At 37.5% G+C, this 72,089-nt stretch overlaps 1 protein-coding gene across 1 annotated transcript; it reads right to left on the reverse strand.

Annotated features, from left to right (window-relative positions):
- Positions 1-23,057: 23,057 nt before the first annotated feature.
- RGS1 (regulator of G protein signaling 1) lies at positions 23,058-27,369 on the reverse strand. Its single transcript, XM_030818730.1, has 5 exons — positions 27,167-27,369; positions 26,723-26,803; positions 26,252-26,313; positions 24,698-24,861; positions 23,058-23,943 (listed from the first exon to the last, which is right to left on the reverse strand). Exons 1-5 carry the CDS (start codon positions 27,301-27,303, stop codon positions 23,758-23,760), a joined length of 630 nt encoding a protein of 209 aa, XP_030674590.1. The 5' UTR covers positions 27,304-27,369; the 3' UTR covers positions 23,058-23,757.
- Between the last annotated feature and the right edge of the window lie 44,720 nt (positions 27,370-72,089).

A 72,089-nucleotide genomic window follows, 5' to 3' on the forward strand; every position in this document is an offset into this window, starting at 1 on the left:
GCAGAAGAGCAACCACATTAGGTCAGTTCTTAATGCAAATGGTTCTGGCTATAACATGCAAGATAGCTTGAAAAAGAGAGAAACCAGATATACATGAAGTAGATGAGAGTATTTTGTAGCAAATATTAGTGTGAAATTATGGAGCACTTAACTTCATTTGCCAGGCAGTTTCAGAGAAGATAAAAGGATGAGACTTTCAATGCAGTGAGTTGAAAAATGAATACGAAGTGAGTAAATGAAATCAGCAAGGGTAGACTCTTGTTTTCAAGAGAGTGTCTGCGTGCAAGGAGAAATAAATACGAAAGTAGTTAGAAACTCAGGGTATCAATTTTTTTTTAAGAGGGAAGATATTGTTTTTATACAAACTCTTGGAAGGAAAACACTTTTTTGCATTTAGGACTAAGGAGAATGGTACTTCTGAGCAATTCTATGTTTTTATGTTAGAAACACTTTTGATTTTGAAATTAATCAGGTTTTTCCATTTTGCCTTGACTGTCTAAAAATTTAAAGTTAACTTTGCTTCAGCTGAAGGAAATTTATAGATCTTCATGGGTTGGATTTTAAACCTCATTCTTGATTCCATTTTAGGCCTTTGTCTTATTTTTCTCCCATTTGCCAGTTGCTCCTATTTTGATTCCTTCCTTCCTTCCTTCCTTCCTTCCTTCCTTCCTTCCTTCCTTCCTTCCATCCATCCATCCATCCTTCCATTTCTTTTTTTCGTAGCCTTATAATTCACTTATATTACCTTCTAGAATGAGATGGGGATATAAATAGATTTGTTGTACACCTATAACAAATACATGGTAAGATCTTAATTAGTGTTTATTGAATAAATGAAGCCAAGAATATAAAGAAGAATCTTACGACACTTTGTAGAATGACACGACAGGATTTAATAATAGACCGGAAAAAGGCAATGAGAACAGGAGTTAGTGAAAGTTTTTGGCTTTAATCGGGAATTCTTATGGGGCTATCTAGAACAAAAGTGGGTATTAAAAAGGTAATGCAGATTTAATGGAAAAAATAGTTTAGATTTGAAAAAACTTTTTACTTGGCTATCATCTGTAAAAAGCTTTAACTTTTCAAATCTATCAGAAGTTGCCACTGGTGTTGATTTGTGTCAGATGATTCATGTCTGTGTCATTACCTTGGGGCTGCTATACATAGAACTGTGCTCACATTCATGCTGGACATAAGGACTATTTTCTCTAAAATTACAGGTAGATTTTAAAAACTCTGGTTCTGTATTATCAGCATGATCACTTCCTTCAATTCTAGTCCTTTCCAGGGTGTGTATGACACTAACATTGAGGTTAATGTGTGGGAGGGTAGGGGCATCTTGAGAGTGAAATAAGAGTATCAAGAATAAACACTGTTCTTATTAATATGAAATATAAACTGAAAAAGTTAGCAAGAAAAAATTCAAATCTTATATTTAATTTCAAACAATGAGGAGAGCATCCTTCAAATAAACTCATGTGAAAGTGAATAGGACCTTAATGCAATATAATCCAAACAATATTATGTGATTAAATAGGAAAGAGATACAAGCATAAACAGCATTTGTTGGCAGTGAGGTGGGATTAAAGGAGATAATAGTTTCACTGTATTCTGCTGGAGTCCTGTGTTCTCAATCTTTGTAATACCTTGAAGGAGATTTTGACTAAGTTACATTCTGGAGACAATGACTTCATCAGAGCAGGCTCTGGGACCAGTCAGGTCACAAGTGGCCACAAAATATGGGGTTTTTGATTCTGGAAAAGAGGTCTGTTAAATATCATATAATATAAAAAGGGGGTCATGTGAAAAAATGCTTTGATTTATTCTGCAAATCTCTAGGAAATTTACCTAAAATGTTATGCACTGAATCAAGAAATATTTATTAAGCATCGATTGCTAGGCTTAATATGTTAGGTGCTGGAGAAAGAGGGAGGAACAAGACAGGTGCATTCTCTGAGGTGAAGGGTGAGATAATAATACTTAAAAAGACAGGCAAATGCTGAGAGGGGAGTTATGTGGGATACTGTGGGTGCATACAGCAATGCAACCAAATGGTAGAAGTTATAGAGGGTCAGATTTCTAAATAATTATTGTTTTACATAAATATATACCCAGTACATAAATGAAGTGAGCTTCCCAACTGCTAGTCCCCATGTCCCATTAAGGAGTGTCTTGTTACTAGATATTTTCTAGTAGCTGCCAGATGGCTTTTTTTGTAGAATTTCGTAGAGATTATGTTTTCATCAGGTGAAAGATTGAAGGACAGACTCTCTTTAGGTGTTTTCCAACTCCAAAAATTTGTCTACAATCATAAAATGTTCAGTTATGAATTTTTAATCTATTGGAGTAAAGTTTCTTAACACACAAAATAATTAAGCAATCACTAGCCTTAGTTACTTCCTTTTATTCAGTGACTAATCTTATTTATAAAAAGTTTTCTTTTTCCTGTGGGTGGAAGTAAAAATAAGAGTGTTTGAGAAGGAAACATGGGTGATTAACACCCTTAAGAAGCTTATTACCATCTTTGGGTTATAAATAAACTTGAGGGAAAAAATGCATCATTATGTCTCTTTTTTTTTTCCCCTGAAGTTTACTAAGGGTGGGATCCCCTTCTTACCTCTTGAATAACCACAGAAAAAAGGTAAAAGAGTCATACTGTTTATCATTATGTCATTTAGTGACAAAATTAATGATTGTCATTTTTGGGTGCTGATTTGTGATCCTATCTCTCAAAGCTGCTCTGATGGTTAGTTATCTTTTCATCTGGATCATCCTGTGATGCTTTCAAAATGCTGTCTGGTCCATTAAACGCCACTGGAAAAAATCATGAAAATTTCTTTTAGATTATTTTAAACAAAAATTATATTTTAATAATCAAAATATAGAAAAGAGGTAAAAACCTTAAAAGCACCATACTGCACCCCCAGGGAACTGAACTCCAGTTTCCTTTTGTTTTGGGTAAGCTATGTGGGTTTGAGCAACCTTTATTTTCAAAGGTGTATAATCACAGGGCTTGGAAGGATCGTATCTAAAAGTTTCTTCACATTCTACCATTTAGAGGTGGGTGATGTGCTCTGGACAGGAGAGCTTTCCTTTAATACTGGGTGACAGCAATGATCTCGAGTGGTTTGTATCAATCTCAATAAACTATCTATGAACATTCATTTAAAAATGTAAGAAAACCTTGTTTTCAAATTCTGCTAGTTATTAGTAACAATATCAGATATTTGTATTGCATTTTATATCTTTCCCATCCATGTCCAAAACATTCTTATTTGGTAGACATAACAGAATAATCCATAAATAAAAGTAAATGAAACCAGTTCCATCATATAAAAAGACACCAAAGTTCATCCAGAGTCACTGTGAAGCCCAAGGTTATATGGCTAATGTGAGGTGGAAGCGAATTTCTGATTTCAATTTCTGTACCCCTTTTCAAATGAACAGCTCTATACAAGTGTTATTTATTGTTGCACTGATGTTACCTGTATATAAGAGAGATGTTCTGCCTGATTCTCATTTGTGCTCTGCAGTAGCCTTCAGTAAGAAAATATCACTTCATCACACCACCTGCCTATTTTCTGTTGGAACTTAGCATACCAAATTTGCAGAGAACTGTTAAAGGCAGTTTGAAGGTACTTGGGCAATGCCATTTCCTTAGGGATTTGAACATTTTGATTCTGTTCAGGTCCCACAGGACATTGGGCCCTCCTGTTGGGTGGTTCTGTTTACACCCCAGAGAGGTTGCCCTCCCGATTCATCCATCTGCAGGAGCACAAGGCCCAGGGGTGATCCATACCCACTACTCAGCTGTATCAGCACAAAACTCTGGGCTGGTTTCTTCTTTTGGTTTATGTGACTATAATTTCCAATCAACCAGCTAGAGAATCAAGTCATGCATGCAGCATAATTTATCATGGATTAGGCAGGGAAGCCTGGACATCAGAATATAAGATATAAGGGAAGAATTTAGCAATTTATAGTGTCAAGAAACTCTCAATATCTCTGTGGCCTCTGGAGACAGACAGAATAGCTTTAAATCTTGCTTTCTGACTTGGTAGTAGTGCGAACCTGAACAAATTACCTAACCTCGATAAGCCTTAATTAACCCATTTGGACAATGTTGAAAATAAAAGCATGCATTTTAAAGGGTTATGGGTGAGGATTAAATGATAAAGCATAGGCAGAATCTGGCACATGGTAAATGACAAATGGACTGGCCACTCGCTTACAATCCCCTGTGCCTCTCATGTAGTGACCAGCATCCTGGAGAGAGAAACTGTCTCTGAAAGTCGGAGTACAGAGATGGCTGTGAATAAGTATGAGTTATCATAGAGGAAAAAAGATTGTCTTTGTAATTTTTACACAGACAACCTAATTATTAGCTATTGTTTTGGGAATTGCATTTACCCCTTTGAAAATAATAATCCTAATGTATGGAGATAAATTATAGGTAGTAGATTATGGTCTATCTCTAAAACTGATGGGTTGTCTTCACATTACCAGTAACTACTTAGGGCCCTTGAAGAGGTTATTTTGCTTTTCTAAATCTTATAAAATGAGACCTAAATGATCTTCAGTATTTCCTCCTGGTCTAAGAGTCTGTGGTTCTTATGAGTCTATATACATCTATTACTGGTACCTATATTTATATTTTTTTCCTGGAAATTCCTCTTTATAGTGTTTCCATAACATACTGGAGATTTTCCCTTGGAAAAACTAATGGTTTGAGCACATTCTGAAAGTCACAGGAAGGGAAGTGCCTTTGAACTGGTAACTTTGCTAATGGAAATTGTCATCTCAGAGGTTGTGTAGCTTTAAAATGTGAAGTACTGTATCAAATCTAATTACCATTTATTGTTAACTTTCCAAATGCTAGGCATTGAGCTGCTAGGTGTACTCACAGTACTTTGTCACACGATCACACACACATACACACGCAGGCTGACAGTCAGGTATTGTTCTCATTTTATAGTTGGGAACACTGAGGTTCAGATATGTGAAGCAACTTGTCCAAAGTCACATAGCTGGTGGTGATGCTAGGCTTTAGGCTTGGGTCTTTCTGACAACTCTGGCCACGTCCTTATCTCCATATTGTCTCTACAAAAGGGTTTAAGTAGATAATAGTTAAGAAGGCAGACTAAATGTTCTGGGAAATAGACTGCTAATTTGTGAGTTTGACATAAATCAGGATAATCTTTTTTTTCTCTTTTTTCACTTTTCTATAAATGTGTTATTTATTGTTGCAGTTATGTTACCTATATGTAAAAGAGATGCTCTACCTGATTCTCATCATTGGACTCTGCAGTAGCCTTGATTAAGAAAAGATCACTTCATCACCCTTTCCCCATATTCTGTTTGAACTTAGCATACCAGATTTGCAGAGAACTGCTAAAGGCAGCAGCCTTTTAATGATACTTGGGCAATGCCATCCCTAGGCACCTGTGTCAGTCACTAGGTCAGGTAAGCCACAGCACAATTCCATGAGGAGAGGACTTAATGTATGTACCACTGTGCTCCCAAAACTTAGCACAGTGCTGGAACATAGGAGGCATCTAGTCAATAGGTGTTGAATAACTAACACTCAGGATACAAATTTATTCATTGTTTTAAATCCAGCAACCATTTATTGTGTACTTACTGTGAGTAAGGCATTCTAAAATGAAGATGTGTTCTTTGCCTTCTAGGAGATTATAATTTAGGGGGAGGGGAAGTAAGACATGTATTTTAATACTAAATGAAGTAGCGTATTTTTCTCCAAGATGATTATTGTTCCATACAATTCTAAGATGTGGGCTGGGTAGTAATCAAATTATCTTTAGCATCTTTTCATATTGCTTGACTTCATGTTTTAATTGGCTTTTATTTATTTTCTCAGCTCAAGAATATATTTTTATGTGTGTGTTATCTAAAAAACTTAACAATTAAATTATTTTGCTAGGATAAACATCTCTCTCACATCTGTTCTTGTTAATATTATGCAAGCCTATTGTCAATAGCATTTGTCCACTCTATCAGTCAGAGTTCTCCATACAAACAGAACTAGTAGGATACAAACATTATAAAATATATGTGATTATATATGTTTGGTTACATATATATTTATTTATGAAATAAATATATTCAAGGAATTCGCTCCTGTGATTGTGGGGGTTTGCAAGTCCGAATATGTAGGGCAAGCAGGCACACTGTAAACTCTCAGGCAGAAGCTGATGCTGCAGTCTTCAGCCTGAATTTCTTCTTCCTGAGGGTAACCTCAATTTTGCTGTTAAGGACTTTCAACTGATTGGATGAGTAAGCCTCACCCATATTATTGAGGATGATCTCCTTTATTTAAACTGATTGTAGATGTTAGCCATATCTACAAAATACCTTTTTAAAACAATGCCTAGATTCCCGTTTGGCTGGGTAACTGTGTGCCATAGTCTAGCTAAGCTTACACCTAAAACTAGCCACCATGATCACCACTTATAATATGAAGAAAGTTTCCAAAATAATACAATTGACAGTTAAAAATTTTTTTTTGCAAACAATAAAGGACTTCTTTTATGGATTGTTATGTTTAACTTCCAGATTAAATTTTGAGGGCCTGAAATATCCAACAGGAATCATAGAGTTCTGAGAGATTTAAAGTGATGCTTTGATTTCCATGAAGTCAAAAATTGTGTTCTATTATGAAAACCACTTCTAGGAAATCTATACTTCATAAGACACAATTGAGAAAGCCACTTTTGTTGAGATTTAACTCCCACTTCTTTCTGCCACTTCACGATCACTCATTGAAGAAAGAGAACAAATATTCTTGTCGCAAATGGGATTGAAGTCTAGCCTCTGTCATTCATCACTTGAAACAGTTTCTTGTAAACAACCAGAAACATCTTCAACTTTTCTCAGATACATTTTCTAAGTGTCTTTAAAAGTAAGGAAAACACAGATTGGATATCTGAAGTCAAGGAGAGTTCTGAGTTCAGTTTAGTAAAATTTCTATGCATCAATCTATATGTTTCTCTGGAACCATCTTTTAATAATCGTATTTCAGTTCATATTAGAGAATTTGTTCTTAGGAACTATGTGTAATTCATTTCTGTTGAGGCTTTCTTCTTGCTTACATCCTAGGTAAAAATAACCCTGAAACTTCAATTCATAGCCCGTGTAAATAAAAAACCATACCTAGTGTTCTGTGAATTCTGGGAGGAGGGAGAGCTGGAGAGCTTATATTTCATGGTTTCCAGTGCTTCCTAAGTTTCTTTTTCCTGTTTCGTTAGAAGCTTTGCTTAATCGTTAGCACCTTAACATAGATAAGCTTAGTCTCTTCCTCACTTTATTAGCAACAATTAAAAAATGTGTCTCCATCCACACAAAACATTTCTTAGATAAATAAGTAGATGTTATGAAGGGAAATATACCCAACTGTGTGTATGTGTGTTGGAAATTGGATGAAATAAACAGCTTTACAGTATAACAAGGGAAATAACCTCAAATGAAGCAATAGACATGCCCATGCCCCACCACTGCACCACCTCCTCCCTCCTCCTCCCTACCCCTCCTCCTCCCTACCCCTCCTGCTCCCTACCTCGTCCTCCTACATGCCTCCCTACCCCTCCTCCTCCCTACCCCTCCTGCTCCCTACCCTCCTCCTACAGTGCCTCCCCTACCCCTCCTCCCTACCCCTCTCCCTACGTCCTCCTCCTCCCTATGCCTCCTGCTCCCTACCCCTATCGAGTTTTCTGGCCCCTTTCTCTCCTGTATTTTTTTCGTTTCTCAATTTGTAGCTATCAATTTCATTCAAGAACTGCTATAGCAACTTTGTGCCCTTTCTTATGCAGAACGTCTTCTCTTTTCCACCCATACTCTTTCTGTCCCCTGTGATTCTAATCTGCTCTGAGGAAAAACTCTATCGGATATGTGATAATTATGGTAAGAGAACAATAAGATTAAACACAAAGTCTCATACCTTTATTGCAAATGATGAAAATAATGCAACCCAAAATAAGACTTTCATCCAGAAAAACATATAATATCTGAGTAAAGATTGCAATGTTTTCTATTCCATGGAAAACTGCTACCGAACCAAAGGAGAATGTTTTTTCCCTTTCTCCTCTCTTTTAGCTACCCATAAGGACTGTTCACTTTTTGTCTTCCTTTCACATTTCCAACCCAAGTATTATAGTGAACGCTGTTGTTAAAGGTTATTGATGAGTTGAGTGATATTATCATTCATTTTGCAAACATGCATATTTGCCAGGAATGATAGGGAGTTGAGATGCAAAAATGAATATGACATTTTGCCTTCAAAGATATTACAGTCCATTGCAGTATCATTTAAATAAATTATACAAATGTATGTTAGCAGTGCTATGATAAGCCTGTGTTTGGGGACAGCAGGGGCACAAAAGAAGATCTAGACCATTTTTCACTGCGGTGTTTAGGTGTAGGTCACACAAGTCATTTTGAAAAACAGGTAATGATTAAATGCTCTGAAGGTGGACAATTTAATGCTGTGGAAATGAAAAATGCTTTTCTAATGAATCAAAGTAGGTATTGATTAAAGGTAAGGGCAAGTAGAGAGAAAGGTGAGAAATGATAGAAGAGCAGAATAAAGATGAGGGAAAAGTAAAAGGGAAGAGAAATTTTGCTCAATTCACTTAGTCAATGCAACACATTCAAATTACTGGCAGCAATTTTCTCAGAAATGTCTAGTAGAGTTTTGCTTTTTTTCCAGCTTTGAGGATAATAGCTCATCAAATTACACTGATAGACTATGAGATAATTGGAAATATCTAAGTGGTGTATCAGTGTATTGGCTATTAGTGACTGTTACGAGGAGTTGGAATAAAGCAATTTACTTGATGCTGGTATGCAGAAGACTCACTAGCTAGATATACAGTGAGGCTCTATTAGTTATTGTTCAGAAATTCATATAGTGTTATTGACATGTTCACCTTGAGAACATTGGTAAGTCATAGCTTTGCTATGGATGTGTAATTCTGAACACAGTAAACTGTTCTGTTCTAGTGTAGTTAATGAAAACAGGCAACAGTCTGAAGCATTGCATTACTGAATATTACTAGAGCATTGTATTTCCAAAGTATTACTGAAATAGTTACCAAGTTATAATTTTCTGTACTAGTTTTAGTCAGTGCTATGATTTGAATGTGTCTTCCCAAAATCATGCGTTGGAGACTTAATCTCCAAAGCAACAGTTTTGGGAAGTGGGGCCTAACGAGAGGTAATTAGGCCATGAGGGCTGAGTAAATGAATTAATACAGATATTGCAAAAGTAGATTTGTTATAAAAGGGGGAGTTTGACCCTTCTTTATTTTCTCTCTCCCTTGTCCTTGCCCTCTCTTGGCCTTTCTGCCTTCTGCCATGGGATGATGCAGGACGAAAGCCCTCATCAGATGCTGACAACATGATCTTGGACTTCCCAGCCTCCACACTGGTAAGAAATAAATTTCTGTTCATTATAAATTACCCAGTCTCAGCTATTCTGTTATAGTTACATAAATGGACCAAGAGAATCAGGGAGACAGCATGGGACAGTTTATGAAACTTTTGCATCTGAGGCAGGCTCCTGTGCTCTGTCTACTCATTTTTATTTTTACCTTTGTGACTTATTACTTGGGTGTCGCAGAATAAACCATTTAATCTCTTTGCACTGGGGCTTCATAATCTACAAATGGGAAGAGTAGGTTAGACAACTTCTGATCTCCTTTCTAGATATGACATTCTGGGATTCCAGATAGTGGAATACAATAGTGTGGATTTTTGTTTCCCTCTCCTAGAGTGGATGAGAAATCACTTAGTTAGGCAGAAAGCCCATTTATAATGCTTTCTTGCCTCATATTTCCTCTCAGACACTATTGGAGTAGAACAGATATTTAATAGGTCTTTGTTGACTGAGTAATATCCTTCTTATGGTCAGGAGCCCTCAGAGACTTTTGTAAATATTCTCAATTTAGACTTCAGAGCATTAAAGGAAGATGCTTCATTTTACCAGTGACATTCTTTTTATGATATAACTAAAAGCATGGATTTAGCTTTTGCTTTATGTGAGTAAAGCAAAGTTGTTAAAGTCAGGCATCTTCCTGGAATAAATGTGAACTGCTGTAATTAGAAACTGTTTCTGTCATAATTATGTTCTAGAGGCTGAGGCGTGGGTTCATTTTAATAAATGGAAAAGGAAAGTAACCCAGGCCAAGGAGATTCATCTTTGGAAAAGAGCCTAGCAGAAATACAACATCATCCTACCTCAGAAACTGGATAAATGAATGCCCATATGAGAGAAACAGAAACCACAGCTCATAGAAAAAGACTCTTGAACCATAAGAAGAATGTGAAAGAAAGGGGCTGAATTCTGACCACAGGAGGAGTCACACAAAAATCTCCCTTTGTGTGGTTCCCAGTGAGCTTGTCTGAAAGGGAAATGAGTGGTGAAAGGCTTTTAGTTTTAAGTTTTAGTCAAAAGGATGATCTATTCTGTTGCATTATGGCCCATGCAGAAAAGAAGGAAAATCAAAGTAATGCTGAGGAGGCCACTTAAAGGGAGGAAAAATACTAACTTCCAGTTAGTATTTTTGTTTGTTTCAAAAATAGACAACATTTGGCATAAGGTCACTTGTATATCGCTGAGGATGATAGATGATGTGGAGATATAAAGTATGAAAATGAAAATAGTTATTTTAAAAAGCTTAATAATTTGGAGGACATGTTTAGAAAACTCTAAGTCAGTATCTTCCTACCCTTTTCATATCATGGTTCATATTAAAAAATAAAAAAAAAATGTGTTCATATCACTGTGGTGCATACGTTCAAGGGTGATAGGCCAGCCCTGGGATTTGGGGTACCTCATGCCCAACCTGACCAGGCCTGGGGGCTGTGGGAGTAAATAATTTTGCTCACCTGAAACTTATTTTTGGAACACCTGTGAATCCTGTAAGCCATCTAATACTTTTTTAGTAGGATATATGGAGAAAGAGACCAGACCTTCTGGGTAGTATGGAGGATTATCATTATTATTTCTCAAGTCACTGCAAAATATTGGCAAATATTGTTCTAAACTTATAAAATTGTAATGGACATGATTTTAGTAGAACTGAGTTAGTGTTAGCTGTTCAAGTTTGTCAGGCTATGGTCACAGCTACCAGTCATGCACACGAGAATAACTGATTATCAAACATAGGCTAAAACATTATTTTTTTTGAGATGGAGTCTCGCTCTGTTGCCCAGTCTGGAGTGCAGTGGCACAATCTCAGCTCGCTGCTACTTCCACCTCCCAGATTCAAGCCATATCCTGCCTCAGCCTCCCGAGTAGCTGGGACTATAGGTGTGTGCCACTATACCCGGCTGTATTTTGTATTTTTAGTAAAGATGGGGTTTCACCATATTGGCCAGGCTGGTCTCAAACTCCTGACCTTGTGATCCACCTGCCTCGGCCTCCCAAAGTGCTGGGATCACAGGCATGAGCCACCGCACCCAGCCTCATAGGCTAAAACATTCTATTAATTATAGGCTTTTCTGGAGCTGCTTTTACTGGAGTAGTAATAGATTTTTAAAACTCAGTCATCAATATAGGTCCTATTGTCTATCTCTTTCTTAAGTTTTCCTTAGTTAATAGCATGTAAGAAATCAACCAGCTTTATTGTTATATGAAAATTTTCAGCCTCATCTTGAGTGTTTTAATGAAAAATGTTTAAATCACCATCTGCCATGTATTCTAATTAAATGATGTTCTGCCTTGTGGCTATTTTTTGCAATTAGTCCTTGAGATACAGGTTGTTTTGTTTTCTAATATGCAGGGAAAACACAATAATAATAAATATGTTACCGTGTTATCTAGAGTAAAGGTTGTAGCAAAGAGACTCCAAAGGCAATGGTGAAACGTCTCCTGCCAGTAATAGGGCAGGTAGACATCTTCTACTTCCCAAGGTCATCCAGGGACCCAGGCTAGAAGGGCAGCTCTGCCCTCCTCTGGGGCACTGGCATCGTCTGCATGCTTAAAGCTGGGTGAGTGCATATCTAGGTTCCAGCTGCCAGCCGTATATTGAGTTTAGTGAGATGTCAGACTAAAAATGAAGTTACACACACACACACACACACACACACACACGTGTGTTTTATAAAGCCCAGGTGGCCTAGGCACACACACAGATAGAAAAAAAGCAGAGAAAAGGAAAACAGTTGTCCATATGTGCTGTTCCATTCACCAGGTTGATTTTGTCCTTCTTGCCTTTGAGTTTTCATGATGGGGCATTTGCTGGACTTGATTCTTTACTCCTTTTTGGTTCTTCGTCTTCTGTTTTTGATTCTCCTGTTTCATTTCCTGTTCTTTCTCCTTTCCTCACTGTCACTTCAGGAACCAGAGGTTTCCCCTCACCTTTGAGATAAGGCAGTTTTAGGATTTGACAACTTTGCCACAAATCTCTGACCAGAAGTTAAAAGGATGCTTCAAGCGCTCTGTTTCTACAATTTTACATCTCACATCTCAGATGGCTCCTCGGTGGCAGCGTGCACTTCCTGGCTCATCACTTTCCCCTTTTAGGTATTTCCCATGATCCTGGCCTAGTCTCTGTCTTGCTCATGGGTAATTTTAGCATCCCTTTTGCCTCTTTGCATTGATTCTCCCAGAACTGATCCTTAGCCTATCCACAGATACTCAGGGGAAGTGGATCTCTTCTTGCTGTCAGTAATGACCCACTGGTCAGCTACTTTCTGGTAATTCTCTCTTACCTCAAATCAGCATCAGTTATATTTCTCCTTAGCCTAACTCCAGAATAGACAATCCTCCGGCCATTCCTTTTCTTTCTTTTTTCCACTTTGTTTTTATACTCTTTCTTTAATTCTCTTGAGAAGTCAAGTAAACCCTCTCCATTTGATGATTCACCTGCCGCTGCAGGGTCTTCGTCAAAAGCCTCATTTTGCAATTCAATATTTTGGAAAGAGAATTCTGTGTTCTTTATTTTTAGAGTTGATTACTACTAAACAGACATCCTTCCCTGAAGTCGCAGTTTCAAAATTGTGGAAATACTTAGGGAGTGAGTCTGCAAATAAATAAGTCATCATTCTAATCTATGAAGCTTGAAAGATACATTTAGCAAATTGTATCCAGCATAACCCAAGGACATTGAATATTTTAAAAACATTTGAAAAGATAATTAAGGATATCAAGCAAGATGAATCAAATTCTCAAAATGGTTAGCTGGTATAAAACTCCATGTCCTTTAGAGGCTTTTCAATGTTCACTGAGATATTATCTCATCTATTTGGATAACTGGTAACACTCTTACCTCAAACCAGCATCAGTTATATTTCTCCTTAGCCCAACTCCAAATAAATCATCTAAACAAATAATATTTGTCATAATGCAATAAAAAACAATGGATTTAAGGTAAAAAGTACGTTTCCTGCTAGTTGGGTAAATTGCTTTACCTTGCTCAACCTTGATTTACTGTCTATAAAATAGGAATAGTAACACCTCTTTCTATCTAATAGTGCTGTTCTGGAATCAAAGAAAGGATATCTATTAGCGTTGTGAATACTGTATGGGCTTTTTCTCTTCTTATGCTATACTTAGCTGTGCACATGCCATCTCTGGATCAAACCATAGTCTTATTGACTGCAGAATATGTGGCTGACTGATCACAGCACCTAACCCAGTGCCCTTTTTGCAGAATAGCCTGAATAAATACTTTTTTATAAATAATGAACAAATCTCCATTTTAGATAAATTTGCCTTATTTAATTTTAACTCTTTTATTATATAATATGCTAAGTTTATAACCTGATAAACTCATGTTTTGGAAGTAGATGCATATTAAATCTTAGATATATGATGTATTCATCAGAGATCTCAAATGATTCTAGCAGGAGCTTTGGAACTGGAATGGCTCTTCAAAACTGACCCAGTTGAGGCAAGGGGGCTAGATCTTTGGACTGTGATCTGACCACTCATTGACTACAGGCTGCTATCAAAAAGGAGATGTAAACCTGGTAAGGCAGCGTCCACAAGCCAAAGGCAATTCCTGGAATACAACTAATCGGTGAGCTGTTAGCAGTCAAAATTCCCAGATGCTTGGAGGTAGAGCACCTCAGCTCTAAAAGGAGATTGTGTACTGCAGTATACAATACCATCCACCCTTTGTATCTTCTAGATATTATTGCTTTATATAGCGAGTTCAAATCCATCTGGAAACAGCTGTTGTTGGGTTCTAGAAGAACTCTTTTTCTGGGGAAATCTTATGAGAGGTCAGTGGAATGAAGTACTTCACCAACACCACCACTGTATTTAATCTTGAGGCCACAACTGTTACTCATTATCTTTCTCTTCTGTTCCCCATTCCAGTTTCCTGTCACACTCAGCCAAGCCCTCTGCCTCCTTCTTCTTCTTAGGAAGAAGCATGATTTTACTTTTCTTCCTCTGCACATGGGAAGCCCCTCAAATGGGAACTCTGCTCCAGTCTAACATTACCTGACACTGAATAGTGAGTTGGTCTAATTCTACATTAAGTGAGCAAGCCCCTTTGACCCTTTCCCAATGCTGTGTTCTTTGACCTACATGTATCAGTAATTTTTTTTTTTTGGCTTCCACCTTAATCTTTTAATCTTATTTCTCAAATAATGAGAACCTGGGTAGGAAGAAGGACATTATTCCATGGGAGATCATCCAAGACCACCCTTCTTCCATAAGGAATTAGGCTGCTGTAAATGTTTGCTAATGGTGTTGGTGATATTTAATGGGGCAAACACCTCTTCCAATTCTTCTTTCCAGCTGTAGACTGATCTGATTTTCAATTCAGTGGGCTTGGTTCTATCAGTGTTGAATCCTAACTCCATGGGGGAAGAATGTCTTACCATCTCTTGAATGATACACTGTTCCCATGTGTTCTGGAAGCTTCACAGAATGTTCAGGGAGTTTGCCCTCTTAGTGTTTGTCATACATTTTATTGCTCTCTCCTCTCCCTCAGACTCTGGACCTGCATCAAAGTACAATATGAGTGTCAGGCATCAGCCATAATTAAAGTAGTGTTTCTGCTAGTTCTGTCCAACTGTTTGTATGTCAAATTTGTGCATCACAAAACTTTCTCCTCATAGGATGAATTATTTCATGGGTAGTTATGTGGTCCTTTAGGGAAACTGGCCCTGTGAGTTCATGCCTCTATTTTTTCTGGTATGTACTAAATTCACCCCTCTTGCCTGAATCCCAGGTAACTACATGTATGCTTTTTAGAGCTGTACATTATATTTTCTTAGAATTCTGACTAATACTTGATGATTGGCCCGTTTTAACCTCAAAGCATTTATGTCTGTATGCGATGTAGCCCTAAATTGAGTCAAAGGAAATGAATGGAAAATACACGTTGCATGGCCAACTTGATTTCATGAAGTTTTTTTATCCGTTGTAAAATTTTCCATCACTTATTCTTTTTCTGCTTCTTGGCCCTCACCTCCCTTTTTCTTGTTGTTTTTGGCATTTTGTCTCCCAAGCTGTGCCTGAAATAAGCTTTTCACATATTGTTCTCATCTATAGCTTATATCTTCTTTTCCAGTCAGCTCTATCTCAAAGAACATCACAGGGTTAGAGAGATAACCTCTGTCTAATGTGGGAACTAAGTCAGACTGCATTGTGACGGAGAAATTGCCCTGTTTTTTTTTTTTTCCAGGATGGATCCATATCTCTTTAGAAATGGAATAAGGAACTATTTCTTTTTGAAAGAAATTTAAATTTATATCAATGTCTTTGTATTCATCAGGATAAAATTTCCTAGGGACTCTAACAAATAATTCCCACATCTCAATGGCTTTTATGATCACTCATAAAAATGCAAGTGTGAGATGCGTGGCTTTTCTTGGTAATTCCTTCATGTGCCTTCACAATGTCAAGTTCTTTTGCTTCCAGCAGTCCTCCTTCTAGAAGGAAGAGGGTGGAGAAGAGAGAACAATTAGGATGTCTTATTGCGAGGCCTAGAACTGGTGGCTATCCATTCTGCTCACATTTCACCAGATGGAACTCAGTTTTATGGCTTTTATAGTTCAAGGTAAAACATCAAGTTACAATTTGAGATAACGTAGCAAATTTAAGGTAAAAGAGCTGATGGAAAATCAATATCCAGTCAAATATTAACTGTATAGAAACATCCATAGAAGTTTCTATATTTGCCATCTACTTTAACAAGGACTGGGAAATGTAGTCTTCTTGGTGCCAGGGAGAGGGCCTAAGACTGGTGAACAGATAGACAGTCTCTACCACATCTCCTAGAACAAACAAAAAGAATAATTTTGGGACAATAACTATAGCTAAAGTAAAAAGATATGGATGTGAGCAAAGTAATATTAGTAATTAGTAGGACTGACTTATTCCAGCTCTTCTGGGCCCCAATAATACCAGAGTTTATATTTATTTGTGAGTTACAGAGAATGCAATTCATCCAATGTCAAGAAGTTCACAAAATAATTTGGTATACTTTGAATTCAATCCACTGTGTTGTGTACCTCTTACTTCTCTGAAGCCATAAACTTCCTCCAGGACAGAACAAACTACTCTCTCCTCTGAGCTCTCATAACACATTTTTCCTGTCTGTCAAGGGAAGGCTGAGATAAACCCCAAGAATTCCACAGGAGCAGAAGGAGAAGGGGCAGGATGTTCATGGTTCTTTAGCTTTACAGCATCCTATGAGGAGGCAGGTGTAGCTTGCCCTCACTGCTCCCCAATACCTCCCCTTGTTTTTTTAAATAGGATCTTTGGAAGGGAATAGACAGCACCCAGCTGATTTGGTGACAGCAGAGAGAGGGCTTGCAAGAGGAGAAAAACTTGATGTGACTTGATGCCTAGGGAGGTTGCATACAGTGCTGATATGCAAAGTGTCTCCCATTATGGGGAGGAAGAGCCACCATTCCCATTTGACTTTTTCCTAGGGATCTGAAGAGAACCCCTAGGCAGATCATCTATCAGACAATCTTATTTGTCTCTCCTTTACACCTCTTTTATAATGCTTATAGTCTATTTTACTACAATCTATTTGCACCCTTCTTCCCAAGAGCATAGTGAATTTATTTTTGCGTTATTATTTATCATTTCAGTGGCTCTAGCACCTAGTGAGGCTTATGGCACATAGCAGGTGTCATTACTGATGAATATGTTAATTTATCGATTATTAATTAGACTCTTTTCCAGACTACTTTAGCACTTCTTACTACCCCCATAGAAAATATAAATTGTAATCAATCTAGTCAAAATTATGGCAAAGAAACATTATAGGAAGTATCTTATTTAGCTCTTCCTATGGGAACGTGTTCTACCTATTAATTCTTCATAGTGGGTCATTTGTCTCATTAACTGACAGATTTAAGAAAAAAGCACTAGACTAGGAGTACAATCTGTTTTTATAGCTAATTCATACTGAGGGTTACAACGCAGGGGATAAAAGACGAAACCAGAGCGGAATGTGTTGATCTTACCGACTTAAACCAAGCCTACTGAATTTTTCACTTTCTAGGTTTGACTGGAATAGCAGCACATAGTTTAGGGGGATGGGAGAATATCTGAAATTTACATCATTCTGATTATTTTTCTCTATGTAAAAATAAAGGATAAAAAATCTTCACTCATTTTGAGGAGTTAAGGCAAAGATGATTGAACTGAAAAATGTCCCGAAAGAGTGACTGGCTACCTTAAGTCTTCAGTCCTATTTTTCTCTCTATTGACAAGAAGTGAACACTACAATCATCCCATCAGTCACATAGACCCACCTCCCACAGGAGGAGGGAGAATTCCTGCCCCACTGTTGATTTCAACACAGGCCTCCACGCTCTCTGCTGCTGTGGGTCGCCATGATGGTTTTGTTTGTGTTTGACAGCTTTTTTTTTTTTTTTTTCCTCATCTCTTGGCCTGAATCCTAGATTTTGGTTTTGTTTCCTGTCTGTAGAAGGTGCTTTGACCTTAGAGCTATTACTTGCTGCAATTCTTTTGAGTTTCTTGATCCTTGTTTTTTGTTCTCAGCCTGGATGAGATTTAAATTTGAAAGAAATTTAAATTTATATCAATGTCTTTGTATTCATCAGGATAAAATTTCCTCTGCAAGCCTCTGCTTTTGTCCAAGTTAAAAGTGAGATTTGAGAGAAAACATGTTGAATGTTTCATATACATGGTAATTGGAATAAACCATTGTCTACTGAAAATACTGCATAATTTATTTTGCATGTGGAAACTCTTGAAAGTGTATGCCTTAATCTTCCTCCAGTGCTACTACCTTCTATTTCCAAATTGTTTAATGAGCGTTTGTAATGGAAGGACCTCATCGACAGTATGTTAGAGCAAAGGACATTGCTGTAATTTTGGGAGCTCAGCCCAGTCACCTCAGATGTATCCTATATTGCTCTCTACTAATTATTCATCGAAGCAAATTGCTCACCAAGCATTGCCTATTCGCCCTGTCCTTCCCATTGCCTTGATTACTGCCCTATTTCAGGCTCAGATTCTCATTTGCTGGGCTTCAAAACCAGCCTCATATTTGGGTTTCCTTCCTCAATTATGTCTTCTTTTGCAAGTGTCTTTCATAGTAAATCTAGAATTACCCTTTTTAAAACACAAATAAATCATCTCCCTTCCATGAAGAATCATGACATAATGGGGAGTCTTTGGAAAGATACAAACCTAGGTTCGAATCTTAGATCTGCCATTCACTAGTTATATGTTGTTAGATACTTTTTTCCACTTGTTTCTGCATTTGTGGATCAATAAAATGAGCCTAACAATACTCACCTCAAAGAAGTTTAATGTAGATTAAACAGATAATACATGTATCCAGCACAGTGCCTGCCCCATAGTAGACATTCAGAAACAATTAAGACTTCATTCTTTTGCTTAAAACGTCAGTGGTTACCTATCCTGTAAAAGAAAAAAATTCACTCTTTTTGGAGTAGGCTATATCTTCTCTCTGAATCTTCCCTAAACTACCTTTTTAGCTTTCCCTCTTATACTTTCTCTTTCCCTATATATTCCAGCCAAACTAAATAAATCACTATTGTTGAACTACAGTATTTTTTTTTCCTGATTTCCAGACTTTTTAAGACTATTCCCTGCATCTGGAATGTTCTTACCTTCTTTTTCCCCTGGTTGGGTTATATTTGTCCTTCAAGATCCACCCTAACATCCCTTCCCTGTAAAAAAAAAAAAGGAAAAAAAAAAAAGGACAAAACAAACCAGCTACTATTATGACAAGTAAAAGTAAAAATGCAAGTTAAACATAGAACAAAAGCAAATCCAGTACTTTTCCTGCATGAACAAAGCCCATGTCTGTTATAATGTATTATTTGAATAGCTTTTTTACTAAAAAAATCTTCCAGGAAGTCTTAGAGTTTTTATTTGAGAAGTGAGGAGGCTGGTTTTTCTTTCATTCGAGTGACATAGAGAGTGTTCATTTGAAATGCTCCCTAAAATATGTGGTCATACTCAGCTAGGTGGCTCCTAGCTGACATCTGACCCTGCTTATGAGTTTGACAGGAGAGGGAGGGAAGAGGATGTAAACATTAAATTCTAAAACATAATAAACATGACCAACGAAGTTTTCTAAATTAAAACAATTTGCTTACAATACACTGTTTCTTCCTATGTAAATAAATCAGCTCCCTAATCCTGCAAGCTTGACTCCTTTCTCAGTCACCAAGTATACCATATAAACCTTCCCTAAATGGGGGTAATATTCCAAATTAAGGCATGGTTCCCATAGGTTTCTAAATGTGGTTCTTTTAGACTTAGATTGACATCCCCAGCCTAATATATCAGTTATGGAAGTTATGGAAGTTTTATAGTAAGTTTATATAGCCAACTCTAAATTACAGCAAAATCCTTTTTGGATTAAAATTTCAATTTGAGAAGTTAAAATATTAAAAGTATGACAGTTCAGTCATTCAAATTATCAAATGAGATACATTAAGATGCTTCACCAATGCTTTTTCCTTTTCTTTTCTCTTCTCTTCTTCTCCCTCTCTCCCTTCCTCCTGTGCTCCCCTCCTCTCTCCCTCTATCTTCCCATCTCCCTTTTCCTTTCCCTTTCTCCCTCTTTCTGTCTTTTTCTTTTTGTCCTGTTTTCATATTCAAAGTAAAGGAGCCACTGAGGAGTATATACCAAGTCAAATATTTACTGTAGAGAAACATCCATAGACGGTTTTGTAGTTCGTCTCTATTTTTGGTAGGAAGGTTTCATTTAGTTTAGGCATGTAGTAAGATATAAAATTTTGCTATTGGGATGATACAGCTTTAGCTTCAAGATGCTGTTATCAACAAAAAGGATAGAGTTATTTCTGTAGCTGACTGTTGATTTTTGTTTTATAGATGTTTTCATCCTAGTCTTGCAAAAATTCTATAGCTATATAAAATAATTTATATTGATGGCATTTTAAACCACCTTTTACTATATTTTTTCCCTCACAAATTTTATAGTTTTTTATTTTCAACAATAGATTGTCAAAGATTCCTACTAGTATAATACAGCCCATGTTTGCACACAGAAGCAAAGAAACTTGAACTTCATTCCATGTAAGCTAAATGGGTAAATATGTAATTTTTATGAGATGCCATTACCCACATTTTCATCTTCATAGATTCATAGCTTTCTGGGATAGGCATATTGGAAAGTACTGCAAAATAAGCTTGAGAAAAGTAAATTTTAAAAAACATTTTTGGCTTTTAGCCATGCTATTGTTTACTGCCGTTACTTTAGTATTACAAAAGAACATAGCCTGTGAACTGAAAATTAGATTGTCCAGTTGGATCAAATTTTTTAAATAGTAGATATCACTAGCTCTAATTATATTCTGTGAATGATCCAATGAAACAGTCACATCATAACAAAAAGTGACAATAGGCCAGGCGTAGAGGCTCTTAATCGCAGCATGTTGGGAGGCAGGTGAATCACTTGAGGTCAGGAGTTTCAGACCAGCCTGGCCAACATGGTGAAACCCCATCTCTACTAAAAATACAAAAATTAGCCAGGCGTGGTAGTGGGCACCTGTAGTCCCAGCTACTTGGGAGGCTGAGACAGGAGAATCACTTGAACCTGGAAGGTGGAGGTTGCAGTGAGCTGAGATCACACCATTACACTCCAGCCTGGGTGACAGAGTGAGACTCCATCTACAAAAAAAAAAAAAAAAGTGACAATAAAAATAAAATTATCTTTTCAAGTATTTTACATTATTTTGAATCTATGCAACCAGGATGACTCTTTTTTTTTTGGCCAAAATGAAGAGGCTGCATATTTTGATCTTCTGTCCAAAATCGGATGGTTTTTGGCATTTTATCAAGAGAAGAACCAGCAGCATTTATTCTATGACTGGTGAGTGTGTTAGACAGTTGCACTGCTTGCTCCTCACAGTCTTGAAGGCCTGGACTGTAATTAATATGACAGTCCTTGGAAACTACTTGGGAAGCTGAGGCAGGGGTACCACTTGAGACTGGGAGGTTGAGGCTGCAGTGAGCCATGATCACGCCATTGTACTCCAGCCTAGGCAAACTTGTCTCAAAAAACCAAACCAAAACAAAACACAAAACAAACAAAACCTTGAAGAACTGCTTTAACTTTGAAAACTGGAATGGGTTAGGAAGGGCATTTTAGAGAGTAGAGCATAACCAAAGGCTGGGGATAGTGAAGGCTTGGAATTATGTAAGATAAGGTGAATAATCCAGTGTGACTTCAAGGTAGGAAGGATACCCAGAGTTGAGTAATGAAAGTTATATCATGAAGGTTACACGGGGAGGGTTTTGAAGCCCAGAGGGAGACATTTGTACTTCATTTTATATGTCATGGGAAATGACATGGCCAAATCTGTGTTTCAGAAGATGATGTTTGTAGCTGTTCAGAGGATAAATTAAAGAAAAGAGACTGGGAAGACAAAGAACATGTCATGTGAATTGGCAAACTATGGGAGCTTGTACTAGGACAGGAGTAATAAAAAAGAGCAAGCGATCTTCTAACCACAGACACTGATTGTAGAAGAATGATTGGCAGAATTTGGTGATGGAATGAGTTGAGAGAGAGATAACTGATGATGATGATGCTTATTATCATTATTATTATTATCACTGGACTCCCAAGTTTCTCTTACTTAAAGCAGGAATAAAGCATAAAGTAGAACCAATTTAAACTGTCCCATGACAACTCAAGAATAATTCTGTTTGTACCTGATCTGCATATTGCCCCTTACCATTGCTGTGTGCCTGATGACTGGGCCAGTCCATAGTGAGATTATCCATACATTAACCATATTTCATTGTGATATGTGAGTGACTGATTATTGAATAAATATAAAGCACAGGTGCACAGGGAGATAAGAGCTGTACAGGCTATTCAGGAATGTGCATCATCTTGATGATTTTTCTGCTTTCTGTAGGTGAGCCCTACTTTGGAGTCTTTTTTCCTGCTTAGGTGACACTTAGGACTGCTGCAGACTTTAGTGATTTAGGAAATGCCTTCTGGTCAGTGGGTGGCAGTGTTACATAGAGGAAGGAGAATAGGTTGTAGTAGGGCAATCCTTGGTAGTGTGACTGTCCCTTAATTCCCAGGTTCTGAACCCTGGATTATAAAATCATCTTCAGAATCACTTGGGGCTTTCTTTTAAACATAGATTCCCATATCCTATCCTTTGGAGATTTGGTTCAGTCATTCTGGTATGGGACCCCAAAACAGGGATATGTGTGTGTTTTTTTAACATTCTAGATAATTTTGAGAGTTACCTAAAATTAGGAACTAGTGACTTAAACTTTCTGAGTCTCAGCTTTCACAGGATTGCCATGAATGTTAAATGAGAAAATATGTCTAGATTCTAGGAACTTTAACTCACAATAAAATATATGCTGTTAATTAGATTACTTCTTGAAATAACTTTTCTATCTCTTTTTAAAAGACTTCAATTTCTTATTGAACATGAAATCATATTATATTTGTTTGATTTTGTGCCTTGTGATAGCAGGGAGAAAAATTATGAATTCTGTCCAAACTAATACATAAAATATAGTATTCACTAGATAATAGTTTTAGATATTAAAGAGATGGTAGAAAGAAGAATCTTATTTGAATTATTTATTTTTAAAATCTGAAGAATAAATGCAAGTTTTTAAAAGTAGCAAGGACATGTAAACAGAAATTGCTTCTATATATTTTAATACAAAATCCACATGTATTATTAGCACCAATGATTTAACTTACAAATATATTCTGACTCCCTGGTTTTAAGAGCAGTAGCTTAAGTTAAATACACAGTTAATCTCTTCCAAAGTCAAAAACAGTAAAACAAAATAACACCAACAAGCAATAGTAGCAATGGCAATTTGAAAACATATACTTTAAGTTAATGGGACTTCAATAGCTCAGTACAAACTATATAATAATATGTAGCATAGATGTCAGTTGACCTTGATTCTTACAGTCTGTTGTAATCAGTTTCATAGCCTTTAGTCACAGTTTCTGTGTAACTAGAGTTACCTGGCCTTCCCAGTTCCGAGGGGCTTTCTAATACAGAGCTCCACTGTTTTTTATGACAGTACCACAGTATCTTCTTCCTTCTACGGTCTCTCTGTTTTTGTCTTGCTTATGCTTCTTCAACTCTGCGCCTGGATAACTTTCATGTTAATCCATTCTGAGTCATTTGTTCTTCTTGGCCTGTCAAGACACCCAAAAAAGGCCAAGCTGTTCACCCAGGGAGCCACACTGGCACATTCCTTCTGCACTTGATACTATCTTTTAATTCCCTTCAGCCAGGGACCAGTCACTTTAGGCTATTAGCCTGCAGGTCATTTAGAAGATTTAAGTAAATATCTGATTTGAGGAACCTGGGATAAGAGTCCTTTTCCATAAGAGTATATATGACTTTTTGTGCTTCATCAAAACACGTGGGGGTTGGTGCTTTAATCTTCTTGGCTGTAGATTCTCGAGTGCGGAAGTCAATATTGATCTAAAAAAGAAAACCCTGTTAGCTAATATATACTTCTTATTTACTGCAAATTTTATGATGTTACTGTGTTTTTTGAAGCACCTCAGAAAGTAATTTTAAGGCATCATTTAAATCAATTCAAATACCTCTTAAATGCCTTTCCAAAATCAGCTCTATACTAGGTGTGAAGGAGATAAGAAATATTACAAAAATGTCTTTGTTCCAAATTTCCTCATAGTATAGTTGGGAGAGGCAAAAGAAGCAGACATGAAAAATTTAAGTATCCACATAAGATGATCCATGTATCACAAAGAGTGATGTGGGCGTTTAAGATTTACAGGAGGAGAAGGCTCTTTTTGTTGCTATTTTCTGCTTGGACCAAGAATATTTATCTGGTAATACTGTTAATTGGAAATACTTTTGCTGCTGCGATTATATACATTATGCTAATCTGCATTTTCTTATCCAAAACGAGAGCGCTCATTAAGGACTCCCTGACATGCAGTTCTGGTCAGTAACAATACCCTTAACCCTTCCCTCACCCTCATCATGGCAGCTGGTTTTGTAAAATCAATCTCTTCATTCTACTGTGCTGAAACCTTCACCAGTACAGAAAATTAGATTCTCATTGCACTGAACTATATTTGTATACCTAAGTATGTAGAAGTAAAATTATATACCCCAAAAGGATTTTATCTTGTTGCATATATTGAATGTTATTTCTGCATATAGGGTCTTTTATGGAGAAACTGATGATGATAAGCTTAATACTCACTTGTTTAGCAGCATCTGAATGCACAAATGCTTTATATATCTCTTCTGCTTTGGAGGGCAAAAGATCAGACTCTGTTTTCTTATAGTCTTCACAAGCCAGCCAGAACTCAATATTCTCCTCACTGAATTCGGACTTTAGGAAACTTCCAAAGACATTTTGACCAGCTAAAAAGAAAGGAGGGATGGGTGGGGAGATAATTAAATTAAATGAACCAACAAATGAATAATTTGAAGAAGAAATTTGTAAGAAAAATACAATTGCATCCTATTCATACAAAGGTAAGAGACAGCTACTGCTGAAATAGCTGTGTTATAGATTGTAGAGATGAGAAGTCATTTGAAATTTCTTCATTCATAGAAGAGGAATCTGGGGCCAGACAAACTCATTCACAGTCACATTGCTACTTGATGGTGGCTACCGAACTATATTTTGCTTCTATCTGCTGTTTGAATTGAAATTCTGCTCCACTGAATATAAAACCATCTTTTATATATGCCAAATCTTAGCCAGAGTAGAGAGTGTTTTAGGGAAGCAAACACTGACAAAAGGCATTAACATCACAATAATTAGTAACTATAATTTTCCCATCTAATTTTATATTAGCCAGAAAATGTTAGGCCTATATATGATCTGTAGGCCTGATGTACTAATTGTGTTTGCTAGCATTTACTGAGACTTTTATATTGCACCATTTATGGTCCATATCCATGCCATTTATTTGTTTAGCTGAATTATAAACAAAGTCAGCTGAGCTAGAGTGAACAACGTGATTCCCAAATGAAGCTCCTTAGGGTGTGCGTGGGGAGAAAAGAATAATCTCACTCTTTAGAGATAGAGACCACACTGCTCATCTACACCTCTGAAAAAGGTCCTAATCTCAGTAGAATTGTAATGCCCAAGACAAGGGGATGGCAAGTTGATTTCATTCTTTATCTTCTCTCATCAGAAAATAGTCCACAAGACTATATGTGCTTAAAAATCCTTCTATCATATTTATGTCATAAAAACTATCATGTTACAATAATGCAATTATTTATGTTATGTATCTCAGCCACCTTCAAGGCAGTAAGAGACTGTCTTTGATTTTGAATCCTTGGTACCTCTACAATGTCCTCCACATAAGGGTGAGATGAATGATGAACGTATGAAAGATAATTTAATTAATTGAATGAATGAATCATATTTGTTACATCCAAGTGTAGAAAAATACATTCTTTAGGCAGATTTCAAAATGGCAATGTACATGTTAAAATATTTGGCTTACTTTTAAAATTTTTACATATCAGAATCCCAGCACAATGTTTAATTTTATCTCCATAATGATCTATGAAAATACCTAATTGTCTTGGCAAATTTGTCTAAAAGGAGTTGGCAGAATTGAATGCTAAGTCAGCATTATTAAGAGGCATACTATGCTGAAGTTATCAATAACTACTGACAAACTAGAATACAACTTTTTGCGTACTATCCTACCCAGAATACTGTATTTAGTGAAGCCATTCAATTTTTTAGAGTATTGAGCTGAACCCAGAAACATTCAATAGTTGTACTTACTTGGGTTGGCAAGAAGTTTTTCCAGAGATTGAGACCATTGCATTACTTCAGCAGTAGAAAGTCTGCAGGGGACAAAATGTACACACATCAGTCCATTTTTAAAATGTAAGCACAAATGAAATAAGAATGGCTGTTACACTTTGATAACTTCACAAACTAAAACTGTAGTTCTAATAAATATGTTAAAATTTATTCACAAAATGCAAAACTTCCCTTAGAGTTACTATAGTTATGAAAAAAAACCTGCCAATAAAGTTTGAAAAAAATTCAAATAGATAAAGTCCTATATGTGTGTGCACACATTTGTATTCAATTTACATTGGTACTGATACAGTCTAATTTTATTTGGCATGTTACTTAAAAGAAACGAAGTCTACTGTGCGCAGTATTGAACCCTTGCTGGGATATAGAGATATTGCATAGGCTTCTCTTGTAAATGATAATGATAGTTTAGCGTATTAGTGTACTTACACATCCTTGGACTTGGAAGATTTCATTCCAGATTCCAGATGTGGAATCATAGATCTCAGGTATGCTTTCATATCCATTCCACTACAAAAGACATAAAAGTGAATATTCATATTTCTTCAGAATTCATCTTATTTGTAAAAAGACATAGAATAAATTTCTCTAATGAATGAGGCAGTACTAAAAATGGTTGATACAACATTTTGCTATCTTCGGATAGAGCCCATTTTTATGAGCCCATGTAGAGAAAAACTCCTACCCAATTTAATGCCATATCAAGATTTATTTTTTAATACAGCTGAATATTACTTATTACTCACAACAGGCAATTAACTCCTCTGATCTGGCTAAACTAAATGCCCACATTCTCTTCCATTCATTCTCAATCCTTCTGCCATTAAATATAACTTGTTAAAATTCACAAAGTGAGACTCTGAACAAACTTACAAAGTCTTTGGCCTCCTTTTTTGCATTTTGTCGTCTAGAAGTGAATGAGTGGTTCCTTTCAATTCCTTTGGGTTAGCAGAGAAGAACATTCCTGGCATCTTGTCTAACTTTGGAGTGGAGATGGCTGCTGCGCACATGGTGCTCTTAGCAAATATGCGCTAGTCAACGTCTCTGCTGCTTTATATAGTAGAATGCAGACAGGCACTTGCTGTTTAAAGGAGTCTGTTTATCAAGTGATGTTACCACAGACACTGGAAGTTCCCCCTTTCTTGGTGTGCTGTGACGTGTATCTTGAAAAAAAATAAAAGCATACAGTGGTGTCTTGTGGTTGAAACTTAACCAAACGAGAACAGGTCACTTGATTAGAAAGAAAGAAAATTGAACATACAGAGGTACACACACATATGTCACATGTCTAAAGCATTAACAGCATCAGTCTTTGGTTCTGGAGGATATTTGTTTATTTTTAAAAAGTTGCATGTTTCAATAAACTGTTTCATTTGGCGTATTAATTTATCACATAGAAACTCACATAGAAATTCATCACATAGAGTTGTATCTTACTCGATGCTTTGGATAGTCCTTGACTGTAAAATTCATCTGATCAAAATATTTTAAGAGTTCTTTTCTTTTCTGCAGGAAGCAGTGCAAAGTAAACAAATAATTTTTGTTTAATTATTTTGCACATATCTGATAGGAGGGAAAGTTATAAGAGGCTATCTTCACATTTTCCCACTCCAATTCTCATCCCTTATTTCCATGGCAGGAAATTTCCATGTTAATATTTTCCAAGGCGTGTGCTAGACATCGACTGGCAATACATAGGATGATTTTAAGGGGTACATGGCTTTTAATATTATTTTCATATTTATTAAGAATATAACTAGTATATCGAACTTTGATTTTTGCATATTTTGCATATTAGGAAAAAATAAAGTTTAATTAAAACAAATCATAAATAAATAAATGTTTAATTGTATACAAATATGACATAATTTGTAAACATACTGATACTAAGGTCACAGTATCAGAGGAAAAACTGCTCAAGGTAAAATAAAAGTCTATTTGGATAGACCAATAATGTGTACTTCTTAGGTAATAACCTTCCACATTTTGGCAGTATCTCTGGAGAGATAACAGTTTTAGCTTTAATTGAGATTAAAGTTTAAAAGACAAACAAAACTCATTTATAAGGATAGAGATGACTAATCATTTATAAGGATAGAGAAGTTAGTAAAATATAAGCTTTCAAGGGTTTATATAACAAGTGTGGCTTATTTATAGAGTACCCAGTTTAACTTAAGCCTCCTTGGATTTTACTCCTGAAAGGACAATACTTTCCTTTAAAAGGACAAAAAAGCATTTACTTAGTGAAGCTTCTGATGGTATTAGGTAAAGCTGATAAAAGGGAGGGGAGTATTAATTTTTCTGTTCTGGTTCTATCATCAGGATAAAGAATATTTGAAGAAAACACATTTACAATATTATAAAATTCACTTATACACAGTCATTAACTTCACTATATGAGCTCATTATAGTGTATGTAACAAGCATCATTTTATGTTGGGAAGATAACATAAGGCATTAAGAAAGATAACTAGTGAGATGAGCTGGCCACTTTGGAAGTGACCCTAATGAAACCAATGAAGCTCAAAGACAGATGACATAAAGGCATTTGGTTGTATACTTCCTGTGGTTCAGTCCATACTTAATTTCCTGTTAAAATCTTCAACCTTGCTGATGTTTGTTGATCTAGTATCCTCTCACTCGTCTAGATAATGGTGAGTAAGTTATGTTAGAGTAAAATGATTTAAAAATTATTTTTAACAGCCCACTATTATTATCATCCAAATATACTGACAGTTTCCAAAGAACAAGAGCAGCAGCAAAAGTTATGGGGCCAAGTAAGTTTGGGAAATGTTGGGCTCCTAACTTGTTAAAGAACTAAACCCTCTTTAGATAGGGAAAATAGTTTTTTGAAATAATGTTTTGTTTTGACACTACATTAAGAAACTCTGGTCTGAGATCAAAATAAGTTTTTGCCTGGAGTGTATTTAGGAACTGCTCTGATGCTCCCAACATTTTGCTGCCCCATCCCAATACACATTTTGAAGCGCAAGCATTTACGAGTGCATGCTTCCACACTTGAATAGAAATATAAACTCTTGAAAGAGGGAGTCCTTTCAAAACTCCTGTATCACAATTGGCTGATGAGGTCACCTTAGTCATGCAGTAAAGCAGCTGCTCTCTCAGAGGCTGTTCGCTCGTCCATCCAAAGTCTGTGTGTTCCAGAGCAAGGCAAATTTGGTCAAGTTGTACCAGCAAGTGCTGACAAGTGCATGGCAGAGCATTGAAAGTTCTCTATTAATTTTAAAGAGAGTGCCACTATCTGGCCCCTGTTTGTAAACTTCACTAAGAAAAGATAAACTGTCAAATTGTAACTTTATTGAATCAATGACTTTGGTTGAAATAGTAGAGGATTTCAAAAACGTCAGTAGAAGAAACAGTGGGTCTCACAATCTGGGTTTCAGTTTTCCCTCTTTGAAACTGTGCTAAAACGTCTAGGTTGGAGTTTCTAGGAAAAGGAATACTTCATGTAGTCTTAGTGTTACCTTTTTTCTTTTAAAGAAAAATTAATGGACTTCATTTTTAGGGAAGTTTTAGATTTACAGTAAAATTGAGTGGAAAGTACAGAGTTCCCACATACTCCCCACCTTTCACCTTGCCTCCAGCTCTACCACCAGCACCATCCCTTGTTAGTGTGAAATATTTGTTACAATTGATGAACCTACAGCGACACAGCATTATCATCTAAAATCTATAGTTTACAATAGAGCTCACTCTTGGTGCTGTACATTCCATGAGTTTGACAAATGTATCATTATATGTATCCATCATTATAGTACCATACAAAATACTTTTCCTTCCCTAAAAATCCCAGTGTTATATTTTAAAATACCTAGGAGATTGGTTCAGTAAGACATTTCAGATTATGGCTGTTGATATTGATAGGAAAAATAAGGAAAATTTTAATCTTTGCTGAACTGATTTGAATTGAAACATTTGGTTTCAATTACTCCAATTACTGGAATACTAATAGGGAGTGCTTTCCTTAAACCTGATGTTGTTTGAACTTTTAAAATGTTGCTAAAATCTTGTTGTGGATATTAGAATTGTGAGACAAGGGGTAATGATGAGTATAATATTCTATTTTAAAATAAGAATGTATCCATACTGGAAAAGTCAGTGACGTGGAAAGATAGCTTGATCCATTGAAACAAAATGTTTTGATTCAGCAAACTTTAATTGCATCCCTACAGTGTATCACACATAAAGTACTGCGGATACAAAGATGAATGAATCTCTGTCTTAAGGGGTTCACTGTGTAGTGGGGCTGACAGATATTCGTGAGAGGTGCCATCAGAGAGGAATGTACAGAGAAAAGAACAGAGAGGAGTAATTACCTCTGGAAGTATGGGAAAGGAAGCAAAGTACTACTGTCTTTACTATAAAATCAACATGTATCTATTATTTGCTTGTTTCTGCATTTGTATTTAGCATCCCTTGGAAAGTTCAAATGGCTGCAATGGAGAAACTGGTCTTTAGCAAGAGACCAGTTTTATGTTGAAGGATCATGGAAAAATGGTTCCCATATGGACTCACAAAGCTTTCCAAACTTTCAAAAGGATTCTGAATGACTTTGTTGAATTAACATAACCACTCAGAGCTTTCTGGGTCTTCAAGGTTTATAGGTAAAGCTACTAAAAGTATTTCAGCTAAATTTCATAGAGTTTATGTGAAAATTTGAAAAAGCTGCAACAAAAGTGAGTTTAGAAGGATTTTTCTCTGTGTGTGTATAGAGGGTTGGTGAAAACTTTATATCATGTATGAATGAAAAGATTAAGCATTTTAGACTTGCTTATGATTTTGTTATGAAGAAATATGATGGGTTTTAATAAGAGCAAATATATGCAATACATTAAACTTCAATGATCTCAGTAAGTGCAACTGAGCAAGATAAGAATCTAGTTTCTTTTTCTCACTCTGCTCTTATCTTTCAGTCAACACTGACTGCCTCCTTTCTATAATTTGAGAATTTACAAGAAAATAGTATGTGGGACCTTCAGTGAACTGAGCTTATGAGATTCAATAAGCCTCATTCACCCTAAATCTAATTTTACCAGTTAAGTTCTTGATAATAGGCCCATGTTCCAAGACATTCTTGAAAGCACGGAGGAAATCTTTTGATAATATTATCTCTGGTATATTTATTCCATATTGGATTTATTTTCATTTAATGTCACACTATCACTTATAATCCTTTCAACAAGAGAGAGTAGTTATGTCTGACTCTAGACTGTGCTTTGCAAATAAAATTTCGTTAGTATGGAAGGAGGTGCCTTATTCCCAAACCCAAATAAATGGAGAGCTATGCTAAATGAACACTGACACATTATTTGGAGTTGGGATAGAATGTTCTGTTACATAACAATGACATAAATGCAAAAATGATGGAAGTGCTCAAATATCTGCATGTAGAGGATTTGGAAAGGAAGGTGATATAGTTTGGATCTGTGTTCTCTCTAAATTTCATGTTGAATTGTAATTCCCAATGTTTGAGATGGGGCCTGGTGGGAGGTGATTGGATCATGGGGGAGAATCCCTCATAGCTTGGTGCTGTCTTCACAATGGTGAGCAAGTTCTCTCGAGACCTGATTGTTTAAAAGAGTGCGGCCCCTGTCCCCTACAACTATCTCTCTTGCTCCTGCCATGTGAGACACCTGTTCCCCCTTTATCTTTTGCCATGATTGGAAGCTTCCTGAGGCCTCCCCAGAAGCAGATGCCAGCTGTATGTTTCTTGTGCAAGCTACAGAACCGTGAGCCAATGAAACCACTTTTCTTTAAATAAATTACTTAGTCTTAGGTATTTCTTTATAGCAATACAAGAATGGCCTAGTACAGAAAATTGGTACTGAGGAGGGGGGAACTGTTATAAAGTTACCTGAAATGTGGAAGCAGCTTTGGAACTGGGTAACAAGCAGAGGTTGGAAGAGTTTGGAGGGCTCAGAAAAAGATGAGAAGATGATGGAAAATTTAGAATTTATTAGAGACTGGTTAAATAGTCATGATCAAAATGCTGATAGTGATATGGACAATGAAGTCCAGGCTGAGGAGGTCTCAGATGGCAATGAGGATCTTACCGGAAACTGGAGCAAAGTTCATGGATGTTATGCCTTAGCAAACAGCCTGGTTGCACTGTGCCCCTGCCCTAGGGACCTGTGGTAGTTTGAATTTCAGAGTGATGATTTAGAGTATCTGGCAGAAGAAATTTCTAAGCAGCAACATGTTCAAGATGGGGCCTGGCTGCTTCTAACAACCTACCCTTATATGTAAAAGCAAAGAAATGACTTAAAGTTGGAAGTTCTATTTAAAAGGGAAGCAGAGAAAAAAAGTTTGGAAAATTTCCAGCCTAGCCATGTGACAGAATGAAAAAGCTTTTGTGGGAGAGGAATTCAAGCAGGCTGTGGAGCAACCATTTACTAGAGATTCTTGGAAAAGGGAGCCAAGTGCTAATATCCCAGACAATGGGGAAAAGGCCTCAAAGGCATTTCGAGGCCTTCAGGGCAGTCCCTCCCATCACAGGCCTAGAGGCCTAGCAGAATGGTTTTGTGGGCTTGGCCCAGGGCTCCACTGCTAGGTATAGCCTCAGGACACTGCTGTCTGCATCCTGGTAGCTCTGGCTCCAGACTCAGCTTAAAGGGTCTCAGATACAGCTAGGGCTGCTGCCTCAGAGGATGCAAGCTCTAAAACTTGGCAGCTTCCATGTGTTGTTAAGCTTGTGGGCACAGAGAGTGCAAGAGTGAATGAGGCTTGGCAGCCTCCACCTAGATTTCAGAGGGTGTGCAAGAAAGCCTGGGTAGCCAGGCAGAAGCCTGCTTCAGGGGCAGAGTCCTCACAGAGAACCTCTACTAGGGCAATGTGGAGAGAAAATGTGGCTTTGGAGCCCCTACACACAGTCCCCACTGGGGCACTGATGGGTGGAGCTGTGAGGAGGGGCCCACCATCCTCCAGATCCCAGAATGGTAGAGCCACTGGCAGCTTGTACTCTGTGCCTGGAAAAGCCACAGGCTCTCAGTTCCAACCTGTGAGAGCAGCTACTTGGGCTGCACCCTAAAAATCCACAGGGCATTGGGAGTCTACCCCTTGCTCCATTGTGCCTTCCATGTGGGACATGGAGTCAAAGGAGATAATTTTGGAGCTTTAAGATTTAAAGACTGCCCTGCTGGGTTCTGGACTTTCATGGAGCATGTAGCCCCCTCTTTTGGCTGATTTTTCCCTTTTGGAATGAGAATGTTTACCTAATGCTTGTACCCCCATTGTGTCTTAGAAGTAAGTAACTTGTTTTTTACTTTATAGGCTCATAAGGGGAAGGGACTTGCCTTTTCTCGGATGAGACTTTGGACTTTGAATTTCTGAGTTAATGCTGAAATGTGTTAAGACTTTGGGGGACTGTTGGGAAGGGACACTTGTATTTTGCAATGTGAGAAGAAACTGAGGCTTGAGGAGCAAGGGGCAGAATTGAAATAGTTTGGATATGTGTCCCCTCTAAATCTCTTGTTGAATTGTAATCTCCAGTGTTGGAGGTGGGACCTGGTAGGAGGTGATTGGCTCATGGTGTGTCTAGAATTGGTGGGTTCTTGGTCTCACTGACTTCAAGAATGAAGCCACGGACCCTCGCAGTGAGTGTTACAGCTCTTAAGGTGGCACGTCTGGAGTTGTTCGTTCCTTCTGATGTTCGGATGTGTTCGGAGTTTCTTCCTTCTGGAAGTTCGTGGTCTCGCTGGCTCAGGAGTGAAGCTGCAGACCTTCGACCTTCGCAGTGAGTGTTACAGCTCTTAAGGCGGCATGTCTGGTGTTGTTCATTCCTCCTGGTGGGCTCGTGGTCTCACTGGCTTCAGGAGTGAGTCTGCAGACCTTCGCGGTGAGTGTTACAGCTCATAAAAGCAGTGTAGACCCAAAGAGTGAGCAGTAGCAAGATTTATTGCAAAGAGCAAAAGAACAAAGCTTCCACAGTGTGGAAGGGGACCTGAGTGGGTTGCCACTGCTGGCTCGGGCAACCTGCTTTTATTCTCTTATCTGGCCCCACCCACGTCCTGCTGATTGATAGAGCCAAGTGGTCTGTTCTGACAGGGCGCTGATTGGTGCGTTTACCATCCCTGAGCTAGACATAAAAGTCCTCCATGTCGGCATCAGATCAGTTAGATACAGAGTGTCGACACAAAGGCTCTCCAAGGCCCCACCAGAGCAGCCAGACACAGAGTGTCAATTGGTGCATCCACAAACCTTGAGCTAGACACAGGGTGCTGATTGGTGTGTTTACAAACTCTGAGCTAGATACAGAGTGCATATTGGTGTATTTACAATCCTTGAGCTAGACATAAAGGTTCTCCAAGGCCTCACCAGAGCAGCTAGATACAGAGTGCCGATTGGTGCACTCACAAACCCTGAGCTAGACATAGGGTGCTGATTGGTGTGTTTACAAACCTTGAGCTAGATACAGAGTGCCGATTGGTGTATTTACAATCCCTGAGCTAGACATAAAGGTTTTCCAAGGCCCCACCAGAGTAGCTAGATACAGAGTGTCGATTGGTGCATTCACAGACCCTGAGCTAGACACAGGGTGCTGATTGGTGTATTTTCAATCCCTGAGCTAGACATAAAGGTTCTCCACATCTCCACCAGACTCAGGAGCCCAGCTGGCTTCACCTAGTGGATCTCGCACCGGGGCTGCAGGTGGAGCTGCCTGCCAGTCCCGCGCCGTGCGCTCGCACTCCTCAGCCCTTGGGTGGTCGATGGGACTGGGTGCCCTGGAGCAGGGGGTGGCGCTCGTCAGGGAGGCTGGGGCTGCATAGGAGCCCATGGAGGGGGTGGGAGGCTCAGGCATGGTGGGCTGCAGGTCCTGAGCGCTGCCCCGCGGGAAGGCAGCTGAGGTCTGGTCAGAAATCGAGTGCAGCGCCGGTGGGCTGGCACTACTGGGGGACCCAGTACACCCTCCACAGCCGCTGGCCCGGGTGCTAAGTCCCTCATTGCCTGGGGCCAGCAGGGCCTGCCAGCTTCTCTGAGTGCAGGGCCCGCCAAGCCCATGCCCACCCGGCACTCCAGCTGGCCCGCAAGCACTGCATGTAGCCACAGTTCCCGCTCGTGCCTCTCCCTCCACACCTCTCAGCAAGCTGAGGGAGCCGGCTCCTGCCTTGGCCAGCCCAGAAAGGGGCTCCCACAGTGCAGCGGTGGGCTGAAGGGCTCCTCAAGTGCCGCCAAAGTGGGATCCCAGGCAGAGGAGGCACCGAGAGCAAGCGAGGGCTGTGAGGACTGCCAGCACGCTGTCACCTCTCAATGGGAGAGGATCTTCATGATGGTGAATGAGTTCTCTCAAGATCTGGTTGTTTAAAAGAGTGTGGCACCTTTCTCCCCACAACTCTCTCTCTCTTGCTCCTGCTGGCACTATGTGGGACACTTGCTCCCCTGTCACCTCCTGCCATGATTGGAAGCTTCCTGAGGCCTACTCAGAAGCAGATGCCAGTGCTATGCTTCCTGTATAGCCTGCAGAACCATGAGCCAATTAAATTTCTTTTTCAAAAAAATAAATTACTTAGTACCAGGTATTTCTTTATAGCAATGCAAGAATGGCCTAATACAGAGGTATGTTTTAAATATTAGAGAGCAACTTCAATAAATGACTGTTAACTTTCCAAGTTTCTAATAACACTATTCCAGCGATTTTATTTGCTTTTGCTCTTACTAAACATTGAGGTGGCTAACAATAGAGACTTATTTGCTTTGCTTTTCCTCATTAATTATATAAGTTTCTTAGAAAAATCTCTCAAGCTTTCCTGACATGTTCTGTTCTTTCCAAAACCATGCCAGTTATTGCTGACAAACACATTAACTCCACTTCCTTCATGTCCTTTCTAATGCTTTGCTTTTGTGTCTATTTACATGTATCTATATATATAAAGTGTATACATTTATATAATATGTGTATATAATATATATACCTATATATTTTATTATTATTGTTTTACTAAATATTGGTGTCAGACTTACCAGACATTTGTTTCTAGTAATAATCTTCCTACTTGAGAAAGTAGCTCTAAGTCAACAGATAGTGTCCATGCTCAGCAGTATACTACTATTATTGTGAGTAAAAGTGGTCTGTGGTGTTCCACTGTTTTCTGTGTCTGTTCTGTTTTTTTTTTATTAAGCCTTGTCTGCCATCTTATTTTTATTCTATTTTAAAAAATAAATGAAAGACTTTGATTCTGTTGAATCCCAGTGACATGTTCATCTTGCTGCTTTGAAATCTCACATTTCAAAGGACTGTGAGTCAGTTCTCACAGCTATACCTTTTCCTGCTGTGTGAGTTTGATCAAATCAGCTAACTTCTTTTCAGTTTTCTTTGTGTAGAAGTCAAAGGCAATCATCAGCAACTTGCAGCTATGGTAGTGGCATGGGAAGATCTCCTTTTGAAATTCTATACTGATCAAAACTAGCCCCAGAGAAATTAAGATTTAGACAGAATTTGCCATAGCTAGGATGTTTTCCATTTTTCTTATGATGTTAGAGCTCTTTGCCTAGACTTCTTCCTAAAATTTGGCAATCCACCTATTCCGAATGCAGGGCCCCTTTTACCACTGCAACTCTGCATTCACTGGGCTAGTCTTCCAGATTGCTTCTTTCCCTATCAATATTTACTTGTCTTGGATTTCGTTTTTTATTTAGTTAGTTGATTTCTGTAAAATTAATATGTTAATCAAATGTATAAATGTATGTTCAGATGTTAATATCACAGACTATTCCTTCCAACTCCAATTTAATTTTCCTGCTTTTTTTTAGATACTCATAGCTGGATATTGATCCCTCCCAACTGCAGATCTTATCCAGCTCCCTCCTGTTGTGGAGGCGTATTGAGTAGTCTGTTGTTTTAGATAGGATTTTCATAGTTGCAAGTGTTAGCAGCCCCATATTGACTATTAATTAGCTTAGGTAAATAGGACGATAACTGGAATACCCTCGGGTACCTTAAGTAATAAATGGAAATGTTGAACAACTAACCCCTCAAAGATCAGCTAAGACTGAACTAGGGTGTAGGGGACTTAGAATGCTTGTAAACTGTGGATTTGCTATAGACCAGAGTTAGCTACAAACTGGGGAAACATGACTGTCAGCAATTTGTGAAGCTTATATTTTGCACTTCTAAAGGCAGCAGAATCCTGAAGTGTAAACAATCTCTTCTTACCCATGTGTTTTCCTTCTGTGTGTTTTGTCTTGCCTATTTTTTTTATTGTGTTATGAAAACAGAAAACCAGGGCAATATATTTGGTAGGAACTCAAAGATAGAACAAACTCATAATCTTGTTTTATGTTTTGTTTCAGATGCTATGGAAGATCAGAAAATATAAATTTATGAACTGCTATAAACTGTTATTTTCTTTGTGAAGATCAGATAACTTTTGTCTTTGTAGGCACTGCAACATTTTAAGTTCTATTTCATCTGAAGTTGATGTTTTATTTGTGACTTTGTGGCTTATCCCCATATTGGTTCTCTTAAGACCAGGCTCTTAGTTGCAACAGGAAGATCTTAACATACCAAAAACAGTGTATAGAAATATTAAGAGCCCTATTTTGTGTGGGAGTTTGTTCCATTTTTCTAGCCTGGGGTTTCTTTTCTCACATTTTGCTTAGGCAAGGTTGAGGCATCTCTGTTGCCCCATGTGAAAGAGTGAGCAATACAGACAAAGTGTGGCAATTCGTAATGCTTGCACTAAATGAGAGCAGGAGGTTGATATGTTCACGAAAGCAGGGAAGTGAGGCCAGAATGGGATAAGGATTGGAGATGTCATGGTGGGGCTGAGAATGTCTGGACAATCTCTGAAACTGATCTGTCCCTCTCCTGACTTCATTGTTCACTGTAGAACAACTGTTCATTGATTCTCAACAAGACTGAAACCACTGCAGAATACAGCAGTTGTATCAGGAATTACATGACCCTCTTCAATCCTGGAAATCACATTCTTTAACCTTGTAGATGGTCATGTTTCATAATTTATCTTTCATATTTTTAGATGAATCATTATACACCATTCATGGAAAATTAAAAGCTGCTGAGAAGACCTAAAAATTATCAGTCCATTAGGATTTTCCCCCTTTATACAGAATTTCCCCTGATTTGGGGCAGTTTCCAAGACAGTAGAATAACACCATAGAAAATGTCACAATTTCACTTCTCTTTTATGAGAAAATTTGTGTGTTTTACACAAAAGATCACTTCGGAAGTAATCATGAAATAGATTTGAAACATTGAGGCTTTCTCTCTCTTTGTTTCTCTCTCTGCCTCTTTCTCTCTCTCTTCTTTCTGGCAGAAACCATACCCAACTTTCAAATCAAATATCAGTGGGTCTAGAGAAGGAAGGCCTAGGAAGGTGTGGATAGCTCTAAAACCATTTGATTGCACAACTGCTATGAGATGAGGGTATGACAAAGGTGTTTGTAATCTCATAGAAAGTTGAATAAAAGTACCTATGATTACATCAAATTAAAGTCTATTTTAGCCATGCCTAATCCAATATAACACTTGATATTAACCAATGGTTAGCCAATAATTAACCAATGGTTGAAACTACCCCCAGCACTATGTAGTAAGAAGGACATTATCCAGACTTTTTTCTTTCTCAGAAACACTGTTCAATCTCCTCTTTCTACTTCTTTAATATGCCTTTTCTGCCAAAACCCTTGTATTTTTGTACCTGAACTATTTTTCTTCTTTCCCCTTCCTTCCCTCCTCCTCCCTCCCTCCCTCCCTTCCTTCCTTCTTTCCTTCTTTCCTTCTTTCCTTCCTTCCTTCCTCCCTCCCTCCCTCCCCCGCTCCTCTTTCTTCCTTCCTTCTGCCGCTCCCCCTCCCTCTCTTTCTTTCCTTTCCTAGACAATTTCACTGTGAAACCTTTACCTTTGTTAACAGTTTACCTTTGTGAAATTAGAAGAAAAAATAGATCACCTCAATGAGTAGTTAAACTCTTGGGGCTTCTGAGGACTGTCTCCCATGGTCAAGTACAATCTATAATCTTTCAGTCGTAATCTACAAACAAAGCAATATTTTTCTGAACAAATGTTTCACATTATTTTAACAGATCAGAACAAGGAATGACTTTGTTGAGACATATTTAAGGGAAATTGAAACTAAGGTTAGTTTTTATATGCGAAGAATTAGAGTTCAGTAGGAAAAAACTAAGGTGTTTTCAAAACATTTTTAAAGTATATTTTTGGGCAGGGGTCATTTTTGGATATAAATTCAATACCCCAACAGGAGAGGCCTCTCCAAACCGGTTCCAGATGCTAATGTCATTGTCTCTTTATTAAGTTAATAGACATGAAAAAATACTTGTTTTTAAACATGTATTTTTGGAAGACCTCTCAATTTTACCCGAAGTAAAAAATCAAAATTCTTATAATGGTCTGTGGGACCTGACATGATTTAATTCCTGACTCCTCTGGCCTATGCATTGTTTACTCTTCTCTCCCCGCATTCACCTCCAGCCCCACTGGCCCCCCTGGCTGCTTCTCAACCTGTCAGGCTCATTCTTGCCTTTGGGATATTCCTTTTGCCTGGAATATCCCCAGATATCTACTTGGCCAGTTCCTTCACTTCCTTCACGTTTTTGGTCAGATGCTGTCTTGTCAATGAGGCCTTCTGTAACGACTGTAATTAGAATTGCAATTGGCCCTCTCCTTATTCTGTTACCATCTATCTTCATCTGCTTTCCCCCTCATTCTGCTTAATAACTTCTAACCCACTGTTTAATTCAATATATTATGTTTATGTTAGTTTTCTGCCTCTTCCCCATTACAATGAAGAATCTATGAGGACAACGATCTTTCTCTCTTTTGCTCAAATGTCTGGAATAGTACCTGGCCCATAGAAGGTACTAAAAAATCGTGTTGAATAAAGGGGTTAAGGGCTGGGGCTTACATTAATTTGTTCAACGATTCAACAAACATTTAGTAAATGCTTATTGTCTGCTAGTCACTCTGCTAGATAAAAGAATCCAGAGGTGAGTCTTATTTTGGAGAGAGAAAAATGAATGGAAAAACCAAAACAACAACAACAAAAAACGTGTATTATGTACAATTCTGGGCATTCTGGGAGGACATAAGGTGGTGTGTAACCCAGTACAGGCAGGGTCATAAAGGATTCATTAATTTTATTTACTCAACAAATAATACTTCCTATGTGCTAATTATGCTTCCAGGCACTTTAAAAGAGGGCACGTTCAACCAGCTTGTGTTCTTTGCCCTTTGCCCTTTCCCCTACTTCCCTCTGTCTGAGCAGCCATCTTGCCTACCATGTGGTTTCAAAAGGGCAAATGCCAGAGGCCAAGGCTAACTGAACAGAAATATAGAAAGATTTGAGTTCCTGATGAAATCATGAAGCCACAGTTCCAGCTTGATTGGCTGATCTCCAGATTTCTTATACATGAGAAAAGAAAGGATCAAACTTTTACCACTATGATTTGACTTACCATCTTTGAGAGGTATTGTTTGGCACCCAGCAATAAAATGAAGGAAATCAGCATATCTTAAATTATCTCCACTCTTCTCTGTCCAGTTTTAGTTAGTTGGAGCATCATTTCTGTATGATTGGAATATGAAGGGTTGAGGCAATGAAAAGCCTGCCCAGTTTTTTTTCTAATTTCTTCCTCCAGCAATTGTGCACGCAGGCTTCTTTCCACAAAGTCAGCAAGGGGCAGCCGAGTGGAGTGACGGAGATTTCATTCAGCTTTTTAAGGCAAGGCCTCTACCCTCCTGTGCAGCAAAAGCACAAAGCAGTTATCCTACATAGAAATCTCTCGGTGTGTTTGGAACTATTTTGTTTTATTTTATTTTTAGAGACAGGATCTGGCCCTGTCACTCAGGCTGAAGTGTACTGGGCATGATCACAGCTGACTATAGCCTTGAACTCCTGGGCTCAAGGGATCCTCCTACCTCAGCCTTCTGAGTAGCTAGGATTACAGGCACATGCCACCATTCCTTGTTATTATTATTATTTTTTAGACTTGTATTGATATGATTTTGATTGTTGCCCAGGCTGGTCTTGAACTCCTGGCCACAGGTGATCCTCCTGCTTCCTTCATTTCCCACAGTTCTGGGAATGCAGGCACGAGCAACCACACCAAGGTAGGACTAGTCTAGATTCTAATACAACATCAACCCATGTGCCCCACAAAGGCTCTGCTGATACCTATTTTCCCTTGTAGAGTTTTATCTGCATAGTCTAAAACCCCACTTTCTGCCTGTGCCTGCATGTGGCTAATGTTTCCAGAAAAGAAAATGTCAGTGATCTAAGCCCACCTATGGAGGGATCTTCCCTTTTTGAATTTTAATTCATCTAATTTTCTTTGCTTCTCTAGCTGTCTGATGTCCTCAACAATATGACATTTTGGTAATTAGTTTGTTTTAATTTTCCAAGTCCTACCACTTCCTCTTATATCCTTCTCAGAAACAGTATTCTGAACTGATAGATTTAGTGAAAGTTTGGATATATTCTGGGATTCTAAACTGAAGTGATTTTCTCTTGAAAGAAAATCACTTCCCCTGGAAGAAGGGTATGCAGGCAGCGCTCTGTTGTAGCTCTGACAGGCAATAGAGTCTTTACTATTGTACTGTTATTTTGAAAAAAGCACTGCTTACTGTTTCCATATTACTTGCAGTGTTTTTTAGAAAATGTGGAAACAATACAGTCATGCTTAAATAGAACAAATGTAAAAAAGAAGGCAAGCAAAGATTACAGAAAAGTCAGCCTGAGTGTCATGTTGAGCTTACCTTTCCATCCACATGCTAAGGACCCAAGTCACATGTGTCTGGCTATTACAATTCACTTTTTTCTCATACACCCCTACCAGATCCAGAGAAAATGGATCATATTGAGCAGTCTGACTAGGAAGACGATAAAACTTCATTTTTAGAGCAATCTTATGAGGTATGCACAATTACTCACACCTTAGATAAGGAAATGGAGGCTCAAAGGGATAAAGAAACTTACCTAAGATCACATAGCAAATACATGGTGGTTAATAGAGAACAGATAATTTTCCTCACCGATGATCAGGCTCTGCCTGCTTTTGTTTCTCTGAACCGCAGTATAGCCCTGTCTTGAGAAACTGTCTTTCTTCCCTTTGCTAGTGGTCTAATCCATTGTGTCTGCTCCTTGCTCTGACTTCATCCCCCCAACTCTCTGGAGGCCTGGTTGTGCCTTCCCTCCTGCAAGGCCTTATTGGAGGAAAAAGTCTCCATTTCCCTTAGTTCCACTTTCATTTGTACCCTTTTCCTCTTTAAAGGAAAACAAAACAAGCAAGTAGAAAAAAATCACCATTAACATTTCAAGAACAAAAGAAACCCAAATCTCCTACCTGAAGCATTTTTTCCTTTTTGTTTTGTGTGATAGGACATTTTATATTCCAGTAGTTAAGATTTCTCTTTTAATCTAGACAATCTTAGGTTTTCATGTCTTGTGGCTCTGTCTCTAATTTTCTTTTTAATTATGGCAATGGGACACACAGATACACACACGCTCTGTCCTCTTTTTTGGAGTTTTGTCACCTCAAGTCATTCAAAACAGAAAGGTGGATATCTCTTATAGGAACTATATTGATTAGAGTGCTATGATATCCTGGGCTTGTAACATAATCAAAAATGAGCCTTGACTCACTCTATAAAATTGGGAAAATATTACCTGACCTTTTTTTCCCTCAGTGATAAAATTAGGAGAAATGGTATCTATGTGGAATTCAACTTTTAAGAGGAACATTTTATGAAAATAGCCTGTTGCTAGAATGTGCTATTTATGAATATGCTTATTAAATATATATTTATAAAATGATTATATATATTATTTATGTTTCAGCTTCTTTTAAAAACTAAAACCAAAACTTTCCAGAATTAGATATACTAGTCCTTGTACATTAGTTCTGTTCTTCCTCCAACTGTGCAAAAACTCTTCATATTGCTTCATATTGACGAAGATAAAGAGAAATGCTGCAGTGTGGGTTGACCAGAAGCCAACTCAGAGAAAGAGATTTGTGTGCAGGAAGTTTATTGGGCATGCATTTTGAGTTCAATACCTGTGGGGGATGAAGGTCAGTGAAATAGGACAGAGAGAGAAATTGGGCTGAGCTGCAGTCACAACAAGGGCCTCAGTCAATCCTGCGGTCATCATTGAACCTAGGCCTGCCCTTCAGACTTTATCCACCTTGAATCAAGGCGACTGTGCCTTTAAATCATTTGCTGACTAGTTATGGGATGCAAGCTGCCCCAACAAAGGTGCTGGGACCTTAGGGGAGGTAGGTCCTTTCAGCTGTGCTTAGCTAAGAGGTGTTGGTTGGCAACAGTTTCAGCAACTGGGGAATGAATGCTGCAGTCCTGAAGTGAGGGAATCTGGGTGGCACAGCAGAGCAATCACTACGATTAAGACATTAATCAACAGTGCAGATTACATTCTTCATTATGTTTATATTTATATCTATTAGATGGCTCCTGAAATTGCCTTTTTTTTTTTTTTGAGGTAGAGTCTCGCTCTGTCACCCAGGCTGGAGTGCAATGCCATGATCTCGGCTCACTGCAACCTCCACCTCCTGGGTTCAAGTGATTCTCCCGTCTCAGCCTCCTGAGTAGCTGGGATTACAGGCACGCTATCATGCCTGGCTAATATTCTTTTGTATTTTTAGTAGAGATGGGGTTTCACCATGTTGATCAGGCTGTTTCTCAAACTCCTGACATTGTCATCCGCCTGCCTTGGGCTTCCAAAGTGCTGGGATTACAGGCGTGAGCCACTGCGCGCGGCCGGAATTGCCAGTTTTATAGTAAAAATTTGTTGAATATTGACAATTTATATGGTACACGATCTAATTACGTAATTTATTTTCAGGAGTTTGTGTGAAAGCATACAGCAGTAGAAAAATAATTAGTGAGTAGAGAATGTAGGAGCAGATAGAATAGGTGGTTTTACTAGTTTCTATTGATGCTATCATAGAGCAGTCCGTATTTCCAAAAACAAATTTTATCTTTTTAAAGAAGAAGCTTTCAGTTTTCTTGATTTTCTATTTCCTATTTTATTGATTTTCTATTTCCTATTTTATTGATTTCTGCTCTGATTTTTATTTCATTTTTTCTGCTAAGTTTAGGTTTTATTTGCTTTTCTTTTTCTGCTTTCTTGAGGTGAAAGCTGAGATAATTGAATTAAGACATTTCTTGTTTTCTAGCATAGATATTTAGTGCTATGAATTCCCTGTAAGTACTACTTAAGCAACATCCCATAAATTTTGATATGTTGTGTTTTCATTTTTACTTAGTTCAAAATACACCTTAACTTCCTTTTTGATTTCTTTGACCCATAGATTACTTAGTAATGTGTTATTTAGTTTCCATATACTTGGAGATTTTTTCAAAGATCTTTTTGTTTCTGAGTTTCAATTTAATCCTATTAAGATACAGAGAACATACTCTGTATGGCTTGGATCTCAATGTGTTTAAAACGTATTGATACACTTTACGGCCCAAAATATGTTCTATTTTCATAAATGATCTATGTGCACTTGGAAGGGGTGTGCAGGCCTATCTTGTCTAATTGCACTTCACTTTATTCCACTTCATAGATAGTCTAGTTTTTACAAACTGAAGGTTTGTGGCAACCCTGCATTAAGCAAGTCTATCTGTGCCTTTTTTGAACTGCATGTGTTTACTTCATGTCTCTGTGTCCCGTTTTGGTAATGTTCAAAACATTTTAACATTTCATTATTATTATATCTGTTATGGTGATCGGTGACCAGTGATGTTTGATTTTACTATCATCATTGTTTTGGAATGCTACTAACCTCACCCATATCAGATAGTGAACTTAATTGATAAATGTTGTTTGTGTTCTGGCTGCTGTACTGCTGGCCATTCCCCATCTCTCTCTCTCTCTCTTTCTTCAGGCCTTCCTATTTCCTGACACACAACAATGTTAAAATTAGGCCAGTTAATAACCCCAAAATGGCCTCTAAATATTCAACTGAAAGGAAGAGTCACATGAGTCTCACCTTAAATTAAAAGTTAGAAACGACTGGGCTTAGTGAGGAAGGAATCATGAGATGCAGCAATTCAGTCATATTTTCAGGCTCCAATTCTATTTCTAGTTCTCTTGCTATTTGCACCACATCCGCAGTGACTCAACTTCTTCCAAACGCCTATTATTACTGGTCTTTTGACCTCCTCTCATGAATCACAAATGTTCTCAATGGCATCTGGAATAGTGAATCCTTTCCACAAGGTTTTCAATTTACTTTGCCCAGATCCACCAGAGGAATCACTGTCTAGCTGAGATCCAGAGGAGTCACTTTCAGCTGAGGTAAGCTGAAAGCTAGGCCTCTTGCCCCAGTGAGCTAAGTTATAAATGCAAAGGAAAAGTTCTTGAAGGAAATTAAAAGTGCTACTCCAGTGAACACACAAATGATAAGAAGGCGTAAACCAGCCTCACTGCTGATGTGGAGAAAGTTTTAGTGGTCTGGAGAGAAGATCAAAGCAGCCACAACATTTCTTTAAACCAAACCCTAATCCAGAGCAAGGCCCTAACTCTTCAAATCTATGAAGGCCGAGAGGTGCAGCTACAGAGGAAAAGTTGGAACCTAGCAGAGGTTGGTTCATGACATTTAAGGAAAGAAGCCATCTCTTTAACATAAAAGTGCAAGGTGAAGCAGCAAGTGCTAGTGTAAAACCTTCAGCAAGTTATCCAGAGGATCTACTGAAGATCGTTTAAGAGAATGGCTACGCTAAATAATAGATATTTAGTGTAGACAGAACAGCCTTATATTGGAAGAAGATGCCATCTAGGACTTTCCTGCCTAGAGAGGGTAAGTCAATGTCTGGCTTCAAAGCTTCAAAGGACAGGCTGAATCTTTTGTCAGAGACTAACGCAGATGGTGACTTTAAGTTAAAGCCAATGCTCATTTACCATTTTGAAAACCCTAGGGCTCTTAAGAATTATATTAAATATACTCTGACTGTGCTCTAGAAATGGAAAAACAAAGCCTGGATGACAGTTCATCTGTTTACAGCATGGCTTACTGAATAATTTAAGCCAACCATTGAGACCTAGTGCTTAGAAAAAAGATTTTTATCAAAATATTACTGCTCCTTCACAATGTACCTAGTCACCCAAGAGCTCTGTTGGAGATGTACAAGGAGATTAATGCTGTTTACATGCCTGCTAACACAACATTTATTCTATACCCCATGGACCAAGTAGTAATTCCAATTTTCAAGTCCTATTATTTAAGAAATATATTTCACAGGACTTACAGCTGCCAGAGATAGTGATTCCTCTGGTGGATCTGGACAAAGTAAATTGAAAACGTTGTGGGAAGGATTCACCATTCTAGATGCCATTGAGAACATTTGTGATTCATAAGAGGAGGTTAAAATACCAGTAATAACAGGATTTTGGAAGAAGTTGAGTCTCTGTAGAAGTGGTGGAAATTCCAAGAGAACTAGAATTAGAATTGGAACCTGAAGGTGTGACTGAATTGCTCCATCTCATGATAAAACTTGAATGAACAAGGAGTTGCTTCTTATGGATACGCAAAGAAAGTGGTTTCTTGAGGTAGAATCTACTCCTAGTGAAGATGTTGTGAACGCTGCTGAAATAACAACAAAGGATTTAGAATATAACATAAGCTTAGTTGATAAAGCAGGAGCAGGATTTGAGATGATTGACTTGTGAAAGAAGTTCTACAGTGATAAAAGGCTATCAAGCAGCATCACGTGCTACAAGGAAATCTTTCATGAAAGGAAGAGTCAATCAATGCAGCAAACTTCACTTTTGTCTTATTTTAAGAAATTGCTGCAGCCACCTCAACCTTTAGTAACCACCACCCTGATCAGCCAGCAGCCATCAGCATCAAGGCAGGACCCTCCATCAGCAAAAAGATGAAGACTCACTGAAGGCTCAAATGATTGCTAGCATTTTTTAGCAATAAAGTCTTTTTTTCCTAAATCGGAGTATGTACATGGCTTTTGAGACATAATGCCATCACACGGTTAATAGGCTCCAATATAGTATAAACTTAACTTTTGCAATGCACTGGAAGACAACAAATTTCGTGAGACTCTTTTTATTGTGACACAATCTTTATTGTGATATTCTGGTACTGAACCTGCAATATCTCCGAGGCATGCATGTATAGTCTACTGTTGTTATATGGAATGTTCTATAAATGACAACTCCAGTTGGTTGATAATGTTAAGTCTTTTATATTTTACTAATTAACTATTTAATTACTCATCCAATTACTTAAAGAAGATATTGAAATTTCCAACTATAATTGTAAATTTGTATCTTACAGTTTTATCAGTTTTTGCCTCCTTTATCTTGAAGCTCTTTTATTAGTGGCATATGTATTTTAATTTTAGGCCCTTTGGATCAAATCATATCTATCATTATGAAATGACATTCTTCATCCCTGTAATATTCTCTGCTCCGAAATCTGCTTTGTCTGACGTTAATATAGCCAGAGCTGTTTTCTCTAGATTGGTATTAACATGATATTTTTCCTGTATCATCTTATTTTTACCCATTTTATATAGTTATTTTTAAAATGTGTTTCCTGCAGGCCTTATGTAGTTGGACCTAGCTTTTTAGTACAATCTGATGAGCGCTGCTTTTTATTTGGGGTGCTTAGATTATTTATATTTAATTCAGTTATTAATATGGTTGTAATTAAATCTACTATTTTGCTATTTGTTTTCTGTTTGTCTCATCTATTTTTTGTTCTCTTTTTCTGGCTGATTTTGGATTAATTCTGCCTTTTTTATGATTTCAACATCACTTCTTTTGTTGGCTTCTTAGCTGTAATTCTTTTTTTAAAAAAAATCAGTGTTGACTTTAGGGTTTATAGTTAACATCTTTAACATATGAGTGTCTGCCTTCAAGTGATATTATATCACTTTATGGTCTTATACATTTAATCACATTTACAAATTTTTTTACCAATTATTTCTTCAAATATTCTTCCTATTGCCTCCCCCCTTCTCTCCTTTAGAGACTTCAATCACATATATATTTGGTTGCTTAAATTTACTCCACAGATCACTGCTCATTGGTTTTTTAAAAAATTTTCTTTCTCTCTTTCCCTCCCTCCCTTCCTCTCTCTCTTTCTTTCTTTCTCTCTTTTCCTTTCTTTCTTTCTTTCTTTCTTTCTTTCTCTCTCTCTCTCTCTCTTTCTTTCTTTCTTTCTCTTTCTTTCTTTTTTCTTTTCTTTATTTTCTTTCTTTCTTTTTTTGAGTGATTTTTCCCTCTGTGTTCCATTTGGGTGGTTTCTTTTGCTGTGTCTTCAAGTTCTGTAAGATTTTCTTCTGCAGTGTCCAATGTGACATTTATCTTATCCAGTGCATTTTTTATTTTAGACATTGTAGTTTTCATCTTTAGAAGTTTGATTGTGTCTTTTTATATCTTCCATTACTTTACTTACCATGCTCAATCTTTTTTTCTAACTTCTTGAGCATATGAGATGTAGTTATAATAACTGTTTTAATATTCTTGTCTACTAATTATATTATCTGTATTATTTCTTCAGAAGTTTCAGTTGATTGATTATCCTCTTCATTATAGGTTGTATGTTCTAGGCTTCTTTGCATGCCTGACAATTTTTGATTGAATGGCAGAAATTGTGTATTTTATCTTTTCAAATACTAGGTACTTCGCATTCCTATAAATATTCTTGTCCTTATTTCTGAGATAAGGTTCAGTTACTAGAAAATATTTTTATTTTTTTCAAATCAAGTTTTGTGAAGTGGGATCAATGCAATATGTTGTCAAAGGTTAATTTTCCCAGTAGTGAGGCAAAGCCCTTCTTAGTACTCTCTCTAATACTTTTTAAATTTTAGGTTTTTCACTCTGGCTTTGGGACTAATCCTATCCCTGTGTGATGTCTAAGCATTGTTCCTTCTGATTCTTTCCATTTTTTTCCTTGGCCCCTGCTAGTTTTATCACAAACAAATGCTAATCAGTATTCAACTGAATACTGAAGTGGAAACCTCTACAAACTCTACAGTCATTTATCTCTGTGCATGTTCTTTTCTCATATTTTTTCCTGCAGATTATATCTGCTTTAGTTTCCTTGAACTCCCAGCTTTTGCCTCTTCAACTTACAGACTGCTGGACCCTCCCTGGGTTTCTTTACCCAACACAGTAGGCTAGACACTCTCTCCAGGCAGTAAGCTGTGTAATCATAGGCTCACTTTGGTTGTTTCCTATCTCACAGGGGTCACTATTCTTTATTATCTAAAATCTTGTGAGTCCTGGAAAGTAAGTCTTTGAAAAGAGAAATCTTCAGCTTGATGACAGCTTACATTCAGTCACCATAATTTTTGTGTCATTTTGATGTTGATATAATTATTTTCTAGCCATAGGTTTTTTCTGCTTTGATATTACATGTTAACAGCTCATTCATATCAAAATTTGTTCTTCATTTATATGTTTATTTGACTATAAACTGACTTGCAGAGCACTAGTATGATGCTCTTATTGCATTTATTCATGAATATAATATGATTGTATAGATTATCAAATAACTTCAATTTGTAGTTTTAAAGTTACAGTATTAGACTTTGTCTTTAGAGTGATGGCATTTGAGGCTGAAAAGAAGTAATTGAAATAAACAGATTGGCTCATAGCTGGTCAACTGTCTAGTGTAGCGTCAACCAATGCGTCACTGTCAGAGCAAGAGACAGCTCTTGGGAGCATGACTTCCAACCACTTGTCCTAACCTCTAGACCACACTTTCCATTGTTCAAAACCCTAAAAATGATTAAGGAAGTACTGCTTGCTTTGTTAGCATACTTATGTCAAATGATAACTTTCAAGTTTGGTTGTGTCATAGACAGATCTAGAAATTCATTAATATTATTAACATATACCAATTTCCCCTTCTTACCATGGTTGGAAATAACACATTATATATTGCAGTGGTTTGACCAATAAAAAGAAAAGAATCTTACTGTAGTACAGGCGTCTGAAAATAAAAATAACTTTCAAGAGACTGATTTAATATAGTGACCCTTTGAGGGGTGATCTAGGAGGAATAAACTAGGGGAAGTAAAGTGATCTAGAGCAGGCTGATTATCAGGAGACTTCATGATATGCTCATGCAGGCACAACTCTCTGTGCCAATTTTTCATTTGTCATACATGCCAGTGATTAAAATCACCCTGGGAAGCACTTATGGCCAATGTTTTCCTTCAGACTTGGTGTAGAAGCATTTTTTTTTTTTTTTTGAGATGGAGCCTCACTTTGTTGCTCAGGCTGAAGTGCAGTGGCACGATCTCAGCTCACTGCAACCTCCGCCTCCCAGGTTCAAGCGATTCTCCTGCCTCAGCCTCCCAAGTAGCTGGGACTACAGGCACGCACCACCACGCCCAGCTATTTTTTTTTTTTTTTTGTATTTTTAGAGAGATGAGGTTTCACCATGTTGGTCAGGTTGGTCTCCATCTCCTGACCCTGTGATCCACCAGCCTCGGCCTCCCAAAGTGCTGGGATTACAGGCATGAGCCACCGTGCCCTGTCCTGGTGTAGAAGCATTTTTACACTACTGATAAAGGTGATAATCATAGCTAATAATAAATAGACTAAGATAACAAATATAAAACCATCTTAGATGTTTTAGATTACTTGGTCTAATCTTTACCATAATCCTTTGAGACAAATTTCACTGTCCCCATTTAACAAATTTGACAACTGAGTTTAAAAGAGATAAACTTTTCTAACTAAAAGTGTCAAAACTTGGAATAGAACTTAAGCTCAACTTCAAATTCATGCTTGTTTCATTGTTTTAAGATGCTTCTCAAAGTTGCTGCTTTATATGACTAAAGCTATCATTACTTCAAGGTGCCTTTTCCTTTAAGTGTATTGAGCATGTTGCACCTGGAAGACCTCCTTTCCACACAGAGAGAACTTTTCTCATTCAAATCAAGTTATGTCCCTACTTAGGTAGTCACGAGAGTTACCCTTGTGGCTTCTTTTTTGCATTTGTGTCTTTCCCAAGTTGAAATCTGATTTGGAACTTCTCTTACCTTTGTGGAGCCCACAGCTCATAATCAAAGCTCTTTCCTGGTAAATTATCTTCCAGGGCTATACATTTTTTGTTTGTTTTGTTTTGCTATTTCTCCCTCCATCAACTTAATCATTTGCTTTCTTTCCCTAGGCCGTTCTTCTCACAGAAATTTTTATCAGTGTATGAAGACTGTGGCTTTTAACAGCATATTAAGGCCTTTATTTTCAAGTATGATTCAGAAGGTAGCCTTTTCAGTTTGAACTTAGGATGACAATGTATCATCCTATGAGATTTTTGGGACTTGGCTTGTGAGTTGAATGCCTCATTGAATATCCCTGTTCAAAAATCACTCTAATTTTTGGATTTCAAAGTCATCTATTATATGATTATTTCAAGTGTATTTTGTAAATTTTGGTGTGGAGAATTGGGTAATAGTTTACAGAACTGTGTAAGGGTTTTTCAGGTTAGAATGTTTCAAGATCACTTAGTAGTACAACATTTTGTGCCAAAGTGAAAAACGTGAAAAGAGACTTTGAAGGCAGTAAGCTGGATGAGAAGTTATGTGACCGACTTTAATAATATAATTCCAATGCAGTTTATAAGAACCCTACATACCATGGGGGTTTCCATTAGAAAAATACTAAAATTTACTTCTGTGAAATCTAGGGGCTTTCTGATGTTCAGCTGCCACATATGTGGACTGAAAAATTAAATCTTGTTTCATAAGCATCCTGTGTCAGTTTCTTTGCAGTGCAGGAAATAGGTTCAGAAAAGATAAGAAAGATAGACAAAATAGCTATGCAGGATGCCCTGCATACCAGTTCATACCAATGTGGCCATTTCCAGGAATCAGTGGTTGATTATTTTTCACGTGATATACTTAAAACACCGTGATGGGAGGATATCCACATTCAGTCAAGTTCTCAAGCATGTTTGCCGATATGGTCATATGTTCTTGTATTTATTTTTAATGCTGACAGGTGGGCCCAGGCAACTGTATGGTATCTATGCTTTCTCTCTGTTTCTCTTTTCATATGTCATTCAGAAAACAGCTTAAAATGATCAACTTCATCTACATTTCCCTCTTGACATATGATGCTTCTCCTAAAGAATATCAAAATATCTTTACTAGACAGGTACATAGGTTCAAACATGTATATTATAATATGTGTATCACAGATCCTTAGAAAATACACATTTTTCACGTGTCAATTCATCGTTAATACAACACTATGAGATGGGTATTATTAATTTAGAATGAAATGTCTAGCCTCAGAGATTTTTAAAAACTTAACTTCACAAATCTAATAAGAGATACATATATTAAGAATTCACTATGTGCTATCTTTTCTGTGTATTCATCAATCCTCACAATGACCATAGGAGGAAGGAACTGCTTAATTAACTCCATTTGACAGATGAGGCAACTATAGGTTTGAAAGGTTAAGTAATTTGCCTGAGTTTACACAATTAGCAAGTTTTAGGGCTAGGATTTTTAGCCCTGGTTGTCTGATTTGATCCCCAGTGACTGTCCAGTTTTCCTATTTTCTTTCCCTGGTCATTGGCTCCATCATGACAGAACCACAGAACATACCCAGGGCTTCCAATGGGGTATCCATTCTAAAATGTGCTAAAATTTATAAGTATCAGAATTTAATTTATATAAAATCATCAACAAATTGATGGCTAGGGATAGCAATAATTTCCACAACTAGAATTCTTTTTTTCCACTTTATTTATTTATTTATTTATTTATTTATTTTTTACCCATAAGAGTAAAACCATAGAAACCTCTGCCCCTACAATATATCCTTGAGTAAAAGTGATAGAAAATGTTTTATTTTATTATTTATTTATTTATTTTGAGACGGAGCCTTGCTCTGTTGCCCCAGGGTGGAGTGCAATGGTGTGATCTCGGCTCACTGCAACCTCGGCCTCCTGGGTTCAAGTGATTCTCCTGCCTCAGCTTCCCAAGCAGCTGGGATTACCAGCGCCTGCCACCGCACCCGGCTAATTTTTGCATTTTTAGTAGAGACGGGGTTTCACCATGCTGGCCAGACTGGTCTCAAACTCCCAAGCTCAGGCGATCCGCCCACCTTGCCCTCCCAAAGTGCTAGGATTACAGGCGTGAGCCACCGTGCCTGGCCTAGAAAATGTTTTAGTGACTTGGCACAGCAACTAATGTGTGGAAGAGCCTCTTATCAGTTAAAAGGGTGCCCCCAAGAGTGATCAGTTGTTACTAAAAGTATTAACCATAAACAATATAAAACCTCTGTAGGGTATTTCCCTTAACTATTTGAAACATCTACCTTATGTGCATGGCAAAGCCTTAGTTTTGAGTCAACCAAAAAAACCCTGCTGGAGAAGTGGTGGTGAGTTCTTCTGGAGTACTACCCCCTGGCCTTCCTGTCCTGTAAACTGAGATAAATTCCCCTGCAGTGAACTTCAGAGCTGTGCTTATGAGCAAATGTGCATAGTAACCAACTGCTTTGTCCTCAGAGGTCAATTCTTCTCTTGAACTTCCCCAAGTGACATCTGATATGGGGGAAGTCTTCCAGTTTCTCAAGTTCTCTTTCAGAGCGGTGGTGACTTATAGCACCCTTTCTCTTTGTCGAAATAAATGGCTCTAAAACTTTGAAAAATGCTGGCAGGAAAGCTAGTAACCACAATTAGTCATAAACTGCATTGATATAGACAGATCCTTGCTCTTACTTCCATTGGAGCATTCTCTACTCAGAGTAGAAGCCTTAGCTCACTGCTCAAACAGCCTCAAGTCAAGGCTCACACAGTTCTTGAAAATGACACTGTGGCTGCAGACACAAGGCTGCATCCTAACTGTGTGATTAATGCTTGGAAGTTATGTCTTTTTACCAGAGAGGAAATGCTACTTACTGCAAACCTTAACCTTGAAAATTCAGACTGAAAAATTCCAACATAAGTCATAGATACAATTATTAATTAAATGAAAATTGATGTGTAAATCCCCTTCATCTCTCTGGATGACCTTTTTCTAGTGCTCTTGACTACGCTGTCTCCAGTGAACCTCCTGGGTAGTTGCATAATTAAAACATGTATTCCCTATGTATTTTAATCAGTTACTGGGATGGTTAAAGGGAGATACTTTAGGGCACAGTTATCACTTCCAAGCCGTATTAGCCCCTTATAATGCTTACTCTAAACAGTTGCTAATGTTTTGACCTTTGCAGCTCATCTGAAAAGCAGATTTGGCCAGATATGTTGGCTCATGCCTGTAATCCTAAAACTTTCGGAGGCTGAGGTGGGAGGATCATTTGAGGCTGTGAGTTTGAGATCAGCATAAGCAACATAGTGAGATCCCTGTCTCTACAAATAATGATAATAATAACTTTTAAAAAAACTATAAAATTTTGAAAAGTGGATTTACTTGGCTGTTTGTTATTAAAGTGAGTTCAAATTGAGAATTTAAGTGGAAGCTAAATTAGCATATGAATGATAAGTACTGATTGAAGGCTACTGGAGGAAGAATAAAGAATCAGGAGAAAGTACAATTGGTTAAAGCTCTGTAGGTTAATCTCAGTTCTGAAAATGACACTGGCATGGGTATCCATGTTTAAAGCTCAAGAAAAAAACACAACTTACTCTCAGAGGGCTCTCTGGCTGTCCTCACAGCAGCTGTCTGTTGGCTTAAAAGAGGCTCACGATTTCTAAGTAATTATAAGTAGGGCAGCAACAGAAGCAGGTTAGAGGTTTTTTTTTTTTTTTTTTTTGCTTATTTCTTTCTTTCTTTTTTCCTTTCAGTTAAAACCTTTAGTTACTAAGAAGCAACCATGTAGACTTCTGAGGAATAATGTGGGGAAAGACAAAATTTTATGTAAAGACCAGTTCAAGTGAAAGGAAGAATCTGTTACTTTAACTTCTCTAGTAAATTCTTAAGGGTTGGAATGTAACTTTCATCATCTATTCAATTTAGGGAATTTGATTAGTACATTATGCACACTATTGAATGCAATGCAGAGTTATTATTGTTTTTACTATTTACCCAGTAGAGAAAGTGCTGCATGCTAATTGTACAATTATGTTTAAGACACAGCAGAATAAAATTAGTGCTATTAGACCAGTACAGAAAGTGATATAACATTGAAAATATGCAGAACTCACAATAGAGGTGTCAAGTTGAACTCCCAGAGGCTACCTTGCTTCCAGTATTCACTGACACAAAATTGTCTGGTCAGTCTTTCATTATAGATGGAATTAAATGAGAGTAGTATTACTACATTCTTTCATCTACTATTGTAGTTTAAATAAAAACGCTTTCAGTTAGTATATAAAAAACTGTCCTTTGGAATGCCTGAAGTAGTATACCTGTAATCTGTAGGAGGAAATGAAATTCAAGTTCAATTAGGGGGTGACTTTTAAAAACCTTCTATTTTGATATAATTTTAGACTTATGGAAACCTTGAAAAGACAGTACAGAGCTTTTGTATAACTTTCACTCACTCACCTTAATTTTGACATCTTCTATAATGATTTTTATAATTAGTAAAACTAGGAACTTAACGTTAGTTAATACTATTAACTAAGTTACAGACTTTACTCAAACTTCCTCAATTTTTCTACTAGGGTTCTTTTCTGGTTTACCCTTCAGATTGGCAAAATACTGAAAATATCTGATAGACCAAATATTGATAAGGATGTCCAATTGGAATGCTCACACACTGGTACCAACACTGAGGCAAATAATTTAGTAATATTTAGAACTATGCCGTTCAATAGTGTAGACACTAGCCACATGTGGCTATTGAGCACTTGAAACGTGTTGAAGTATGAGCCAGGCATGGTGCCTCATGCCTCTAATCCCAGCACTTTGGGAGGCTGAGGCGGTGGATTGCCTGAGGTCAGGAGTTCGAGACCAGCCTGGCCAACATAGTGAGACCCTGTCTCTACTAAAAATACAAAAAATTAGCTGGGTGTGGTGGTGGGCACCTGTAATCCCAGCTACTACTAGTAGGGAGGCTGAGGCAGGAGAATCGCTTGAACTCAGGAGGTGGAGGTTGCAGTGAGCCGAGATCATGCCATTGCACTCCATCCTGGGCAACAAGAGTGAAACTCTGTCTCAACAACAACAACAACAACAACAACAACAAAAAGAAATGTGTTGAACTAAGCTGGGCTATAAGTATAAAATATACATTAATTTTCAAAGAATTAATACAAAAATGTAAGCTATCACATTGATAATTTTTATTTTGCTTATATTTTGAAATAATATTTTGAATATATTGTATTAAATAAAATGTATTAAACATGTATATATTTTTTTAACATGGGAACTAGAGAATTTAAAATTATATTTGGGGATCACATTATATTTCTATTAGACAGCACTGGCCTTGAATGTAGAAAGAATACTTACCCTGAGACTCAGATATATCATGTTAGCTGCACCCTGGAGAAATTCTCATACTTTTGTATGAGGAAACATATGCAAGACTTTCATTTTATTCATTTTTCTAATAATAAGAAATTAGAAACAACTGACATGTTTATCAATAGGGGAATGCATTATAATCCATTTACAGAATAAAAAAAGTAGTAGTAAAAACTAGTATAAATTTAATGATCAACTTAGGTAATCACTGCAAACAAAATGATTAAGAAAGCCAAACTGCACAAGGTTAAGAAAACATTATATCATTTTAATGCGAATCTTAATTAAAATATCATTAATTATTATGGATATAGACATAAAAGATTAATATAAAAGCATGAATGGGAGTTGAAGTTGATTGCATTTTTGGCCCTGATTTTTTACCCCTTACTGTATTCATCCCCTTTGACTTGTAACTTATTTGCCCTCTCATTACATGTGGGCTGCACCTTTCCCCCTCTTGACTTTGGATTCGGCCATGTGACTTGCTTTGGCCAAAAGCATGAGATGGAAGTGGTAGTGTGACAGTTTTGAGCCTAGGCCTCTAGAGACTGGTATTTCTCCTTGCTTTTTTGTGCCTCTGCATTATTGGGAAAAAAAAAATATACCTAGGCTAGTCCTAAGGGAAGATACATGGAACAGAGTGAAATGGCCCCAGCCAAGCCAAAACTTAACTGGCTGTCTTCCAACTAGCCCTCATATGCATGAATGGGTTCTGCTGAGGTCTGCAGATCTTTCGTTCGGATCCATGAAAATAAAAGATTGTAGTTTTAAATCACTGAGTTTTGGGTAGTTTGTTATACAGCATTTTTCATAGCAATAGCTGATAGGTGAGATGCATAACAACTATGGTATAATATTTCTGTCTGGGATGGAGGAAAGTAGATGTTGTATATTCAAATATTTTTTATTTTAAAATTCTCTTATATAAATATGAAAAAAATTAACGTTTATTGAATTTGGATAATAAATATGATTTTGTTATAATTCAAGATTTTTATGTTTGAAAATGCAGTTTTTAAAAGGTAAAATATTTTAAAAAGTAAAACTAGAGTTCTAATTGCCCACTTTTATATTTATTTCATTTATGATTTCATGCCAAAATTAATTTTCTGATTTTTTGGTTCATGTTCATTACTGGCTTGCTTAAGATAACTGTGGTTCATGCTTTATGTTTATGTACAATCATCTCTTCTAGTTTAGCTTATGTCCCATAGTTTTTATTTTTTTAATAAAATACTCTTATTAATGGTTGCATTAAAATAAAATGGAATGGATTTGGTGAACCTTTAATTTGTATTTCCAGTTTCTGTCCTGATCTATTACAGTGTGAATCACATAGCAGTAAACAGACTTCTAATTTCAACACATGGTTAAATCTGATAAGTGATGAGTGATAACTCGGCTCTCTTTTTCCTATGTTTTTTCAGAAGTAATGAGACATACACAGCTAGAGACAGCTCAGTTCTCTGCTTGTGGATAAGAGGAGCATTTGAAGCTTTTGTCCCAGCTAGTGTCTTTTTGCACCAGCCATTTGTGCTGTGCTCATGGTGGTATTGTGATATGTGAGATAAAAAGAGCTGAACAAACTTATGTTGGTGGAGTCATGGGGAAATGCGGGAAATGAAAAGTCGATCGCACACGAAGCATTGCCAGGAAATAGAATTTGAGCACTCCTGCCAAAGGATGCGTAGAAGGCAGTCTGAATATTCTTGCAAAACTGTTTTTTTTTTTTAAATTTATCATACGCTGTTATTATATATCTATTCATTTATTTTTTTTTAATTTGGCAACAAAACCCTTCCCACAGCCATAAGCTAAAAAAGTTTACGTTTAATTAAAAATAAAGTACATATTTCTGTTACTCAAGGAAATTGATGATAGGCATGAATTTGCACAGAACACTTCTCAACATTTTCCATCCACTACAGGGTATGTAGTACTGTTACTGACCACATGAAAAAGAGAAGACACAAATGTACCAAAGAAGTACCAGCATCTACTTCAAAAGTGAGTCATTGTTTTATGAAGACTGCAGAGATTAGGTACATCAGTATTTCATGCATTAATGAAAGTCTCTGTGATATTAGTTAAATGGAGCCTGGAAACCATAAACTGCTAAGACTCATTAGAAGCCACCTTAACATGTTGAAATCATGTTTCATGCTTACTGGTGAGTGGTTTCAAGTTCCCTAATGCATGCAGTTACCCAGTATTCTGAGTCCTCAGGCAATCCTCACACACAGGTCCTTCCTTAGCCTGCATCTGCTCCTTTCTGCCTTGGATACCATCTGAGCTCATGATTTTGATACAAACCGCAGATACGATTTTCAATAGGGATTGCATCCAGAAAGGCATTCAGCTTATCCCATCTTCTGTGCCCTCTTATTTTTGACTATCGTACAATATTTTTGTGCATCTACGCTTTCTTCAAATCGCCTTTACTTTAAAAAGAGGAAGTGATAAGAGTGAAGTTGTTAGTATTCTCAGTGAAATATTCTTTAAAAGTGGGGATAATCCCATCAGTTATTTTAGCTAAATTTCTTGGAATAGAAAATTTCCTCAGTAATAAAGAATCTGAGTTGAGATCTAACAGAAATGAAGGAAATATTTATGTCCAGAAAGAATTTGCACCATTGGAACTACACTTACAGTTCCAAAACCCTACCTTCCTTCTTCTATTATAAACTTGTAAGGTATTAAGTTTTGTAATACTATTTTTCCAAATAATTACCATTATAATCCCAATATTGTAGCCAAAAAAATTAATGTCCCTCAAAGAATTCACATATTTTGATACAGATTCTGTTTTTTAACGTGTGTGCTATTTCTATGAGGTTACAAGTCGAAAAAAATTACCATTTTATTTTAAAGGTGGAGAAATTTTCCAAGCTTCTCTAGGAGTGGATGCAGTGGAGATTAAATGAGACAACTCATTTACAATCTGTAGCTCTTGATTCCAGGTTGTTTGCATTTTTCATTCACAGTCTATAGCTCCTGATTCCAAGCTGTTTGCATTTCCTCATTAGAAATGATTAGGAATGATGAGAAAAATGGTAATAAGGTTACTGTTGCTGGAAATTTTCAAGTTGTCCATGGAGGTACTTTCTTTTTAGGAAAGAACATACAGTGTATCACAGTTCTTGCATGAACTCCTTTAGAGGAAAAAAAAGTTCAAAGGGGATGTCCAGAGGCGATCGCTCTGGGACTACAGTGAATTGATACTTAGTCAACAGGGGAATTTCTCAAGCTTTCTTAAAGCTTAACCCACAACCGCACCTGTCAGCAGTTTCTTCCAAGTGAGAAACATTTACAAGTACATTACGCTTAAAATGTGAAGAATCTTCGAGTCCCTCTTAAACAACTGTTTTTATCCCTTCAAGAGAACTGAATCTAAATGATGGGACTCTGCATGTTTGGCAAATTACTCATTTCCTGAAAATGCAAAACCTAAGTAACAGAAATGAGGATAGCAACACGCTGTGCAGCATAAGTGTGTTTCAAAGGATTCAAGCTCCTCTGAAATATTTCTGTTTAATCGAAGGCCAAAGAGCGTAGATCTCTTACAGTATTTCTCTACTCCAGGCAATTTCTCTTTTAAAGCATCAGTTGGAATTTCCTTTTTTCACCAATTGACAAAAGCAATTTTTTTTTTTTTTTTTTTTTGAGATGAAGTCTTGCTCTGTCACCCAGGCTGGAGTGCAATGGCGCTATTTAGTCTCACTGGACCCTCCGCCTCCCGGGTTCAAGCGATTCTCCTGCCTCAGCCTCCCGAGTAGCTGGGATTACAGGCACCTGCCATCATGCCCGGCTAATTTTTGCATTTTTATAGAGATGGGGTTTCACCATGTTGGCCAGGCTGGTCTTGAATACCTGACCTCAAGTGACCCACCCACCTCTGCCTTCCGAAGTGATGGGATTACAGGTGTGAGCCACTGTGCCCAGCCAAAGAATGATTCTATTAATGTTAGTTTATTTTGTAGTTTATAGTTCCTACACTAAATTGTAGTTTGTGCAGATGAATTTTGGAGACACGTTGTTCATTAGTGTTTACTTTGAAACTATATGTGGACTAGAAAGTTCTAATATTTATGGGATTGGTTCATAATACTGAGTAATACTTGAAGTATTTAGTCTGTCAGACTTTAGGTAAAATCACAGGTTAAATATTCTGGAGAGAGAACACTCTCTCTCCATTAAAATATATATAGAAAATGTGGTTTCATAATAAATCATTATGATATTTAATGATCTATATTATTTAAAATGAACCAATGTTAAATTTTTATAGAAATAATAAATTATTCTTGTAATCTAATTGGCTATCAGTTGACCTACAAAAGTTGAAGAAAAAGAACAGAAAGAATAAGTCTCTCTTGTCGAAGATAAATAAAACCAGACATTACAGTAGTGAAAACAGATTTTATTCAGAAACTACTGACAACAGGAGAAAGAACTGATCCCAGTGCTTTATGAGGCCGAGGCAGGAGGATTGCTTGAGGCCAGGAGTTTGAGCTCAGCCTGGGCAACGTAGCAAGATCCTGTCTCTAAAAAAGTTAAAAAAAAAAAAAAAAAGAAGAAGAAAGAGCTGAACTCCATTCTGATTTGTGCAGAAGTGACTGAGTGTTTTAAAGGGAAAATGAGGGAGTAGGGACAGGGAGCGAGTGAAGTCGTAGGAGCTGCATATATATCTCAAAGAGAAAGAGACAAGATTCACAATTATAATCCTTTTTTAATAAGTGCACTAAGAAGGAGATGTCAGGGTATTAGCCAGAACAAACAGGAAATGCTTTTGACACCCATGAGCTTTTTAAGGCAGAAATTCATGAGATGGTTGGGTCATACCAGGGGTGCGAACTTAGGCTGCTTAGAAACCATACTAGCTACTGTGGGTCAGGTCTCTCAGTGCAAGGATTGAAATTCAGTTGTTATGTGCTGAGACTTCTTTTTCTCTCTTTTCTCTCCTCTCCTTCTCTCTGTTCCCTCTTATTTTGTCAGGATGCACTAATGGAAACATTAGGTATTTTAAGCAAGAAGGATTTTAAAAATACGGGACATGATGTACTTGAACAATTATTGAAATGTTAAAGGAGAGGATAGTAGGCTGGGAGTTCATGACTGACCCCAGATTGACTCCACTAGGAAGCTACCACCTCTGAGGTCTTTACTAAAGCTGTAAGTTTAGGAACAATTCCTGGAGCTGCTATGCAGGTGTTAGAATGCTGGAATTAAGAAGTGGAGCACTGCTACCATTGCAACTGCCTTCCAACACTAGTAACACCCGAAAGTGGATTCCCATAGCCACAAGCTAGGCATTGACTCTTGACACCCAAGAACCTGTGGAATAGATGCCAACAGTTTACTGTAGAAACACCTCATGTTTCCACAACTTTGCATGCAAACAGAAATCAGAAGATAGCTTTGACCTTGCTGCTTGCTTCCAAATCTTCTAAGAAACAGAAACTAACTTGCATCAGAATACTAGCTACTCAAGTATCTTCATGTCTTTCCATTTTCCTCCCCTTCTTTTCTCCCCTTCATCTTTTAAATGTATGAATACATGCTTGTTCCATGAAAAGTGCTAAACATTGCTGAGCTTTAAAAACTATACATGAAATAGGCAAACTCCATGCTTTTATGCAGTCACAGTCTACACAGGGCAAAAAAGAGGATTTACTTGTTGTAAATAAATAAATTTAAGTGCCATACTAAAACTGTGCATGCAGGGTTTTGGAAGCATGAAAGAATTTATCTCTAGATGGAATCAGAGAAGTGGTCATAAACATGGCCCTTATATTGTCTATGAAAAGATGAATATGAGGTTGTCCAATAAGGAGTGTGTTGGGGGCATCCTCTTAGATAGAGGACACAGTCTATTTAAAAATATAGGTTTAAGAAAGTTTGGTGGGCTATGACTGGGTGCAGTGGCTCACTCCTGTAATCCCAGTGCCTTGGGAGGCTGAGACAGGAGGATCACATGAAGTCAGGAGTTCAAGACCAACCTGCTCAATGTAGCAAGACCCTACTTCTAAAACAATTTTTTAGAAATTAGCTGGGCGTGGTGGCATGCGCGTATAATCCTAGCTACTTGGGAAGCTGAGGCGGGAGGATTGCTTGGGCCCAGGAGTTCCAGGTTACAGTGAACCCTATGCCACTGCACTGCAGTAGCCTGGACAAATAGAGTGAGACCGTATCACAAGAAAAATAAAAAATAAAGAATAAAAAAAAGTTTGGTGAGCTAAAGGAATAGCAAAATGTTCAGTACAGTTCTATTATAAGGATAAGTAGCTCCAATTCTAGAAAACAGTGGAATATAAGAACTTACCTCTAAGTATAAGGCCATGACCCCTGAAAGAACAATAATAGCTAAATAAATTGCTACTTTGTCTTTCTCCAACATTGCTTTATAGTTTGCTGTAGGAATTAGATCTAGGCCAATGAGAGTCAATATCTGCTTTCTTGATAAACATTTTCCCTCTAAGCTTCCAACTCCGTATTTATTTATTAAGCTTAAAATAACACAGAATGTCTTCATTGTTATGCAAATAAATATTTCATTTTCGGATTTATTTAACAAATATCAAGTGCCAGTTTTGTCCTGGGAATAGTACTTAGTACAGAAGAAAAGCTGATGACTGTGTCTATGACAAGGAATCTTTAGTGAGGAAACAGACGTGCAGACAACTTCCATATAAATCAGATAACTGGTTTGAAGGAGTAATGTACAGAATGCTACAGGAACTCAGAAAACAGCTTTCCTATGTCACCTAGAGACAGCAGGGGCCTCATGGAGGAAGCAGCATTTAAGCTGAGAAGCAAAGGCTGAGTCGGAATATTCTAGATAGTTTAATATGTGAGAGTGGAAGGATATTCTAGGAAAAGGAAATAACATTCCATATAACAACTGTTCTCAGTGAGGAGAACATGGGAACGAGATGAGACAGGAACATAGAACCAGTTGGACACTGACCTCAAAGGGATTTGCAGGTATGAGATCTGTGTGGTAGAAACTACAAGTACTGCAAGAAGTCAGAGAAGGGAGGTTTCTTGAGGTACAGAGATGCCAGCTCTGTGCAGGGAGTAGAATTTGACTAGGACTTGTACTTGGAAAGACTGAAGGGAACATTGCTCCAGGTTTGGTGAGCAATGTGGACCACTGTCCAGAGGTTGTATCAGTGTGGTCCCCCTGTTGGAAAGTGAAATGTATAAACCTGTCTTTAGCAGAGGCACATTTCTGAGATGGTAAAATTAAAGCTGGACATGTTACTGGGACATGTTATCAAAAGCTAAAAGTTCTGGGGGGTACTTAAGGCAGTAAGACAGAAAAGTGTAGCAGAAAATGCTGTAGCTGGGAGTCAGTGGATTGAAGAACTGGTGGGGTCTATCATTGGTTCTGTAATGTTGGAAATATCCCCCAGTCCTCAAGCTTCTGGAGCTATAATATATAAAATGAGGATTGTTAAACCTCATAATCTGTAAGGCCACTCCACTTCTAAGTTGCAACATGTTTAATAAATAGGGACCTGTTGAAATTTTTAGTGGGTTTTATTGTGGTGCTGTTGTTATTTGGCCTTAAGAAGGCAGTATTAAGTTTAGGGAACTGGGATTTAGATTCAAGGGTTTTGAGTTCAAGTTTTGTTTCTGCCTCGTGCTAGCTTCATGACGTTGATCAAGAAAGTCATTTAGTTTTCTTGAGACCATTTCTTATCTGTGAAGCTGGCATGATGTTTACTTTGCTTAAAACATATGTTTGAGGATCAAATGTGATGACTATATAAAATATTGTGTGTTCTATAAGGTGCTACAGGAAATATTTTAAAAGACATAAAGTGGTAGACTATTATGGTAATCTTATGTGAGGAGATATAATTTGGAGATAAGTAGTACCTATGAGAATAGACAGCTACAAACATATAAGACATTTTGAATGAAATATAGATAGAAAATAGATAGTGACTTACCTTACAAGTTGATGAAAACGAGAGATGGAGAGAGTGAAGATGGCAACAGTGACTAAGGAGTGTCGACCACATTTATTTAAAATCTCTGTGCTGGACACTGTAGAAATTCTATTTTAATGTGAATGGATAGTGTAATAAAGTAAGTTTTTGTGGTCTGGTTCAAAAGTAGGCCAAAATGAAAATTTTACTTGCAAATTTCAAGAAGCAAATGGAAAGAGAACCAGGCCTTAGAAAAATATTTGCATTTCTGTATTGCCCACTAATATTTTTATATAACACATTTTAAGTAATAAAAATCTGATAATTTATTTGTCTACTCTGGAAAGGAAAAAAAGGTAAGCTATAAATCAGTCTAATTTTATCAAACCATTTTTTGATACCTTATAAGTAAAGTCAGAAAACTAGAAGAGAAAAGGGAATGCTTCTAGAAACTGTAGTGAGGTCTGCATCAAATCCAAAGACATGTTTTTGCTCCAGGTTTCCTGCAATTGCTACCATAAAGGGAGCATTTCAGACCCAGTGCTCTGTAATGTGGTTTCTTTCCTCTGGATATTCCTCCAATCCTTCATGAATAGCTGGAGGAATGCAGACCTCTGGAGTCTGTATTTTATAGGTTGCTATGTAACTGTCTAAATATTATGAACAGTGCAGTGGTATATGACATATGACATCCCAATGCCATGAAATTAGGGCAGCTAGAAATCATTTCCATACCCTTGAAATGTAAGCTTCTAGTTTAAAAGAATGGCATGAATGTTTTTCATAAATAAATTAGCCTTTATCACACTAAGTTAGATCCTGGGTGGAGATATGAAGTCTGGGACTTCAAAAGAGCTTTAGTTCAGAGAGAGGCCTGTAGACCCCTAGAAGCAAATACACAAGCAGGCCAGGGGAGGCCTAGTGAGGGGAAGGAGGAATATAAAACTTGGTAGTTTTCGGGATATAAATTGTAATGTTGATGTTACAAAGAGAACTGCTTTAAAATCTCACTCCAAAGGTGTGCTTGGAGGTAAACAAGCTAACATAACTTCGAGATCAGGCAAGTCACTTAGAGCAAAAACGGGGCTTCCTCTTTCAACGCCCTTTTTTTTTGTGCTGTGAGACCCCCAAACTCTCAGCTACTCAGGGTTTGATGCTTGACTTTTTCTCAGATTCCAATAATTGTTTATGAAACCTGATTCAAATTTTAAGTCAGAAGTTACCCACCATAAAACACACCTCCCCCTCCTCCCTGGTTCTACTTAAGTTTCATTTAAATAAGAAATATAGCTCTCTGGGTACAATTTTTTGAATAACAGTTCTGTGAATGCTATTTGCTTCTGCAGGTTATGCCAAAGGCAGTTTCCTCTCTGAATGAATGTTTTTAATGTGCAAATTCAAAATACAACAAGCCTACGTCATAAGCTGCACTAAGTGAACAGGAACTAAGTGCAGCTGGGCTTTGTGGCTTTTCTTGTTTTCTTTCCTTTTTTCTCCCCTTCTTCAGACAGTTGCTATTGAATAGTTTTTTTTTTTTTTTTAATGAAAGAGGGTAAAACATTTCTCACAAATCCTTTTGCCTGCACCAAGAAATTCAAATTAAGCAACTGAAAATGTAAAAGGAACAAATAAGTTTTACTTTGCAAGATGTAGGGGAACCCATCTGTCTGAGTATCTGGTTCAGTTTCATTAAGAGTTGCAAGTATCCACTTCATGTTGCCTCTCTATTTTCTTATCTGCCCTGCCTGGGAGGAGGGGAAAATTGCCTTCTCATTTTTCTTTTTTGGTTTCTTATTTAAATAGCATAAAATATATTTTAAAAATACATTTTTGTTTATGTAAGGTTTTTTAGATATGCCACCACCTGAATATCCCTGTGTAGAAAAAAAGTATAAACTCCCACTAACAGTGGAAATGCATCCCTATTTCTCCACATCCTCTCCAGCACCTGTTGTTTCCTGACTTTTTAATGATCACCATTCTAACTGGCGTGAGATAGTATCTCATTGTGGTTTTGATTTGCATTTTTCTAATGACCAGTGATGATGAGCATTTTTTCATATGTCTGTTGGCTGCATAAATGTCTTCTTTTGAGAAGTGTCTGTTCATATCCTTTACCCATTTTTTGATGGGGTTGTTTGTTTTTTTCTTGTAAATTTGTTTAAGTTCTTTGTAGATTCTGGATATTAGCCCTTTGTCAGATGGATAGATTGCAAAAATTTTCTCCCAATCTTTAGGTTGCCTGTTCACTCTGCTGATAGTTCCTTTTGATATGCAGAAGCTCTTTAGTTTAATTAGATCTCATTTGTCAATTTTGGCTTTTGTTGCCATTGATTTTGGTGTTTTAGACATGAAGTCTTTGCCCATGCCTATGTCCTGGATGGTATTGCTCAGGTTTTCTTCTAGGATTTTTATGGTACTAGGTCTTACATTTAAGTCTTTGATCTATCTTCAGTTGATTTTTGTATAAGGTGTAAGGAATGGGTCCATTTTCGGTTTTCTGCATATGGCTAGCCAGTTTTCCCAACACCATTTATTAAACAGAGAATCCTTTCCCCACTGCTTGTTTTTGTCAGGTTTGTCAAAGATCAGGTGGTTGTAGATGTGTGGTGTTATTGTGGTGTTATTTCTGAGGCCTTTGTTCCGTTCCATTGGTCTATATATCTGTTTTGGTACAAGTACCATGCTGTTTTGGTTACTGTAGCCTGGTAGTATAGTTTGAAGTCAGGTAGTGTGATGCCTCCAGCTTTGTTCTTCTTGCCCAGGATTGTCTTGGCTATGTGGGCTCTTTTTTGGAAGGATCTAGAACTAGAAATACCATTTGACCCAACTATTGCATTACTGGATATATACCCAAATGATTATAAATCATTCTACTATAAAGACACATGTACATGTATGTTTATTGCAGAACTATTCAGAATAGCAAAGACTTGGAACTAACCCAAATGTCCACCAATAATAGACTGGATAAAGAAAATGTGGTACATATGTACCATGGACTACTATGCAGCCACAAAAAAGGATGAGTTCATGTCCTTTGCAGGGACATGGATGAAGCTGGAAACCATCATTCTCAACAAACTTGTGATAACAAGAACAGAAAACCAAACACTGCCTGTTCTCTCATAAGTGGGAGTTGAACAATGAGAACACATGGTTGTAGGGCAGGGAACATCACACACTGGGGCCTGTCAAGAGGTGGGGGCTAGCAGAGGGATAACATTATGAGAAATACCTAATGTAGATGATGGGTTGATGGGTGCAGCAAATCACCATGGCATGTGTATACCTTTGTAACAAAACTGTACGTTCTGTACATGTACCCCAGAACTTAAAGTATAATAATAAAAATAAATAAATAAATTGAGGTGGGCAAAGTGAACAAAAAAAGAAAAAAATGTAGAATAAGTAGGGGAAGTTTAAAAATATCTGTTAAATGTCTCAGGTTTTACGTCATCAAACCTTCCAATTTTCCTTTCTTTTTGAGGCTCTTGGTGTACACTGGAAGAAAGTCAGCAAGACAGGATTAAAGTTCAAATACAGTCAAGAGTAAACATAATACACTCGTAGAACAAATCAAATTCTGTGACTTCCTTGGTATTATCTTTTATGTATTTTTTGAAATAAGTGGCTCATTCATCGAGTCTTGAAAGTAAGTTTTGCTATTGAGTTTCTCTTCATATATTCCATGTAAGAGATGCTTTATATGCATGAAGCCTGTGCGACTGAGTTTTTCTTCAAGCATCAAGAAAGAGATGGGAGTGTAATGGACCAATATGAAAAAATGCTTCGTTTTATTTATGTTCCATTCAGAAGTTTCTAACCGTTGCTTTTCCCCTATGAAATGGAAATCTACACAATCAACATATAACTTTAAAAAATGCCTGACATGAAAGATAATTGTATTAAAAGATACTAGTATTAGAAGTGCGCACAAAGGTAAAAGCTGTTATCTGTTAACAGATTAAAAACCAACAGAGTTCTCCAGTACCGATCTGTAATCTTTCTGCCCGTTGCCCAGCTTAATGAGACACAGACTCTACTGAGTGGACGAAAATCACCTGATACTTGCTGTTGCTGAATTTCTGAAGGAAATTGATTAGTCAACTGTGTCATCTATGAGTAGCGTGAATATGACACAGAGGTAACTGATATTTTCTATGCTTCATCAAATGATAGTGAACATGGTTTCATTTAACAATTTTGGGGAGATATGATGTCTTACATTATCTGTTTGGCAAAACTCTGTTGTCTTCCTTTGGTTGAAGACTTCAAATGGTTGCTCGAGATGATTGAATAATAAAATATATTATGAAAATTAATTTAATTCTCTCTTACATTCTGTAAAATAATAGATTCTTTATGAATGATTCTCAACTAGGGCACCCCCAGGGGAGATGTCACAACTTCAGAAGACACTTTTTGTTTTAATGACTCGGGGTGGTGAGGTAGGAAAGTGCTATTGGCATCTAGTGATTAGAGACCAGGGATAATGATAAACATGCCACAGTGCACTGGATAGCCTCCCACAACAAAAACTCATATAGCCTCAATGTCAATAGCACTGGGGTTGAAAAACTCTATTTTATATGAATAATCAGAATAAATAAATTACCTCATATGTATATGATATAATTCTAAAGTGTTTTACTTCTTTTAAGATTAGAAAACTAAATGCTTTCTTCATTTTTTTTAAAAAAGGAAGTTTATTAAAAAACAAAAAAAATTAGTCATGTTATACCTGGTTTGAAACTACAGGACATACTTGTATATTTAAAGACATGAAAAGGAGACATAATTCTTCTTCTGTTTGTGTGTGAGGATCAATTTACCTTTCTCCACCCATTCATAAACCCCCAAAGAGAGGTCATCTTCAAACTCGAGAATAAGTTGAAAGCAAATTACAGGAAAAAAGTTCTAGTTCACATTTAAGTTGTAAGCACTGTGTACATTATTATAACTCATATTATGCTGAGTTATTAAATAGTAACATGTCTGGGTTTTCCTCTTCTTGTTGGAGTATGAGAGTGGGGTGAGGTATATAATGTCATTGCATGGTTAGGTATCACTGCACTTCTAATTATAACAAGCAATGGAAATCTGTATTTGTTTTGAATTTTAATCACGAAAACTCTCTTCCTATCAATCTCTCTCATTGTGACAGATGGCAGGAAAAAGAGGACCTGGCAGAAGACTGGAAAGAATATAGAAAGCAGTTCACTCAGCTTAGAGAAATAGACTGGACTATATTACTTGGCCTTAGCCAATGGGCCATATTGAAGTAAACCTAGTTTCAAAGAAAACAGCTGACAAATATCTCAGTGCCTAACTGGAACTAGTATATATGTGTACATCCAGCTGTTACCAAACTGAGGGTAAAAATGGCATCATAAATCAGTAAACTAAATTACAGTGACCCTGACCGTCTATCACGCTAAAACTTTCCAAGGAAGTAATTACTGAATAGCAATCCTCTCCTTGCAAAACATTTCTAAATTTATTTCTGGACTCTTCAGAGAGGTGACTCACATGCATTCACCATGGGGCCCCTCATTCCCTCCTCTTTCCTATACTGCTCCCACTGGCTGGTGTTTACTACCTCATGCACCTGGAAGGCACCTCTCCTGGGCCTCTCGGTTGACCAGGATCCTGCTAAGGAAGCACTCTCTGCCAGATTCTCTCAGAGCTGCCACTGTCCGATACGCTGGCATTGTGGATCAGGTTCTGAACAGAGCCAGGAAAAACATTCTTCTCTTTAATTTCTTTTAGATAGTCAGACCCTTACACAGCGTTGTTTGTACCTAGAGATTCCTAATGTCTTTGCAAAGGCAGCCCCTCTGTTTCATGTTTTAGCAACTCCTAAAACTAACAGAAAAACCGCCCAACTCTTTGACCAGATGCAGGCAGAAGTCCAGACGCATTGCTAGTCCTTCTCACCCCTGGATAACTGTTCATTTTCCCCTACTGACAAAAATAATATGTAGCCTTAGCTCAACCTACTAGTTTACATTCCTAAACCAGAATGTTTATTATTATCCAGAATATTTATCTGCCTTTAGATTAATGATATCATAGATTTAATAGATGGATATTTTCTTTATATTTATGTAACAGAAAGGCCAGTCTGGAGATGGCGAAAAATCAATGGTCTGTTCCAAAATCAAATAGAAAAGTCTCCTGCTGGTAGAGAAATCTAATTGTGATATTTACAAACAGATCTCCTCAAATTCTTCTTAGTCACATTTTAAACACCTTGGTGTTCAGTTACAGCCAAGGCATACTGTTAAATAATAGAGAAAAAATGACTTTTTAATAAAAGAGGAATGGAGTAAGATGTAAATTTCAGTACAGGTGTCATTAGCCAAGAGCAGTGGGGTATAAAAGAATTTCGATTAGCCTAGAACTTCTGAAGAATCTAGATTTGTTGAGAACTCTGCTTTTTGCTGCACTGAAGAAGAAAGGCTTTCCTGATTACTTTTATATGTTCAGCCTGACCACTCCCCTGAACACTGGACTCATGTGTCCAACTGCCAACTCACTGTCTCTACTTGATTGTCTAAGTGTCTCAAACACTTGTGTTGAGAATTGAACTCCTGACCCTCCCCCTCCACCACTGCCCCTTTCGGACTCTCTCCCGTACTTTCTTATCTAAGTCCATGGCAACACCAGTTTTTCAGGTCCTCAGGTCAAAAACCTTGGAGTCATTCTTTATTCCTCTTGAAATTTCTCTTCTCCCTTAATAAAACCCATCACCAATCTTGTGAGTTCCAGAGTCTGTAACTTCTCACCATTTGAGCCAAACCACCATCATCTTTCACCTGGATTACTGCTGTAGTTTTCCAAGTGGACTCCTGCTTCCACTTTGGGCTCCTAAACTAATTTCAACACAGATCCTATTCTTGAAATTGCTCAAATCTTTCCAATTATGTCTCATTTATCTCAGAGTGAAAGTCAAATTTCTTTCAAGAGTTTAGAAGGCCCTTCAAAATATGTTCTCCTACTTTCTTACCTGTTTGACCTGACCTTATCTCCTACCAAAGCCTGTTTTTTTGGTGTGTGACCTGTACAGCCACTCAGGGCCCTGTGCTGAGAATGTTTGGGTTTACGCATGATTTGAGGTTCTGCTTTAGTTGCCATGAAATTCTTAAGAAATTTTAACAAAGGCCAAACTGAATCCAGCAGCACATCAAAAAGCTTATCCACAACGATCAAGTTGGCTTCGTCCCTGGGATGCAAGTCTGGTACAACATACACAAATCAATAAATGTAATCCATCACATAAACAGAACCAATGACAAAAACCACATGATTATCTCAATAGATGCAGAAAAGGCTTTTGACAAAATTCAACAGCGCTTCATGCTAAAAACTCCTAATAAACTAGGTATTGATGGAATGTATCTCAACATAATAAGAGCTATTTATGACAAAGCACAGCC

This window comes from Nomascus leucogenys, chromosome 9 (assembly GCF_006542625.1).
Source record: "Nomascus leucogenys isolate Asia chromosome 9, Asia_NLE_v1, whole genome shotgun sequence".
NCBI lineage: Eukaryota > Metazoa > Chordata > Mammalia > Primates > Hylobatidae > Nomascus > Nomascus leucogenys.

Excerpts from the sequence above, each read along its gene's own strand:
- RGS1 (XM_030818730.1), bottom strand. The coding sequence starts at position 27,303 with ATGTGCGCAGCAGCCATCTCCACTCCAAAGTTAGACAAGATGCCAGGA. Across the intron at positions 26,804-27,166 it reads AAAAGGAGGCCAAAGACTTT|TGGAATGGATATGAAAGCAT; the intron begins GTAAGTTTGTTC and ends TGTCTTTTGTAG. Across the intron at positions 24,862-26,251 it reads AAAACTTCTTGCCAACCCAA|CTGGTCAAAATGTCTTTGGA; the intron begins GTAAGTACAACT and ends CTTTCTTTTTAG.